This window comes from Notolepis coatsorum, assembly GCF_963971535.1.
Source record: "Notolepis coatsorum genome assembly, chromosome: 2".
Classification (NCBI taxonomy): Eukaryota; Metazoa; Chordata; class Actinopteri; order Aulopiformes; family Paralepididae; genus Notolepis; species Notolepis coatsorum.
Genome location: NC_140166.1, coordinates 24497856 through 24569944, shown reverse-complemented (window position 1 = coordinate 24569944; position 72089 = coordinate 24497856). Strand labels below are relative to the sequence as shown.

The 72089-nt window shown below is 44.6% G+C and overlaps 1 protein-coding gene across 1 annotated transcript in view; it reads right to left on the bottom strand.

The window, feature by feature from the left end:
* Window positions 1-71364: 71364 nt before the first annotated feature.
* The window catches only part of pdzd2 (PDZ domain containing 2), a 183704-nt gene continuing 182979 nt past the window's right edge, over window positions 71365-72089 (bottom strand). Inside the window, exon 20 of the mRNA XM_084308088.1 lies at window positions 71365-72089. This exon is cut by the window's right edge and continues 2054 nt beyond it. The gene's annotated coding sequence lies outside the window, so the exon portion shown is untranslated.

Genomic DNA, 72089 nt, shown 5'->3' with positions numbered 1-72089 from the left:
GTGGCGAATATCCAAGTTATACGCCTGGAGGAACAAACTCCATCGCATCAAACGATGGTTCGAGTTCACCATGCTGCGAAGAAAAACCAAAGGGTTATGGTCTGTATACACAACAAGGGGTAAACTGGAGGATCCAACGTAAACATCAAAATGGTTCAAGGCAAGAACCGGGTCGGCCCCTGTCGAACACGACCACCGATACCGATCTGTCAAAATTATACTGCAAACCAAAATCAACCTGAGAACTGCGCTTAACAGAACAGAACACAGCACAACAAAACCATAGATCACTGATACCACCACCGCACCCATATCCATCCCACCTGGCACTGGCGGTTCAGGATACTGCACACCGTGAACATCCAGAGTAGGCTGTACCGCCTCAGGTACAGCCCCAATGTACCGGGAACATGGCAGTACGACAGTCACAATAACGTCTGGAGCACCATCTAAAATGGCGTCACCCAAAATAACTTTGTCCTGATCAAAATCAAAATGGCTGCCACTCAACAGACCAGGTCGCGAAGGCGGCTCCTGCTCCACAGGACACAGGTAACTAGGTTGACCATCACACCTAGTGCATGGCAGAGAATCAGTGTGGACATGTGGATCAATGTCAGAATCATCAACTGACATACTGGGACCATCCCTGCCCACAAGTGAAACATTAGGGACAATAGAGCTATTGTGGGAAGGCTGGCAGCCTAAGTCAAGCTTAGTAGCCTCCCCAACTAGAACGGTGTCACATGAAACAACAGCACCTCTCATAGCATCCTTCCCACACTCCTCCTCCAATTCGTTCGTGGCCTCAGCCACCGTACAGGCTGGGAAGACCTTGAGACACTGCGCTGCCATATCATCTCCTGTCACATGCTTCTCCGGCACGCATGTCAACTCTGGTTTCACCACCGGGCCTAACACAAAACCACAATCAAGAGAATCATTATGCAGAGGTACATCCACAGTGTGCTTTCCAAAATTCTCAACAGGTACACATTTTAATTCAACAAAGAATGTGTCACTAAGTGTAATGTCCCAAGTCGAAGTATCAACAACATCACTTTTGTCCTTTGACATTTCTCGTGCCACAGCACACACAGGAAACACTCCTGGATGTTTCTGTGCCAGCTCATTAGAGACCTCAGAAACCACAGGAATGGGAGTTACAACCGGAGTAGCCAACACTTTGTCACCAGCCAAATCATTCCCTAGAATGAAGGACACCCCCTTAATGGGAATGTGAGAACATACCCCCACAACAACATTGCCTGATACTAAGGGAGAATTGAGCGTGACCTCATGCAAAGGTGCATCCACAAATCCACCTCCAAAGCCCCGAACAACGACACCGGAATGCAAAGAAGAGTTTTCTGAAAACGGCAAAACCCCCTCCAGAATGAGGGACTGAAAAGCACCGGTATCTCTCCAAATTGTTATAGCCTGTTTGGACTCTAGTGCATTAGTCAGGGAAACAAATCCATTCATCATAAACCTTGAGGAACCCTCGAGCTCTTTGTCCACACGTTTGATACTTTCCCCATCTAACGTTGGCATAGGCGTCCTGCATATGGTTTCTACCAGAGCCACGGTTCTGACATTTTTCTGCTCAAGCACCGGGCATCCAGCAACGATATGACCAGGTTCTTTACAGTAAAAACAGATAATCCCTTCTGGGAATGCACCAGCCAAACCACCCCGCCTAGGAGGTGAAGTTAACTGACCAGCAGACACAGGTTTTGGGAAACGGCCCCCCTGAACAGGACGCCTATCCCCGGACTCAACACGGTAGTCCTCCAAAAACACGGACTTGTGTGTCAACACAAACTCATCGGCGAAGACAGCGGCGTCGCCTACCTTCGATACCCCACGCTCATTTAGATGTGTGGAAACGGTATCAGGAACACATCTTTTAAATTCCTCTAGGAGAATCAACTGCCTAAGCTGCTCTCTTGACTCTGCCTTCTGAGAAGTGCACCACCTGTCAAACAGGTTCTCCTTCTCCCTACCAAACTCAACATAAGACTGCCCCTCCTGCCTGCGATAACCTCTAAAACGCTGACGATAGGCCTCGGGGACCAACTCATAAGCCCTCAATATGGAAGCTTTAACCAGCTCATAATCAGCGCTTTGTTCAAGGGACAGAGCAGTGTAGGCTTCTTGTGCCCTACCAACCAAAACACATTGCAGCAGCAGTGTCCAGGCGGTATCAGGCCACTTCAATGTGGTTGCCACTCGTTCAAAAAGGGGAAAATATCTTTCCACGTCTTTCTCAAAAAATGGTGGCACCATCCTAATATTCCTGCCTACATCAAACCCGGAACGTGACTCTGGATGCAGAGCACCCGCCTGTAAGGCAGCATGCTTATACTCAAGCTCCTTCTGCGCACGCTCGTGCTCCAGCAACATTTGTCTCTCCTTAAACTCATGCTCCTTAAGCTCACGCTCATGCTCACGCTCCTCTCTCCTCTCTCTCCCCTTAAGCTCACTCTCCTTAAGCTCACGCTCCTCTCTCCTCTCCTCACGCTCTTGGTGTAGCTGCCTCTCCTTAAACTCCAACTCTCTAACCCTCCATTCACCCTCTGCACCACGTAATAGCGGAGACGCGTCAGACGAAGGAGGCTGCTCCACCCTCTCCTCAAGCACCTGCCCTCTAATGAGCAACACCCTTAAAGCACTCAAGGCAGTTGGCTTCAACCGTTTCTCACTGGGAGAAAGCTCCACCTTGTAGTGTACAGCAAGCTCCAGAAGCTGTTCTTTGGAAAACCTCTCCAACATGTCATGCGAAGGGAGATCAACAAAATCCCTAACGGAAGCCATCTTTCCTGCACCAGCGCCACAACCCGTTCACTAGAGTCACCAAAAAGCTGCCAAAAGCACCCTAGCACACACACAATCCACCTAACGAGCCACCAAAGAAACACTAAAGAACCACTGAAGAACGACTAAAGAACCACGACGAACCACTGAAGAACCATACAGAATGCCAAAGCCACTAATATTAATCATAAAGGGACGCGGTGGCAATGTGTGCTACGGAGCGCACATTTCAAGGACGCAAAAAAAAAACATAAAAAAAAACCACACCCACCCCAAATAGACGTGTCATACACTCAGGGTGTTGGGTGCTACCAGGTATGCTCACCAAACACTCAAACAAACAAAATAAATCCAACAAAATATTCCAAACAGGTGCGCCTTCTAACCTGATGTGACTACATAGGCTTCTACGTCTAAACTGCAGAAAAAACCGGCCTACCACATGTCTACCCTAAGAAACACTAAATCAAGCCCTACCACACTACCCGTGTTTCCTGGCCGCCCTAATCTACCTACCCTTAAACTAAATGCCCTGTAGACCTAACTTTCTTCAACCACACCTGCTACCAGTCAAAGATCATATACCAATCATTTCATTGACCGCCCCAGGAGTACGTGGTGCACCGGACGCTAACCAACAACCAGAAAAATATGTCCCTATCTACATGTGGTGCCTACTAAACTATATATTTTAACAGCATAAGTAGTCACATCAAATTACAAACAAATACGGCATACTCACCTGTTTGATGAAATGGCTCAGCCCCCACGTTACACCATATGTAACGAACACCACCCAAACCATAATACGATGACACCCCGTGCAACACAAAAAAAAAACACCAAACAAAGTTCTAGGGGTAAAAGATCCCGGACGAGCGCCCAACTGTTACGACCCTGGCTCATGGGTACGCAACCTATGTGTAACCAACACCAAAACCCTGTGCTCTAACTCAAAACTGCTACTAAACCAAGGAACTATTAATGTAAATGTAAACTAAAGTGTTAAGGTAAACCAACGGACAAGGACTGAAGAACCTAATAGCTCTTTCTCTAAGCACCGACTCTGCATGTGTGTTCCTAGGTCTGTCTTTACAGCTCCCAGCAGGTAACCAATCAGCACTAATAGGCTAATTGGCAGCCCTCACCTGCATGCCCTGGTGACACAGGAGTGACCAGGCCTCTAGTACATAACACAGGGACACGTACCCAAAGACTTCAAAATTGCGAGAGTAAACCCCCCTGCACAAAAAGTTTCTGTTCTATTCTTACCTCCATCTCGAAAGTCATGGGGAAAATAGTATACGAACAGGTCGAAAAGGACCTCGCGGAAAAAAATCTATCTTCGAATTCCAATCTGGCTTCAGAACATCCCACTCCACTGAGTAACTCATGCCTTCTCTATTTGAACGACCACATCAAACAAGAGGTGGACGCGGGCAAATACTGCGGCATGGTCATGCTGGACCTACAAAAGGCCTTTGACACTGTCAATCACTCCATTCTGATTGACAAGCTAAAAGCAATTGGTTTTGATAGTCTATCAGTGAGCTGGATGCAATCCTACCTGGAAGGGAGAGAACAGATGGTGGAGGTAAACGGTACCCTATCCCCCCCTCCCAGTGAGCTGTGGTGTTCCACAAGGAAGCATACTAGGACCGCTACTGTTCCTAATTTATGCAAATGACTAGGGCTGGGCGATATGGCCTCTAAATGATATCACGATATTTTTTGGCTATGTCACGATACACGATGTACATCACGATATTTTGACATTTCCTCTAAAGCACTTAAAAATGCTTGATTTAACCCTTTGAAGCATAGTCATGCCAACATGACGATTAAAATAGTCCCTGCAACATATGTCTGCATTAAACCATGAAGATGCTTTCAAAAATAATTTAATTAAACATTTCTAAAAATCTAAAAGAGTAGTCTACTGACACACTAATACAGAAAAGATTTATTAAAATGGATGATGATGATTACCTCACGTTGTGTCTATTCTACTAGCATTAACGTTACTAGTACAAACAATCAATAGCGAGTTATATTGATCACGCTATGTACGCTAGCCACAAATGCTAACTCTTATAATGGTAAAACGCAATCACATTAGCACGTAAGCTAAGAACAAGCTTAACAAATCAGCTATCTTTTTGTGAGACTAAACTCTCCGCTCTTGGTGGTCAATTGTGTTGATGTTGGTTTTTGTTTAATCAATAAATGAGGCAGAATACACAGTGAATGTATAATTTTTTGTTTATTGCACTTGTTCCTGCTGCAAACAAATAATGAAATCCTACGCAAGGCTAAATAAAGATGGTTGTGTTTTGTGCAGGACGCTCCAACTTGTGACTCTGCTCTCTTCTGACCAGTGGTCTGCAGTGTTTCACGTCACACTCTGTGTGTGTGTGTGTGCGTGCGTGTGTGCGTGTACGTGACTTAAGTTGGGGTGAGTGTGTGTGCATTTTTTTTCTTTGAGAGGGAGAGACGAGAGAGTAGAGCACTGCGCCAAAGTAAGTCTCATCTCAACTGCGGCGGCTTATAAACTGATGTGAGGGATTGTGAGAAACATCACGATGTCCACGATACGTTTAAAAAGTGTATAGTTTATGAACTGTACCCGATATTTATTTAATATCGTCATATCGCCCACCCCTACAAATGACATGTCGTCAGCTTGTGACTGCAACTTGTTCCTGTTCGCGGACGACTCACTCAGCCCTGCTGGTCTCTGACAAGAACAAGTTACAGGTTGAGAAAACCCTCAGCTCGGAACTAGGCAAAATCTGCACCTGGCTCGCTGACAACAAACTATCATTACACCTGGGTAAAACAGAGTCCATTCTCTTCGGTTCAAATAACAAACTCAGCAAGGCCGACGGCTTCTCAGTTACAGTGGGTGACAACAATATTGTCACAAGGAAAGATGAAATTACATACCTGGGTTCTATCCTAGAGGCAAATCTTTCCAGTGACGAAATGGCATCAAATATAATAAAAAAAAGTCAACCAACAAACTAGATTCTTGTACCGGATCTCCTCTCTGGTAAACAAGAATACCCTGAAGACTCTGGCAGGAGCACTCATTCAAGGGCACTACGACTATGCTTGCACCTCATGGTACCAAAGCACCTCAAAGGCGCTAAAAACTAAATTACAAACATCACAAAACAAACTGGTCAGACTACTGCTTGACCTTACCCCTAGAACCCACCTCACCCCTGCCCACTTAATAATAATATAATAATAATTTAGGACCTGCTCCGAGGTCACCATTTGGCACACATGCGAACCATGCATACAATGCGTATCTGCGATTAACCCATCCCGTCGTCCTTCCCCCCCAAGGGCAGCCGGGAGCAGACAGGCGCCACGTGAGCCGCGCCAGGGGACCAATCCAAGTGCTCCTGTCCGTCTTCGTCAAGGACGCCACAGCGTTAGCGATCTTGTTGTTGTGCATGTTTTTCCATTGGGTTTATCTTATCGGGGGGGGAAACCCTTGCGAGCACGGGGAGAACATGCAAACTCCACACAGAAAGGCCTGGGAGATACCCCACCTGGGTAACTGGCATCATGGAAACCTGGTCCCCAAGCGGGATTCGAACCCTGGACCTTCTTGCTGTGAGGCGACAGTGTTAACCACTACACCACCGTGCCACTTTGACAACCTAGGATGGCTTAGAGTAGACGAGAGTACAGCAACTTGCAATGGGCCTGGTCTACAAGATGCATTACACGACTAAGGTATCCATGTACATGTCAAAATACTTCCCAAAGGTCAGTGAATACCACGACCACAACACCAGAGGGAGCTCCACAAATCATGTTAAACCCAGATTCGGCTCAAACAAGGGACTAAACACGTTTCGCAATTATGCCACATCAATGTGGAATGCCCTACCCACAGCTGTAAAGGAATGTGAATCACTACCCACTTTTAAAACCACTCAAGGAGCACCTACGGGAGACGGCAATTCGAAACTGGCCCCTGTAAATGTCCTAACCAAACCCCCTCCAATGTACAGTAAATGTCCTAACCCAGTAATTCACAAGACTCTCTTCTTGGACCAAGTAAGGTTTCGTTGATAATCCAATGTACAGTTACCCCCACCGCCTACCCACCCACCCCAACCCACCCATCCACCTCCAATGTACAGTTCCCCCCCACCCCACCTACCCAACCCCACCTCCTCCAATGTACAGTTTCTTTTGTCGAATGTATATACTCTCTTTTTTTGTTTTTTTTTTACTTTTTTTGGTATCACAAACAGTACTGTATTTGTAAATCTGGTATGTCATAAATGTATAGATGTAGCAGTACTGTCTATCTGTATGTCATATATGTTATGATGAATTGAAAATGGGGGACCCTGATGTAAACGAGACTAAAGTCTTTCTCTGGTCTGCATCCCCTTAACAATTGTGTGTATTGAGCTGTACTGTATTGTACCCATTCTGCAATCTGTATACAATTTTCAATCAATAAAAGCGTCAACTAAATGTAAATATACTCACGGTTTAGAACGCTCTCGATCAATCACAATGAGTGGTCGGACCTACCTGTTGTATAAGGATTATTAACCTACACAATACAGTATGGCTGTAAAACGTAGATAACGTAGATAGTTTTGATCTTCAATGGGTGGTTACAATGGGGGGAAATCACAGGTGGAACCTCAGTCCCCAGGTCTATGAATCTATCCTGACTAAAATCACGTCTGAGTGAGTTGCATTTTTCTGGCCGCTCAAGGTCACCCATAAGGCAACCACAGTCAGAAAATATCAGATGAAATAGGCCATTTTACTTTGAAATACTCTTAACCCTTTCACTGCCACACGACAGAAGGTTAACCCTTTACTATCACACAACCGCGGAGCTAATGATGCTAATGATGGAGCATCGCCGTCGGTGTGATAGTAAAGGGCTAACCTTCTGTATTGTCACAGTGAAAGGGTTAACCGGCTGTCATGTGGCAGTGAAAGGGTTAAGAAGATATTTAGTGTCTCTGGTCACCTTCCTCGTGCACGGTCGCCCCATGTTGCATTGAATTGCAGCAGCTGACTGGAGCTCCCAGAAAAACACAACTCGCTCAATTTGTTCCAGTTTTTAGTTGGCACTAATCACCATCATGCCAGCTGATAGAAAAATGGGGTATATGGTGAAAATAAGCAGAATATTTCTGTCTACCGTCACAGGGATGAAGAACAGACCACTAGCCTGTTGAGAGACCTGGAGGAAAAGCTGCGACAGGAAATGGATCACCGAGAGCAGAGGATTCAGGAGGTGAGATCTTTTAACCTCTTATCCATCAGGCAAGCATCAGGCTAGTTTTGCATAAAACGCCTTTCGATTGCATACCCAAAGTAATTAGTGATTTATTCTTGAACCACATGCATGGGTCTGGTCTCTTTTGAAAGGAAACATTCTGAATTTTCTTCCACAACAGGAAGAATCACTCTGAGTGCTAATGTAATAGTTACAGAGGTTTGAACACACTGGAAAAAAAAGTTATTTACTTACTTCTGAATTGGTTTGCAAACAGATGCCTGCAAAAGACTTCCAGCTGAGAGGTATGAGCTGGAAAACACAATGGGTCCATAGCCTGAATTCCTATCTAGTACAGGTCCAAAGCTGATAACAATCCCATGGAAAATGTGTTTTACACATGTTTTTCTCATGTTTGCATCTATAATAATTCTGTATGCTTATTCAAAATGTCCGTCGGGTCCAATACATTCTCACTTCGTGAGAGCGAGTAATTCTCCTTATTCTCTCCTTTTATCGTAGTAATCATCCCTCATGTAAGATACCGTTAGCTCCAGAATTTCATTGCCTACAATCAATCATTTTCACCGTCAGAAGTGACTGGTCTGTTCAGGGTCAGGCAAAACCAGATGTGGTCACTTGTCCGAAACTGACGCTCGTTGGTTGTTTGGTCTTGTAACCTGAGATTGGAAGCGCGTAATAGGTCAGGTAGGGTGTCATCAAATGGCTGCCATTTTAGCTTTTATATAAACTCAAAGGTAACTGAGGTTTGCCTCATTTAGTCGAGTGTACATACAGAAATAAGCAAAAAGAAAGTTGACAAAGGTTGGAGATCAATGTTTTAAACTCTGCAACATAGGGGGAAATCGCAAGCTTTAAGGACAGTTGGAGTTCATTCAATGAGCTAGGGAAATCATAGCAAAATGCAGATTTACCCTGTTCCGAGCAAACTCTGGGGACCTCGGGACAGCATGCCTATACATTACATCACCATAGTCCAAGGCTGATAAGAAAACTGCTTTGACAACTCTCTTCCTACTAATCAAAGGAAAGCTTGTTCTGTTTCTTAACAGGAAGCCAACTTTCTATCACAACTTGAAGACTAGGTTGTCCACATGGAATTTAAATGTAAATTTCTCATCGAGCCAAGATATTTATAATCAGTGACTCTCAATGCTAGAACCACTTACGGTAGATATGTGTACATGTACACCATCATATTAAATATTTCTGGCTCTAGAAAATGGCATACATTTAGTTTTAGTAGCATTAAGAACCAATTTAAGTTTAATAGAAGCTTCCTGTAGGCGGCTGAGTGGCGCAGTGGGCAATGCGCTCGCGACTAACGCAGGAGATGCTGGTATCGAGCCCAGCTCTCGGCGTTGCTACCGGCTTGGCCAGTCGTCATACTAACACAATTGGCAGTGTTAGAGGGTGGGAAAGCCGGTGGGTGGGGATTGGACAGTGTGGACAGCGACTCCTACAGGTCGGTTGGTGCGCCTGTACAGCAGAATCGGGAAGTATCGGGTGCAGCGTGAGCCTCCCACACGTTACTTCTCGCCACAGAGATCGCGCTGTTCAGGTGAAAAGATGCGACAGCTGCCTCCTCGTGTACCGGAGGGGACACGTGATGCAAGGCTTGGTCCTCACTGCAGCCGACCAGTGGGAGGCATAGTCTAGCAACGTTCGAGGCTGGGAGGGGAGAATTGAAGGGAGAATTGGCGAGACGAAAATTGGGATGGGAGAAAAATAGAAAATGAGGAGAAAAAGTGTATTTAAAAAAAAAAAGCTTCCTGTAGGGTAATAAAAGGAAGTTGGGCTTGACAACCTTTCAGCGAAGACACACTATCATTAATATATATTTAGTGAAGAGGACAGGACCTAGAATTGAACCCTGTGGCACACCTTTTTTACTTACTTAGGCCTTTTATTCCTTTCGGAACATAGGCCATTGATGAAACGTTTCCACCCCAGTCTGTCTTGAGCCATCCTCTCCAGCTGTTTCCACGTCAGTCCCCTCGTCTTGAGCCCCTGCTCAGTGTCTCTTCTCCAGGTTCCAGGTTAATGCCTGTTTAGTTATTGCTGTTTTGTGTCTTCCAAGTGTGTGCCCAATCCATCTACATTTTCTCCTGGTCAGCTGGACCTCCACTGATTCTTGCTTGGTGCATTCCCACAGCTTGATGTTGGTGATTGTGTTTGGCCAGAAGATCCTGAGGATACGTCTCAGACAATGGTTGATGAACGTCTGCAGTTTATTAATTATGTTAGTGGTGGTTTTCCAGGTTTCAGAGCCATATAGCAGTACAGATTTGACGTTGGAGTTGAAGATTTTGAGCTTGGTGTTGAGTTTGATGTTTCAGGTTTTCCAGATCTTGTTTAACATGTTGAATGTTGCTCTTGCTTTTCCAAATTTGTATCAGTAACTAAAGGTGTGCCACTCGAGCAAGAGTGGTACACCTTTAGTTACTGATAAAAATTTTGTTTGGGCATAACCGGACTATACACACTGACTTCTCCCTGATCTAATATTGGAACCAATCGCATGCATTGCTATCCAAACCAATAGTAGCTAATCTTTTTAAGAGTAAATGGTCATCGACTGTCGAGTTTTTGACGGATCAATAAAGAGGGCAGCACACAGTGTTTCATGTGCTTCTTTTGTTGCCCGTCCCCTTTTATGTCAGATAGTGCAAAGTTTAGTTTTATGTCATCTTGACTATTGCTCTGCGATGTGGTCATCTGCTGCCAGTGGTGACCTCAGGAAGCTCCAGGTGGTCCAGAACAGGGCAGCACGGTTGGTACTGGGCTGCTCACTAAGGTCTAATGTGAGCCGTATGCATGCCCGCCTCTCTTGGCTTAACGTTGAAAATAGATTGTCTTTTAATATACTTGTGCTGTTCAAGTTGGTCATGAGCAGTAAGACTCCTGTTTTTATACATAATCAGATTGTTTTTAGTAATACTGTGCACGAGCATTACACTAGAGGTTCCAGTAGTGGGCAGCTTGAATTGCCAGGTCCTAGAACCAGCGCTCTGGGGAGATCTTTTATTTTTAGAGCATTAACTCTGTGGAATGGCCTGCCTCGGAACCTCTGCTGCATTTACAGTAGATTCACTTTTAAAAAGAATCTTAAATTGTTTTTAAATTGTTTTTAAATAGTTTTTAACACTGTAAAGTGGTTTTTTGTTTTTGTTTTACACTAATGTAATTTTAGCTATATTAATTGTTACGGTAGGTTCATTATGCATTGTGTGTACTGACTTTTAATAATTTTGTTTTTTTGCAATGGTGATTGTTTGTGTTTTTTTGTGTGTGGACCCCAGGAAGACTAGCTGGTTGCTATCGCACCAGCTAATGGGGATCCCTAATAAAATCTAAATCTAAATCTAAAGCCGATATTATGTCATTAGTAACTAAAGAGATGGCTGATGATGTGCTATGGTTGGCTCTGAATCCAGATTGATGTGGGCTTATTCCAAAGTGATTTGAGAGAAAGGATTAAAGTTGATTATTCACTAAAGACTCCAAGATCTTCCCTAAGCAGGGTACGTTTTAGGAAAAGAAATCGGCACAAGGGAAAGTTACTTCAGATACTTTGTATTGGTAACTGACCATCCACAAAGCAAACGCCACATTGACTGATAACCAGCAGGATTAACTAGAGCCATATGAAATCCACGATCACGGAATCGCGGACGGAATCGCGGAATTGAGCAATAAAAATGGAATCAACTGTAAATAATAAAAAAAAAAAATTATATATATATTTTTTTTTTTATGTCGTGGGACTTGTACAGCACTTTGTCAGTGCTGTAAAGTTTAAACCTTTTTAAATCTTAGACAAACAAAACACTTTGCTTTCATGAAATATTGTAAGCCGTCATTTGAGGCTTTATAAAAGCAGCACAATGAACACAAATCTGTCAGTGCCGAGTCCGACCTCATCTTAAATAACAAACAGCATTGCTTGTTGTAATTAACAAAGAGAGGCAGAGTTGATTTTGCAAAAAAATATATATATATCATTTATATTTTTATATTTTTTAATAATCAAATTTTATTTTCATATTCGAATCCCATGCCCATCGAACGAAGCTTCGAAGTATTTAAGACAGCCCTATTAAATGGACTGTTATATCTTATTAAATTGTGGACATTTATTCATTCCCACTTATTAGACACTATTTCTGATGGTAAAATGAGCGTACAAAGCAAAATACAGAATTCTGAAATATTAAAACGGAAAAAACAGAATTTGGAAAAAAATAAAATGGAATTTGGAAAAAAATAAAACGGATTTCATATGGCTCTAGATTAACCCACAGCGCCGAAATTAATATTTCGTCATAAATGGCTCAATACAGTCCGTATTAATTAATGTTGCATTTCTTTTTCAAATGTAGCCAAAAGTAAAGACCCTAACCCTATCAAAACAGCAGTCAAAGTGTATATTTTCAGCACTATAAAATAATGCGTCATGAAACCGTTGTAGTCCTAAGAGAGAAGAGACCCAGGGCTTTTGATGGACATAGAAATTTCATAAACCTACACTACCCAGCTCACACCAGCCTCTGTCAAAGCTGTTGAAAATATTCGTTGTGAAAAATTTTGATGTTATTTTTGTGATTATATCTCATGGGTCGAACAAACCTGAACGTTATTGCCATCAAATAGAACATAGTTTGTTTATTTAACTTTCTGTGAACGTCTAGGAAAAAAACATGTCTCAATCTGATGAAAAATGGCAGACATTACAAAAGTAACTGTACTTACAGTAGATTTAATTCAGTATTTGCTGCCCTGTCGGGGGCGCCTGGTGGTACTAAATCCAGATTGAACTCTGCCATTGGAAAAGGGAGATTTGGCCCGACCCATAGATGTATGACTTGGCCATATTAATAAGGTAATTTATAGGCCTGATATTCTATATAGGCAAATCTGCCTTTTTTTATTTGATTAGATCTTTTGTACACATGATCTCAAGAATGAGCTCAGTGACACTTTCACATCTGGTCAATGTTAGCATGGTTTTATTCACCAACTAATAAATTATATTCTCCTTTGGTTCATTACAATTTACTCAAGCATAGTAACAGACACAATATTTCAGACACTGGGAATTCATAGATTCATCTAGTCCCTAGATACCAATAACATGCAAATGGACCTTGTAGAAGTGGAGCAATCTTTAATTTACTTGGGTAAGTACATTTAGGCAAATTTTCTGAAATTATGGCTAGGGCTTAAGAGGTTAAGTATGAATGTCTCCTATTTGGGAACCCATAGGAACAGCAACAACTGAAAGGAGTAGTTGCTTCAATGCGAAGGAACCATGACTGTGAGACGAAAGTGCTCCAGGATGTGGTGGAAAGGCTCATGGAGGTACAGTATACATTTTCATCTAAAATCTATTGCTTCAACTTTATACATGTGTATTGGGTTGTTGGGTATTGTTTTTTTTAAAAGAGATGGCTCTGATCTTTTGAAAAACCTATACTATTTCTTACTTCTCAATGATGATATTGATTGGTAAAGGGTCCTCTCTCAGCACGATCTATGCAGTTCTTCATACTGGAGCCACAGCTCCGGCTACTTGGCTGCCTGCAAAGTTGATGTCTGTACAAGGTCTGAAATAATCACTGAAACCAACTTTGAGTGCTCTGTGGAGTAGGTTTCAGTGTTTATTTCAGGGTTTGTACAGTAGTTTTGCAGCTAACAGCCAGAGATGCAGGTATCCAATCTGAACTTTACTTCACAGTGCACACAAAGTAGATTTCAGTGAGCTTGTACAGACAGGAGCCCGACCCCATTTACTTTGTGAGTATGAGGAACGGCATGGATTGTTTGTGGCCAGCTATCCGGAGCTAGTAGGGGTGGGGTTAAAAATCGATACGTAGTAGTATTGCGATACTTTGCGTCGCGATACTGTATCGATACAGGGGTGCCAAGTATCTATTTATTTTTTTTTGTATAAGGAAGTTGCATTGTTCATTTCAATACCTGTAATAGTACAGTAGTCCACACACATGTGCATTCAGTTAAGTTGGAATATGACTGTAATACAAACAGTTCAGTTTGTCAGGTACATGCAACACAGATTACGGTGTTTACATCTGTCTGCTTGAGAAAATACCATGTTCTGCAATAAAAATGATTGAAGTGAGATGAACAGACTGAACTTTATTTTATTAGATAAAACATGTTGACAAAGTTTTACTTTGCAGTTGAAAAAAGGTAATGAATCGCAATATATCGCAATATTAACACTTTCAGTGCCGGCCATTAACATGGTAAAGCATGGGGGCGGCTACGTGGTGTAGTGGGCAAGGCACTCGCCACGAAATGCTGGAGACGCTGGGCTCGTCAGTTCGAGCACAGCGCTCCACATTTGCTTTCAGTTTAGCTGGTCGTCCGTACTAATACACATTGGCTGTATTAGGGGGTGGGAAACTGATGGGTGGGGATCGTGGACAGCGACTCCTACAGGTCGGTTGGTTCGCCTGCGCAGTAGAATCAGGAAGTGTCGGGGCAGCGTGAGCCTCCCACGCGTTACTCCTCGCCACTGAGAGATCGAGCTGCGCAGGTGAAAAGATGCAACTGCCGTTACCTCAAGTACCGGAGGGGACTTGTGCTATGTATGACTTAGTCCACATTGCAGCCGGCTTGTGGGAGGCAAGAAACGGCGTTCGTGACAGGGGAGGGTTGAATTGGATGATACGAAATTGGGATGGGAGAAAATATAGAAAAAATGGGAGAAAAAGTGGATAAAAAAAAAAAACATGGTAAAGCATGGTTAAATGCCACCACCCACTTCAATGATAGCGTTGTGAATGCATAATCTCTGTCTTAAATTATGGCTATGTGTCTAATCTGCCCGTCGTTTATCAATGACTTGTTTGCAGTCAACATTGTCGAAACTGATTGTTTTTTAATCGCTTCATTTCCGTTTTATAGCATTTTGAAAAGCCCTCGTTTTCAAGGAAAATATAAAGATTCCGTGATAAAAGGCATTTACTGGAATATTCTGGCATACACAAACACATAATTTTTCTGCCTATTTATGAATCGTTTTCAAATAAACGCTAGATTATCGATAGTATTATGTGTACTTATGCACGCTATAGAGGCAATCTGAAATCGATTCTCTCATTTCCTCATCAGCGATCACAGCCACACACACACACACACACGCATAGGGCAAACACTGATATATAGGTGAAAATAGCTCTGATTATCCTAAGACTGGTCAAATAAATTCCTTACCTCAGATCAGATGTTATCCAAAAAGATTATTCCAATTCCTGATCGCCATTCCAAATAACGATCACGCTTATTGATTAGTGTTGGGTACTATAAATACATAATCCACACGTTTTCCGGGCCGGTGATCACAATGGATTCTTCAGTTGGCCTTGACGGAAAAGTAAAATGAGTAAACTGGCCCCCCCCCCCCCTTCGTCAGTCTAAAGTAATGGGGTGCAGTTACACAGGGAGAGACGATAGGGGGCGGTATCTTCCCAATTGAGCTCAGAGAGAGTCTGCAACACTAACCTGAGGCTCAATTGATGAAATATGAATTCAAATCGCCAATAATAAAAGAATACGACAAACAAACACTATATAGCGTTGGCGGGCACTCAAAGGTCGGCATGAACTAACGACAACTCGTCGCTGGCATCCAAAGTGTTAATATCGCAATACTCAGCATATCGCAATATATTTAGTATCGCAATACTATCGTATCGTGACTCAAGTATCGTGATAGTATCGTATCGTGAGGCCTCTGGTGATTCCCACCCCTAGCAGCTAGTATGAGGAAAATCATGGATCGTTTGTGGCTAACCTTCTGGAGCTAGGATGAGGAACATCATGGATTGTTTGTGGCTAACCTTCCAGAGCTAGTATGAGGAACGGCATGGATTGTTTGTGGCTAACCTTCTGCAGCTAGTATGAGGAACAGCATGGGATTGTTTGTGGCTTGTTTGTGGCTAACTACTATCCGGAGCTAGTATGAGGTGTGGTATCCTGGAATAATGGTTTCACCCATATGTTGGTTTAGCCCAGACTCATGTTAATGACGTCAGATACGGTGCCCGCAGTTTTATGTATGCAACCCAAAGTGTGGAAGTAAACAAGAGAACCTTCAGCTATATTGTCATCGTGTGGACATTACATTTTTTCTGCTAGACACTAAGATTGACAGCCAGAACAGAAACATTACATGGTGTCAGAAGTGGGAACAGGGACGTGGAAACCTGCCACAGTCGTCGGATCAGCAGGGACCCAGCGATCCTACAACATCATCACGGATGAGGGCCACACGCTCCGGCGCAAACGGCGGCATCTCCTACGGACCACAGAGGGAGATGCAGGTCACGGAGTTGCAACGGATGGTCAACAGGTTGAGCCTCAGGCCACTGAGACTTTACAGCAGACTGTTGCAAATTCCCCAACTGTGCCACCACAATGCATTACTACCAGGTCAGGCCGCTTAGTTAAGCCGAGAGCCATTCTAGACATGTGACTGATGTTGTTAAAAAAAATGGAAAATAAAAAAAAGGAGGAAAAGAAGATGTGATTTGCACTGATATTGAGTGACATATTTTCCATTGAGTTTGATTGATGTATGGTGTTATAATTGAATGCACTTATTTTGTTGCCTAAACAATTCGTTCTTCCCCAGTGAGTACACGAGACGAGACTGTGTGAAAAGTTGATACGTTTTTGTGCTTTGATTTTCAGCTATGTGTCATGCATCTCCTTTAAAATAAGGGGGATGTGGTATCCTGGAACAATGGTTTCACCCATATTTTGGTTTAGCCAAGACTCATGTTAATGACGTCAGATACGGTGCCCGCCAGTTTTATGTATGCAACCCAAAGTGTGGAAGTAAACGAGAACCTTCAGCTATATTGTCATCGTGTGGACATACAATTTTTTCTGCTAGACACTAAGAGTGACAGCCAGAACAGAAACATTACATGAGGAACAGCATGGACTGTTTGTGGCTAACCTTCCGGAGCTAGTATGAGGAACAGCATGGGATTGTTTATGGCTAACCTTCCGGAGCTAGTATGAGGAACAGCATGGGATTGTTTGTGGCTAACCTTCCGGAGCTAGTATGAGGAACAGCATGGATTTTTTGTGGCTAACCTTCCGCAGCTAGTATGAGGAACAGCATGGGATTGTTTGTGGCTTGTTTGTGGCTAACTACTATCCGGAGCTAGTATGAGGAATAGCATGGATTGTGCTCTTACTGACTCTTACAGATGCATAATCACTGGAAAGTAAGAAACAAGGCTGACATGGTTCCAGATCAGAACTATGCCTCTAAGATGAACAAAGGCTTTACTTTTCAATACAAGCTATGATGCATTTTATATTTGTTCTTCAGGAAAATGCTCAGCTGAAGAACTCCCTAAACAAAGTGAACATCTCCAGAGGTCGAAGAAATCTTAATGAATGCAGCAGTGACGGCTCAGACAGCAGGTGAGTTTATGAGGACTTGGTTACTCCGTACATGTATTTCAATTGTTATAACAATTAAAAGACATGGGTTTTAGTTTTAGCACACCACAGGAGTTATTGGACATTTTCTATCATGACATGCTGCTGTACTAGCCAGATCTGGTACCCCTAAAAAATAAACTGCAGGAGGAGAACCTGTGATGCAGTATTTTCACCTTATCACCCGTCATTGTGTGGTATGATGGAGGCCTACTTCAGTTAGATGAAATTTGGTACACATTTGGTTAAAGGCACAACTAGAAGGACCTTTGACGAATATATAATTGTAAATGCAATGTCCATACTTTGACAGGATTACTGCAGAAACATGTTGAGACCGATGAGAATGAAAGACTATTGACGAGACCAAGACGAGTCCATCAATATCCTCTGTTTGGTATTGATGTTGTGTGCAACCTGGTCGCATTCACACAGGAGCTCTGCTGAAGGCATTACAGCGCAAAGAAAGCCTTCCCAAACAAGTCTGGCCTTATCTACATAATATAACTTCATGGTTTACAAGGCTGTTCGCCCTCTCACCATCAAACCAATCCCATGCTGGGGGGGCAGGAACACATGACAAAACAGGAAGCAGTGAGGTTTATGGGATATGTGGTGTTATGAGAATTAGGCTACCTATTGTTTCAGCAATTGTCTCATTTGTTTGGGGGTGGGGGGCTGCATTAGGGGTGTAACGGTTCACCCTTCGGTTCAGTACGCGCTCTGTAGCCTACCAAACTAATGCAACGTTACTTTAACCACTAACTGAACGCTTAATTCAAAACTCCAAGCCCCCCCCCCCCCCCCCTCTTCCCAAAATATAATTTGCGCAAAGGGCTGGATGTTGTTCGTTCAGCCCACGCACACCACTGAGAGAGTATCTGTAATTTAGCATAGCCTTATAATATGGCGAACGCAAACCACAAGCCAGAGCTAGAAGACCTTCCCTATGAAATGGGAAATAGCCATCAAAGGTAGGCCAGCTGTAGTTTACATACACACAAATGTATCTAATGCTTAATGCACAAGTGGCACACATTGGGCTAATGCTTGGTAGAATTCAGTATTTAGCTAGCATTAGCTTTAACATCAGTGTTTTTTTTTTAGCTGGGGGACTAATGCCAAAAGCGGATGTTCTGTCTGTTTCCACTGTTGGGTGGTCAAGTTGGATCAGGAGCAGGGCTGCTGTTTCATCCATCAGTTGAGCTGAACTAATCATTAAAGGCAAATTGTAGGCCTATGGCAGGTGTCTGAGTAAAAAAGGAGAGGGGGAGTACTAAAATAATGACTGAACTAAAATGAAGTAATAATGGAGAACTTCAGTATGTCGGCAAAGATGAAGATGCGTCACTCAGCCCCCACCTCTTACAAAAGTTTTGAGAAAACTAAGCTTGCATGAAAGACTAGACTATTGGATACATTTAGATGCCAACACCTTCAGTCAACCTCTTATGACTGCCTGTAGCTTTCAGCTAGGAGAAAACGTCATCTGGTGGCGTCCAACGTGCCTTGGAAGTTTCAACCCTGAACCACAACGTCCTCCACTTGGCGGTTCGGCAGTGATGGCCAGTCGCTGACCATCTTCTCCTGGATTCCAGCTCAACTCCTCCCGCCTATTCCAGAGCCAACAAGACGCTCTCTGCTGCCTCCCGCAACCTCCAAGCAGCTGTATTCCTCTCTCTTCCTGTTATTCCCACAGCTGTGAACATCTTCCACACAGACTGTGCTGGGAAACCCCTGCAGCTGACCTCAACTGGGAATAGCCAGGCCTGCCACCCTTTATCCCTGCATTATTGGACCAGATCCTGGTACTTGGTGGGTTTCCTCTCCGAGGCCTCTTCGTATCCGTCTTCCCATGGGACAGTCGGTTCTATCAGGATGATCTTAGTCTCTTGAGACCATATGACCATATCGGGCCTCAGGGATGTTTGGATGACCTGAGGAAAGTGTATTTCTCTTCCCAGGTCAACCCTCATCTCCCATGATGGTGCTGCCTGCAGCTTCTTGGAGGAGTGTGGCTTCTCCCCCTCCCTAATGAACTAGTTGGATTCCGATTCACCTGTGAAGGTGTTTGTACCCTCGTCTCTCGACTCCTTTCACTAATATCATCGACACTTCATAGATCGTCAGTAGCCACATTAGTCTTGGTAGCAGAACATGCTGGAGGAGCCAGGCCTTGAACTTTTCTGATGAGCCTGATCCCTTTTGTCTTTCTCAGTCATTCATCTCCCTATTTATCTGGCGTAGATATTTGAATTTGAAATGCAACAGAACTAAGCTGGTTAGAATAACAACATGCAACTTGACATTTCTTATTGTCATTTATTGTTGAGCCCCCATGTCAGAAAAATACAAACTGTAAAAAATAATAACTATACTTAAATAAAATAATGTATTTGAGATTCTCTTTTTTTTTTTATCCACTTTTTCTCCCATTTTCTATATTTTCCTCCCATCCCAATTTTCGTATCATCCAATTCAACCCTCCCCTGTCACGAACGCCGTTTCTTGCCTCCCACAAGCCGGCTGCAATGTGGACTAAGTCATACATAGCACAAGTCCCCTCCGGTACTTGAGGTAACAGCAGTCGCATCTTTTCACCTGCGCAGCTCGATCTCTCAGTGGCGAGGAGTAACGCGTGGGAGGCTCACACTGCCCCCGACACTTCCTGATTCTACTGCGCAGGCACACCAACCGACCTGTAGGAGTCGCTGTCCACAACGCCCGATCCCCACCCATCAGTTTCCCACCCCCTAATACGGCCAATGTGTAATTAGTATGAACGACCAGCTAAACTGAAAGCAATGTGGAGCGCTGGGCTCGAACAGGCAAGCCCAGCGTCTCTGTCATTCATGGCGAGCGCCTTGCCCACTACGCCACGTAGCCGCCCCCGTGTATTTGAGATTCTCTTAAACTAATTTATTTATTTTTTGAATTTTTTTTTATTCTTAAACTAATTCAATACGACCTGTTGAATGCAACTACAGTTCGATATCTTAAACTAAATTAATCTATTGAACTTGTTAGATTCTGATCAATCAGCCAGTATCACGTCTTCGTCTATTTGGCTTGTGTTATCATCTCTCCATCCACTGACCCTGCGTTGTGTTTATTCCTTTGACGTCTTCACATACTGGCTGTACAATCCTTATCATTCCCTGTTAATGCAATCCGCAAGCATAAGAATTTGACCACCTCCATAAGAATTTGACCATTGACAGCGTAATACCTTTCTTGAAAGAGCGTTGTTTATTACATAAACAGAAGCCTCAGCTCAGATGTTATCAGATTGTATTGTCCTTGCTATCGTCTCTTCTGCTGTTCAGTCCAATAGTGGCTCAGGCCTTGTCGTTAGCCAGAACCCTTCTCCCGTTAGCCGAAGCTAATGATGATGTGGCATTCCCCCCCCCCCCCCCCCACCGGCGAGGGTGAGAGGGATGAGAGTCTCTGATGGTATTTTCGCCATAGCAACGACAGACCCGCCCCTCTTCTGGTTACTATGTGCCGCTGCCATGACTACTGCTCTAACCTTTAAACACACATTTTAAACGTCTGTTTCATTGATGTCAAATTCTCTCCCTCGCTCCTGTGCCTGCTGCTGTTCTTATCAGTTGTTGATGTTCTGATGGAATGCAAACATTCTGCTCGCTGCTAACACTGTCTGCCTCTAGACCGCTATTCTAACCGTCACCATGACCAGCTGCCTCTCTGACCTGGCACCTGTAAGATTCTGATCAAACTGGCCAGTATCACGTCTTCGTCTGTTTGGCCCTCCATCCAATTCCTCTGCGTTGTGTCATTTTAATGGTCCTGACGTCTCCGATACTGGCAGATAAGATCCTTATCTCCCCCGTTAGTGCAATCCATAAACCATAATAATTCTCCACTTCCGTAAGAATTCGACACTCCGACACCGTGAGATACCTTATGAGGAAAAGCGTTGTTTTATTGCTATAAACAGAACCTCATCAGATGTTGTCAGATGTTATCAAATTGTATCGTCCTTGAAGAGTCTATTCTAATGATCTTTCGGTGTGTTCGTCTATCGTCCTTTTGTTATTCAGTCCAATAGTGGTCAGGCCGGTTCGTTAGCCAAGACCATCCTCGTGGTAGCCGAAGCTACTGGTGATGTGGCATTCCCCCCCCCCCCCCCCCCCCCCCCCTCTCTCTCTATGAGAGGAGAGAGTGTCTGTGTGATCTCAGTCCTACTCGCTCTTGGTCAGATTCTCGTCTGAGTCAGATTCTAGTCTGCCTTACACCCGGAAACACCGTTCGACTCATAGATGTTCGTCGTCGCAACGACGGCCCCGCCTTCTGGTTGTCATGCGACGTGTTGTCATGACAACTGCATAACCTTTAACACTAATAAACTCACGTTTCATTAAGATGAACCTCTCTCCCTCCTGCCCTGGGAGACCGTACACTCTAATCTCAGATGTTCTTCCAAGGAATTCATAACAAAACCCTCGCTGACGCGGCCTGTGCCTGTGAAACCACTGGTTCCACCACCGTCAATATCACCGTCTTCCATGCACATTTCAATCACCGTTTTAGCTGTGGTCACTCCCCCCAATCTATACATCACATACATTGAAAAAGCACCCCAAATCTCTCACACCGCTAGATGCTGTCATCTCCCCCCAATCTATACATTGCACAGATTTCTCAAACTGTAGTTGCATTGAACGGGTCATAATTCCTGTCTCCTCTGTCATCTGTTCTTTCTGAAGACCAGCGCACACACACACACACACACAGACGGCTCCCTCCCCGGAGTCCCCGCTCGCCTCCACCCTACCTGAGCCCAGTCAGCTGTTATCTCTCTCTGTTGCGTGATTGGTGTGTCTGCATCAGCTTGGTTAGCTAGCGTTAGCTCCGCGGCTAATCTTAGGTTACCCTGAATTAAATCAATGACTAGGTTCTAAAACATTGGAGTAGTTTTCACTGCACATAGAAGCAGCCAAACAGCGGGAGCATTTCGGGAGCATATGACCAAAACCCAGGCAATTTCGAGCCCTTAAGGAATCAAATAGTCTGCTCTATGGCTGCATGCTAACGCTAACGTTATGCGCAACTGTAGGCAAAACCTGGCGGCGATAAGAGGAATCGATAGTCACGGAGGCATGCGATTCCAGGAATCGGACAATTAGGAACCGGATCCCAACGGGAACCGGTTTTCGATTCCCATCCCTAACTACGGGTATTGCACTACCACCCCTGCAGGACTTATATAACAGGAGGTGCAAATCCAGAGAATTATGCAGAATTATGAAAGACTCCCACCACCCCAACAACAGCCTGTTCAAGCTGCTGCGGTCAGGCAAGCGCCTACGGTCACACGCTGCAAGAACGGAGAGACTCCGGCTCAGCTTCTTCCCCCAGGCCATCTGAACACTGAACACTGAACTCTCCACTCACAAGTACACATGAGCACACGCACACACAAACACACACAACACTCATCTGGCAACCTCTAAAACAATCACTTTAAACAAAATGTCACTTTAAAAAAATAGAAAGTCACTTTAAAGGAAGGAGGTACTGTATAGTATAGTTTAGATACATTAAGAGTTAATAATTGTAAATTGTATATTGTATAGTAGTGTATATTGTATAGTAGTGTATATAGGAACCAGTTTCTCAGGAACTTAGCATGTCTTTTTTTACCATGCATATGTAACGGTTGTGACAACGTCACCTCAAACTTCGATGCCCCGAGTGGGAGTCGAACCCCGGTCTCCCACACCGCAGGCAGCAACACAGACCGCTATACCAAGAGGTGAATCCACTACTTTGCAACGTGTCTATCTGTCTTTGAGGATGTGAGAGTGAGTTTAACCCATAGCACCGCTACTCACCCCAGCCCTTCTTGACTGCGCTTCACGATACCATCCGTTACACTCACCCTCTCAAACTCACTCCACTCCACCCAAGGCACTTCGATGCCTCGAGTGGGAGTCAAACCCCGGTCTCCCACGCCGCAGGCAACAACACAGACCACTATACCAAGAGGTGAACTCACTACTTTGCAACGTGTCTATCTGTCTTTGAGGATGTGAGAGTGAGTTTAACCCATAGCACCACTACTCACCCCAGCCCTTCTTGACTGCGCTTCACGATACCATCCGTTACACATATCTTGTCTTACCTATTTCATTTTTTCTATGCCTATTTTTATTATTGTATTTTGCACAATCAATGCGGGCATGACCACCCGCATTTCACTATTCCCTGGTATGTATGTGACAAATAAACCTTGATTCTTGATTGAGCTAACTTACTGCAGGCCTGCTGATGAGGACTTAACTCATGTGGAGACCTCGTACAGCGAGAGCAACAGTGATGGCAGTGAAGACTTCGTGGAGGCCATCAGTGACCTCTACAGACCCCCTGAGGTGCATGATGGCAGTGAAGACTTTGTGGAGGCTATTGGTGACCTCCACAGACCCCCTGAGGTACGTGATGGCAGTGAAGACTTTGTGGAGGCTATTGGTGACCTCCACAGACCCCCTGAGGTACGTGATGGCAGTGAAGACTTTGTGGAGGCTATTGGTGACCTCCACAGACCCCCTGAGGTACGTGATGGCAGTGAAGACTTTGTGGAGGCTATTGGTGACCTCCACAGACCCCCTGAGGTACGTGATGGCAGTGAAGACTTTGTGGAGGCTATTGGTGACCTCCACAGACCCCCTGAGGTACGTGATGGCAGTGAAGACTACTGTATGTGGAGGCTATTGGTGACCTCCACAGACCCCCTGAGGTACTTGCGTGGACATAATGTGAAATAGTTTCAAGTTTCTTTATTAGTTGTCAAATACAGAATACTTTTATATGAAATTCTTCTTTCTGTTTTGCCCCTGAGAGAGTGCTAGATAAAAATAGATAAGTATAAAATGGAAAGTCAAAAGTACGTAAACAAGTGTTCAATATACAGTGCATCCGGAAAGTATTCATACCCCTTCACCTTTTCCACATTTTGTTATGTTACAGCCTTATTCCAAAATATATTAAATAAATGTTTTCCCTCAAACTTCTACACACAATACCCCATAATGACTAAATGAAAAAAATTTAAAGATTTAATATCGCATGTACATAAGTATTCACACCCTTTGCTATGACACTACAAATGTTGCTCAGGTCCATCCTGTTTCCTCTGATCATCCTTGAGATGTTTCTACAATGTGATTGGAGTCCACCTGTGGTAAATTCAATTGATTGGGCATGATTTGTAAAGGCACACAACCAGTCTATACAAGGTTCCACAGTTGATGGTGCATGTCAGAGCACAAACCAAGCCATGAAGTCCAAGGAATGGTCTGTAGACCTCCGAGACAGGATTGTATCGCGGCATATATCTGGGGAAGGGTACAAAAATTATTCTGCAGCATTGAAAGTGCCAACGAGCAGTCGTCTCCATCATTCGCAAATGGAGGAAGTTTGGAACCACCAGGACTCTTCCTAGAGCTGGCCGCTCGGCCAAACTGAGCCAGCGGGGGAGAAGGGCCTTGGTCAGGGAGGTGACCAAGGACCTGATGGTCACTCTGACAGAGCTCCAGTGTTCCTCTGTGGAGATGGGAGAACCTTCCAGAAGGACAACCATCTCTGCAGCACTCCACCAATCAGGCTTTTATGGTAGAGTGGCCAGACGGAAGCCACTCCTCAGTAAAAGGAACATGACAGCCTGCATGGAGTTTGCCAAAAGGCACCTAAAGGACTCTCAGACCATGAGAAACAATATTGTCTGGTCTGATGAAACCAAGATTTAACTCTTTGGCCCGAATGCCAAGCGCCATGTTTGGAGGAAATCAGGCACCGCTTATCACCTGGTCAATACCATCCCTACAGTGAAGCATGGTGGTGGCAGCATCATGCTGTGGGGATGTTTTTCAGCGGCAGGGACTGGGAGACTAGTCAGGATCAAGGGAAAGATGAATGCAGCAATGTAGAGAGAGAGATCCTTGATGATAACCTGCTCCAGAGCGCTCTGCACCTCAGACTGGGGTGAAGGTTCACCTTCCAACAGGACAACGACCCTAAGCACACAGCCAGGATAACAAAGGAGTGGCTTCAGGACACGTCTGTGAATGTCCTTGTGTCCCAGCCAGAGGCCAGACTTGAACCTGATTGAACATCTCTGGAAAGATCTGAAAATGGCTGTACACCGATGCTCCCATCCAACCTGATGGAGCTTGAGCCAATCTGCAAAGAAGAATGGGAAAAACTGCCCAAAAATAGGTGTGCCAAGCTTGTAGCATCATACTCAAGAAGACTTGAGGCTGTAATTGATGCCAAAGGTACTTCAACAAAGTATTGAGTAAAGGGTGTGAATACTTATGTACTTATCCGTTTATTCTTTAAAATGTTTTATAAATTAGCAAACAATTTAAAACCTTTTTCACTTTGTCATTATTGGGTATTGTGTGTAGAATTTGAGGGGAAAACATTTTTTAATCCATTTTGGAATACGGCTGTAACAAAACAAAATGTGGAAAAAGTGAAGGGGTATGAATACTTCCCGGATGCACTGTACATATATACAATGCAGAGTAGAGAAAGTAACTGAGTTACAATATACAGTACAATGCAGAAATTGGATGACGTACAACTTAGGGTAAGGTGCAATGAGGTATGAGTTGTAGTGCAAATCTTTTTACCAATACATATAAAGTGTCTAAAGTGGGTGCTACAGTGAGTTGTTTATTTAAAGTGAGTGTGTATGTGTGTGTTGAGTGTATTTGATGGTTTGTTACATAGTGTTATTGTGCGTTCGGCTGAACGGGCCACTCTCTGTAGTCTGCTACGCTCTTGTGCGGTTCTATTCCCAAACCAGGAGGTGATATTGCCAGTCGGGATGCTCTCTATTGTGCATGAGTAGAAGTTCTTAAGGATCTTCTGATTCACTTTGAACTTCCTTAGACGCCTAAGGAAGTAGAGGCATTGCCGTGCCTTCTTGACTACACTGTCAATGTGTGTGGTCCATGTCAAGTCCTCGGATATGTGGACTCCGAGGTACTTAGAACTGTTCACTCTCTCGACCGGTGCCCGTCAATGCTCAGGGGGCTGTAGTCCCTGACCCCCAACCTCCTAAAGTCCACAATCATCTCTTTTGTTTTGCTGACGTTCAGGGAGAGGCAGTTCTCCTGACACCACTGCGCCTCTACCTCTTCCACGTAGGCCCTCTCATCGTTTGCAGAGATCACTACTATGTCATCAGCAAATTTGATGATTGTGTTGTTGTTCCGCTGTGCCACACAGTCGTGTATGTACAGCGAGTAGAGGGGACTTGGAACACACCCCTGGGGGGCCCCTATGTTGAGGGTGATGGATGAGGAGGTGCAGTTGCCTGCTCTCACCACCTGGGGTCTACCCGTCAGGAAGCCCAAGAACCACTGGCAGAGGTCATAGTTCAAGCCCAGGTCCCTGAGCTTGGCTATGAGTTTGGAGGGCACTATGGTTTTGAATGCTGAGCTGTAGTCGATGAATAGCATTCTCACATAGTTCCCCTGCCTCTTGTCCAGGTGTGATGCTGCTGTGTGCAGCACATGGGCTATGGCGTCCTCCGTGGACCTGTTGGGACGATATGCAAATTGCAGGGGGTCCAGGTTGATGGGGAGGGAGGAACAGATGTAGCCCTTCACAAGCTTCTCAAAGCACTTCATGGCTATGGAGGTGAGAGCTACAGGGCGGTAGTCATTGTCAAGCGGGCGTGGATTTTTTGGGTACAGGGATAATGGTGGACTTCTTCAGACAGGTGGGGATGACGGCCTGTTCTCGGGCATTAAAGCGTTCCGTCTCCAGACGGATTTCCATCAATTTGATTGGGAGATCCGTCAATTTGATTCGCAGTCTTGACGGAATTGGCTACCTGGTATAATATGATTTGTAGATGCATACAGATTGAAACAAAATGTAGCCAATCGGACGCGCCAAATATCATGAAAAAGGGAATTCTTTTTTCCTACCGGGCCAAGCAGTCGTCACTCAGCAACTCGAGAGACAGGACGCTGCTCGCTCCGCGGTTGCAGCTGGAGACTATTGGGCGAGTGACATTTGAGAGGTCTGTCCGCCACATGGCAGGGTAACAAAATAGTCATGTAAAATAATTAAAAACGGCGGTGTGTTTTGGTTTTACGACAGTCGCATTTTTTGCAGCCTCGCGCGTCAACTCTGCTTGTTTACCGACGTCACAGCCACCACATGCTTAGTAGCTGCTTGCACTGTTAACGCTGCTATACCGATTATCTAACGTTAGCTTAATAGCGTCGGTTAAATGGAAGGAGTAAGCCGGCCACTAAAAAGAGAACCCACCGCGGTTTTCTCAGATGAAAAGGATGAGCGGCACCACCCAACAAAAGAGAGTTTCGAGAGGAATGGAAGTTTGAAGATAGCAGTGTTTCAAGAGACTGGCTAGGCTACTGGGGGCTGTAGTGGTGAGTTAACTTGTTCCGTGTTCCGCAACTATGTCAAAAAGAAAAACAAACAACACGTTTGTCATTGTCGTGTTACTTCACAGTACAATACGTGAGTCCCCTGCTGTGGTTGCGAGTATAAGTTTATTAGCTTAACTCCGTAGCAACATCACACAGGTGTATCTGTGTAGACCGTCTCCTCCCCACCGTATGTTCTCTCTCCACCGTATATTTTTTCTACCACCCCCCTCCTCCTAATGTACAGTCTCCTCCCCATCATATGTATAATCTGTCAGGATCTATGGGTAACATTACTGTATATTTGCATTAGGGCTGGGTGATATGACGATATTATATAAATATCGGGTACAGTTCATTAACAATACACTTTTTCAACGTATCGTGGATATCGTGATGTTTTGCCCAATAGGATTGTGTCGCGTCAATCTGGTCCACACGTTACTTGTTCATATCTCAGCCTGTGTTGAGATATGCCCATTCCGCGGTCTGTTAATAAAGTTTTCAATCAGACAGATGTATGGAAAGGCTTTTATTATAACATTCGTTGAGGTAAAATCATTATGGCTCATTTAGTCATCCTGTGGTGCACTGGTCTCCTACTAGTCGGTTGCGGGGAGCTAATGTAAGTAGCTTTGTTGATGTCAGCACACCGGACATTCAGGAAGTCAAAAACTAATGACGCTTGCCGATTGGTGCTAAGAACAGCAGGGCGGGTGCAAGCGGTGTGACGTAATTGGCAGACTCGACTGTCGATCAAAATTATTCTGTTGTCCGTCAGAATGAATGAATGAGAACTTTATTAACATATTGCAGAATGGGTACAATACAGTACAGGAGGATGAAGACCAGAAAAAGACTTTCGGCTTTTTTACATAAGGGTCCTCCATTTTCAATTCATCAAAACATTTAGAGACATACAAATATACAGTAGTTTCATTAAAATGCTATTGATTGATTGATTGATTGATTTAAAACTTTATTAACATATTGCAGAATGGGTACAGTACAGCTCAATACATACAATTGTTAAGGGGATGCAGACCAGAGAAAGACTTTTGTCTTGTTTACATCAGGGTCCCCCATTTTCAATTCATCATATTTCATATCTAAATCATATAATATCTCATTGCTAAATATATGCAATATATTATAATCTAATAATCCAATAATCTAAATCTAATATATAATATAAAAATGCTAAATGCATGGGTATTTTATTTTGTCTTTAATGTTAGCTTGCAAACTCAAATACTGTCTTGGTAAGCCTCATAATGAATCGTTTGGGGTAAAAAAGAAAAACATTGTGATGTGTATCGTGTATCGCCGAAAGGTCAGAAAATATCGTGATATCATATTTAGGCCATATCGCCCAGCCCTAATTTGCATATCGTATATGTCACAAATGTAACATTACTATATAGGCTACCTGTAGTATGTCCCTATGCCATAAATGTCATGTCAATGTCATGTATGTCATAAATGTCACTATGAATTGAAAATGGGGGACCCTGATGATGTAAACAAGACAAACGTCTTTCTCTGGTCTGCATCCCCTTAACAATTGTGTGTATTGAGCCATACTGTATTGTACCCATTCTGCAATCTGTTAAATATTGATTGATTGATAGAAAATTGTATTAACAGATTGCAGAATGGGTACAATACAGTACAGCTCAATACACACAATTGTTAAGGGGATGCAGACCAGAGACTTTCGTCTTGTTTACATCAGGGTCCCCCATTTTCAATTCATCATAACATACACGACATACAGATAGACAATACTGCTACATCTATACATTTATGACATACCAGATTTACAAATACAGTATTGTTTGTGATACAAAAATAGTCTAAAAAAGAGTATATACATTTGACAAAGAAACTGTACATTGGAGGAGGTTGGGTAGGTGGGGTGGGGGGACTGTACATTGGAGGTGGTTGGGTAGGCGGGGTGGGGGGGGGGGTAACTACATTGGATTATCGACGAAACCTTACTTGGTCCCAAGAAGAGGGTCTCGTGTATTAAATAAAGTTTTCATTCATTCACTCTGGATCTGGTAAATCCAGTAGCAATACACACAATTGTTAAGGGGATGCAGAGCAGAGAAAGATGTGTGTCTTGTTTACATCATCAGGGTCCCCCATTTTCAATTCAGTGACATTTATGACATACACAACATACATGACATCGGGACATACATGACTTACAGGTATATAGTACTGTTACATTTGTCACATATACGATATGCAAATATACAGTACTGTTACCCAGAGATCCTAACAGTAAATATATACATATGATGAGGAGGAGACTGTACATTAGGAGGGGGTGGGTGGGTGGTAAAAAATATATACAAACGGTGGGGAGGAGACTGTCCATTGTTGTTGTGGCATAATTGCGAAACGTGTTTAGTCCCTTGTTTGTATGATAACGAGCCGTTTAGTTCATGGTTCAAAGTAATGGAAAAAGGGTGCTAGCTCGCCATCAATCAGAAGCTAGCCACAAGACTTGCATTCACGCTCTCCAGCACACAGCCTCCCTGCCTGGCACAACAACCACAACAGTAGGGTCTATAGTCACAGTCAGGACAGTAGGCTCTACAAGTAGGCTCCCTTAAAACGCTAACTCTATTAAAAAAAGAAATACAGTGGAGGTTAAAATAAGAATATGACTTGGCCTGAAAACAAAGTCAGTCAGGAGAATTTTTTTGCTTTTAATCCCTGTGTTCTAAGGACAGGTTAAATATGTCAGTGAATACCGGGGCCAATTGGTCGGCACAGACTTTTAGGACGCGTCCGGATACCGTCCGGTCCTGCTGCCTTCCTGATATTCACTTTCTTAAAGGTCCTCCTCACCTCATGTTCTGTTATCCTGAAAACTGAGTCTCCATCGGCAGTGGCCCCCCCTCCATTGCAGTGGTTTGTAGGCTGGTGTTGTTATTCACAGCCTCAAACCTCGCATTGAGATAATTTGCCAAGGAGATGTCACTGTTCAGCTTGAGGGAGGTACCTTTGTAATCTGTCATCGTTCTGAGGCCCTCTTGTAAGGTCCAGCCCCCGTGCACTTACAAGACACCATACATAAAACAGCCGTGTTTGCGTACAACATAGTTGGAACATATCCATAAACAAACTCTACTATTGTAGACATTTGATGTTGATTGGTAGAGACCTTACTCCATACAAACCATGCTATTCCTCATTCTAGCTCCAGATAGTTAGCTACAAACCAGTACAAACTGCTCATTAGAGGGGAATGAATTTTAAAGAAGTCATTTTGACTTTGACTTGACGTTTGGTAACGTTATCCTCTGTTCTTGAAATGTATGATGGAAATTAGTTATTTTGTATTTCATGGTATTTAGGTGCACAGTCTTGTACCCACAACTGTTCATATGCAAATATAAATGTATTGTCCTCTGCTCCCATAAATCTTCACACCAATTGAATTAGTGAAACCGTACAAACCCAGCTACAGATGGAATACAGCTGGTGACAACGGCCTGATGTGCCGGCTGTTTGTTCATTCATTGGAGGAGCTCCGCGCTTGACTAAAGCTTGAGTTACATTCGCTCGATTACAGCTGGTGACTTCATTTATAGGACGCTACAACGTCCTATGTCTACAGACTATGAATTAATGTTGCTGAATTAAAGAATTAATAATTAAAACGTGTCAAATCACCAGTCGAAGTGTATTTTCAGCATTTTGAGAAAATCATGACGGTACAGAGCATAGGCAAAATTCTTCCGTAACCAGGTGGGTCTTAAAATGATCATGCGACTCCCCATCTCTATAATGGTATTATACCACACTTCCAATTGTGCACAGAGATGTTCTGAATATGTTTTGGATAACATATGGATCAGATGTATAGTCATTCTTAACAAGAAGGTATGTTTAAAAAAAATTATTAAAAGAATGTAAGTTCATTAATCCAAATGAGCATTTTATGGCTTTACAGAAAAATAGGGAAACAATGTCCAGGCACTCACTCCAGGTTTTTCCAAAATGTATTGGCAGCCTGAAATCATATCATGACGTTTCGGTGTGAACACACCTTCTTCAGAATGGCTTGCATGAAGGGTAAGTTTATACAAGACCAACAGGAAGTGACAACATAGGAAGTGACAACACATTCCAACAAGAGATCTGCAAAAAAGTACAAAATACCACTTACAAGCACAACCTTTTCAGAATTATGTAAATCAAAAAGAAGCGTGTAAATCAAAAAGAAACATGTAAATCACAAAGAGATATATCTATATATATTTTATACAGAGTAGGCCTACATCTTAAACTACTGAACTATAAACATAAACACTCATGACTCATATAAGCCATCTTTCAATTATAAATATAAAGAATGATAAATGAAAATAATTAATAAACAATCGAATGAAATGAAATAATCAAATGAAACGGGTCAAAACATTTTCCTCATTGAGGCCTCTAGGCTCTAAACAATCCAGAAAATGAATATAAAAGCTTTCCCTTTGTAGCAAGAGCCTGTCTCTGTCACCGCCTCTTGGTGGTCTCAAGACTTGCTCTATACCCATGTATTTTAAGCCAGAAATATCATGTCCTAACTTATTAAAGTGCCTTGCAACTGAAGACTTCTCGTAATTTCTTCTTATAGAACATTTGTGCTCAGAAATTCGATTTTTAAAACGTCTTCTTGTTTTTCCAACATAGTAAAGGTTGCAAGGACATTTAAGCAAGTAAACCACAAAATCAGAATTACAGGTGATCCGGCCTCTAACAGCGATACTCCTACCTGTAGGCTACTTGGTTGTAAATAAAATGTCTCTTTAATCATGCCATGACATTGGGTACAAGACAAACATGAAAAATTGCCATTTGGAATATTAGCTATAAAATGGGTACATTTTTTGGGAAAATCTGTTTTAACTAACTGGTCCCTTCTACAAACTGGTTGCCGTTTGTAGAAGTATTTGGGTGGTTCCTGGAACACACCTCCGATCTTAGGATCTGACTTTAAAATGTACCAGTATTTGTTCACAATATCACGCATATCTCTAGAGATAGGGCTGAAGGTGGACACCACTGCTACGGAGTTGCTTTTTACTTTGTCTTTATGTGTAAAAAGGGATTGTCTGTTTAGTTTTATTAAGAGAATTCTCAATAAGGGCCTCACTATATCCTCTAGATCAGTGGTCACCAACCCGTCGATCTTGATCGACTGGTCGATCTTTGAGACTGTCCCTGTAGATCTTTCCATGAAATAATAAAAAAAAAAAAAAAAAAAAAAATCTTACCCTGAGAGTCCACATTACAGTTCTACTTTTGTTTTGATGTGAAAAGTGATGCTGCACTTAGCACTGACTGAGAAAGTACACATACAGTTCTAGTTTGTTTTGATGTGAAAATGATGCTGCACTTAGCACTGACTGCACTTAGCACTGACTGCACTTAGCACTGACTGAGAAAGTAAACATTACAGTTCTACTTTTGTTTTGATGTGAAAAGTGATGCTGCACTTAGCACTGACTGAGAAAGTACACATTACAGTTCTACTTTATAAAATGCTAATTGTAAATATGTTTGTCAATGTTAATAATATGAGAGTCCACATTACAGTTCTACTTTTGTTCTGATGTGAAAACTGATGCTGCACTTAGCACTGACTGCACTTAGCACTGACTGAGAAAGTACACATTACAGTTCTACTTTATAAAATGCTAATTGTAAATATGTTTGTCAATGTTAATAATATGAGAGTCCACATTACAGTTCTACTTTTGTTTTGATGTGAAAAGTGATGCTGCATAAGATGACTGCACTCTTAGCACTGACTGAGAAAGTACATAATAGTTCTACTTTGACGTTTTAATGTTGGACCAAAGCATTGCATGTAATTAGAATACAGGCAAATAAAAGTAATTTAGTTTAAAGTACAATCTTGGCTGTCTTTTTCTCTCAACGCTTCAATAGGTAGATCTTGCCTTCACCAAAAAAAAAAGTGATCTTGGGCTTAAAAAGGTTGGTGACCACTGCTCTAGATCTAAAGTTCTGACAGAGCTCCTTGGCTTGTGTATAAAAAATGTCATCTGTATTACAGATGTGTTTATATCTCAATCTGACTAAATGGAAGGCTCCTCTTGAGCTCTGGTGGGTGATAACTGCTATAATGGAGAAACGAATTTCGATCAGTCTCTTTTTTGAAAACTTCGGTATGGACAATATTGTCTCTTTTTCACCAATACATCGAGGAATGCTATGGAATGTGAATCATAATTCATAGTAAACTTAATAGTCTCTCTCTGAGAGTTGAGAAACAAGTGGAACTCTTCCAGAGCCTCTTTAGTGCCTGACCATAAAAAAAAAAAATCATCAATATACCTCCAATAGGCTTTAATTATGGATTATTATTAAAAAATACATTCACTTAAACTTCGACATAAAACAGTTGGCCATATTAACCGCTACCGGGCTGCCCATAGCTAGGCCTCTTTTCTGTAAATAATATTGATCCTGAAAACGAAAATAATTCTCATTAAGGACTTCCTGAGTCAATGATATTAATGCCTCAGTAGAGGGATGTAGCTCTATTCTCTGATCCAAATAATATCTAGATGCACTTAACCCATCAATATGTGGGATGCTAGGATATAAACTAGAAACATCCATAGTACACAAAATATCAGTAGCTTCTATACTGCACTCATACAGTACAGCTTACTTAGAAAGTCAGTAGTGTCCTTTAAATAACCAGGTTGTGCTGCAGCCAGTTCTTTAAGGTGTGAGTCAACACATTTTGAGATGGGTTCTGTAAGTGACCCGATACCAGCCACAATAGGTCGACCTGGTGGGTTATGAAGATCCTTGTGAATTTTGGGCAAAGTGTAAATAATAGGTCTTACTGGGTTATCATTCACATATCATGGCTTTACAGAAAGAATGTGTCTTTACAGGCTGAAATGTGTTCCACTGAGTCGAGATATTCTATGTGCTTTTCAGGCCAAGCTGTCATCCAGTGTGAGACACAACTGTAAACGCCTTCTGTCCATTCCATCAAAGGTAAAGAACCACAAATACAAATGATCAGAGTAAATGGCAATGGCATGCCCCTTCACAATTAATTTTTAAAGAATACCATCAAACTACAATAAATTAGGAGCTTTTTTACTTTGAAATCTATTTCAGTTATTGTTTATTTTCAAACCAATATTATTCAGGTTTACAATGTCTTCAATTTCGGTAGTATGTTTGTGTGTTATCAGCTAGAGGATACGTCCTTCAGTGAGACTGACGATCCATTGGATCCAAACTATAAACTGATTTTGGCCGGAGATTCCGGGTCGGGAAAGACGAGCTTCCTGTTGCGTCTGAGCACACACATCTTCAAGAAGGATCCCAGGACCACTGTGGGTAAGGAATATTCAGACGCTGTTGACGGGAATTTAATATTGTATTTATTGTATCATTCCTTCGGAATCCGGATGAGACACTAAACTGAGTTTAGGTTCGATCGTTAAAGAACCCAGGATGCCTATCGCAAAGAGTAGGGGGTTCCCTGACATTCCTGGCCAAATTCCCAAGCAGGTCTCTGACATCAAGGCCACCTAATCATCCCTTCCCCTTAATATATATCAATCCCTGTCGCCTCTATGCCTTCTACAACGGCGCTCAGTTTCCGGGTTCCTCTGATTGGCCACTAAGCCCACGTGACCGCGTGCTAGCACGCCCCCCTTATCCCGCGCGCTAGCACACCCCCCTTATCGCCCACTCTCACGCTGTGAAGCGGAAACGCCCAGCGGGGCGAGGCGGTGGTTTCTCCCCGGCTCGGCGGTGGTTTCTCCCCGGCTCCGTGCGCCGCTGACTCGGTCCAGCTCCAGCGGCCGTCTTCCGCCTGCGATATCCTCTCTCCGAGGCGGCTCGTTCTTATTAATCCCCCATTGTTCAGGTCGACATGACACCCGTTGGAGGAGTAGTGGGGGAGAAATGAATGAATGAGAACTTTATTTAACAGATTGCAGAATGGTTAAATACAGTACGGCGCAATACACACAATTGTTAAGGGGATGCAGACCAGAGAAAAACGTTTGTCTTGTTTACATCAGGGTCCCCCATTTTCAATTCATATCGACATTTATGACATACACAACATAGGAGTAGTGGGGGAGAAGAAGAGGAATATTTTTAAACGGCAAGAATTATCGACTGGCAACTCTGTGCTCGTCAGACATGTTAATGTCATGTATGTTGTGTATGTCATAAATGTCTATGAATTGAAAATGGGGGACCCTGATGTAAACGAGACAAACGTCTTTCTCTGGTCTGCATCCCCTTAACAATTGTGTGTATTGCGCCGTACTGTATTGTACCCATTCTGCAATCTGTTAAATAAAGTTTTCATTCATTCATTTCTCCCCCACTACTCCTCCAACGGGTGTTTGTGCGACCATGTCGACCTGAACAATGGGGGATTAATAAGAACGAGCCACCTCGGAGAGAGGATATCGCAGGCGGAAGACGGCCGCTGGAGCTGGACCGAGTCAGCGGCGCGCCGAGCCGGGGAGAAACCACCGCCTCGCCCCGCTGGGCGTTTCCGCTTCACAGCGCGAGAGTGGGCGATAAGGGGGGCGTGCTAGTCAATCAGAGGAACCCGGAAACTGAGCGCCGTTGTAGAAGGCATAGAGGCATCCCTGTCTCCTGAGCCGTTCAGTCATTGTGATGTGTGCCGGGTGCCAGTGTATGTATGGAAGCCATTGAGCCCGCACTGCCCAAGGTTGGGTGCTACCAGTGGTGGTGAAGGAGGCAATTTCCACCCTACATTGTGGGGAGCGCCTTAACACTTTGTGCCGGCGACGTGTTATGTCATCTTTTCATGCCCCCCGTTGAGTGCCGACGACGCAAATTGTCGTTTGATTTTTTTATTAGCAGTCTCCCGTTGGTACAGCAGCCCCTCTAGGAGCTCCGATGGGAAAATACCGCCCCCTATCGTCTATCCCTGTGTAACTGCAGGCCATTCGATTATACTGGTGGATCTGTGGAGGGGGAGCCTCCTCGCTCCACTATGCTGGCGAGGGATCTGATGATGAGGGAAGTGATCGCGAGTTGGAAAAGCAGCCTGGAATATATATTTACAGCAGCCAATAATCGATCAATAAACGCGATCGATATTTGGAATGGCGATCAGGAATTGGAATAATCTTTTTGGAGAACATCATATCTAAGGTAAGGAGTCTATGTTACCAGTTTTAGGATAATCGGAGCTGTATTCACTGAGATAACAGCGTGTCCCATGTGTGTGTGTGTGATGTTGAGGAAATGAGGTAATCGATTTCTCAGCTCGCTTCTATAGCGTGCATAAGTACACATATACTATCGATAATCTAGCGTTTATTTGAAAACTATTCATAAATAGGCCGACAAATGACAACGTGTCTAGTGTATTCGAGAATATTCCAATAAATGCCGTTTGAGGGAATCTTTCTATTTTCCGGAAATTTTCGAGAAAACTATAGCTTTTCGAAATGCTATAAAAATTATATGAACCGATTTAAAAAAAAAAAAAAAAAAAAAAAAAAAAAAACGTTTCCACAATGTTGACTGCAAACAAGTCATTGATAAGCAACGGGCAGATTAGACACATAGCGATAATTAACATTGAAGTGGATGATGGCACTCAAGGACATTAATCAACGTTATGGCTGGCACTGAAAGTGTTAAGTGTCTAGAAAAGCGCTATATAAATGTAATTTATTATTATTATTGACATGGTATTCATTTATTTCAGTTACATTGTTTTCCTGCAAGGTTGCATTTGTATTTTTCCAAAACTCTCTATCACAGTGGTCGACTGCAAAGTCAAGAAAATGGTAGTTGATGGCAAGCCAACAACTCTGCATATCTGGGACACGGCCGGACAAGAGAGGTACGTGCCTGTTAATTGGTGCTCTTGAGTGATTTTAGTTTTTCTCAATTGTTTAAATGTGTTTCCTGAAACTAAAGCGCAGGCTTTCACAACTCAAAATTAGGGATGCTCGATATTGGCTTTTTTACCTATACCGATATTGTCCAACTCTTAATTTCCGATACCGATATCAACCGATACCGATATATGCAGGGTTTCCCCCCCCAAAAAACTGAATAATTTCAGGTAATTAACATTACATATCTCTTGTCGTGTAATTAACACAACATTATGCATACTTTGACAATAAATAAAATAATAATTAGTTCTTACTTGCTTGCCTGGGTAAATAAAGGTTAAATAAATGTAAAAAACCAATACCGATATTTTCCGATATCACATTTTTATGCCAATATCTGTAGGCCGATAATATCGGACATCCCTACTCTAAACACAAAACGCTAAAAATGGTCAAAACTCCACAAATCTCTTGCAAAATGAAACGCTGCACTTCATGAGGCAATGTTACATATTCAAATGTATACAATTGTGTATAAATTGTACTTTTACTGTAGAGTTTAGTTTTTTTTTTTTTTTTTTTTGGTTCGTCTATCCAATGAACTCCAGTTGGGCTAAACTTGCAACCCAGCTTCCCAGAGTCATACTGTTAAAACTGCAGCATTGTTACGAGTTCTGAGAATACACAAAGGTTACCTATTTTAGAAAACTTGCAGCACTGATAAATAAAAATATAAAACACTACAGTACTGTGAGAATGTTTAGACTTGCATCAGGGGATGTAATGATGAAATCGGTGCACAAATGCAAATTTGTTGTGTAATACAAAGGTTTTTCGTAGGCCCACAAAAATAACATAAAATGTGGTGAAACGGAACTACATACTGTACAGTCAAAAAAGAAAATCACCTGAGGCCTCATTTATGCTCCGACACATGATTGAAGTATTTTGCCAATCGTTTGAAGGCCAGTGTGAAGGTTCAGGTGAACATAGTGTGATGCTATTTGTCTTTTGAAAAATGTAGCTATAGTTTTAGGAAACGTGTTTAAACAACTGAGAAAAATCCGTTCTTAGTAGGGAAAGTGTGTCTTAGTTGTAGTTTGTCCAGATTGTAGTCATGCATGTATTCAGATTTTCCCAGCTGGTTGCAGGATTTCAACTGACTCTAATCTCTCTAACGAGTAGGCCCCCTTTCTTCCCACTTCCATCAATTCTTCATTGTAACTCACAAATTAATACTTGAGCATGATGCCCACTCCTTTTTTTACCTGAATCCCAACCTCCTGTTATGAGGACGACATGTGACATATAATGGACCTGTCTCAAACCCCGCCCTCTTTTCTTGATCCTCCAATCACAACTGTCGCTTACCTCGGACAAACTTGGTTTGTCCGAGGTAAGCGACAGTTGTGATTGGAGGATCAAGAAAAGAGGGCGGGGTTTGAGACAGGTCAATTGAGTTGGGCCTATTACAGTTGAAAATAGTGTTTTGACAATAGCGTTTCTATGTTTTATGTCAGATTATAACATGTCCTCTTCACAACAGAACAATCCCCTTTAACTCTTACTACTGTCCACATGTCCCTGTTGGCCAGCATTACACATGTGGGATATCATTAAAGCACTACACCGTTGACTCCTGACTATGCTGATCGTATTATGACTCCCAGAGGGCTCGGTCTCTGGCACACTACTGTTTTAAAGGGGAACATCACCCAAATTAAGAATTCCAATTATGTTATTTATATGGCCTAAGAAAATCCACTCAATATTTGTGAACATGAGCTACTCTCTCCCAAAGCCAGAAACCGGAGAAGTAAGAATCAAACTTGTGATGTCATAAAGTATCAAATCTGGAGCTGCTCCATAGACAATGAATGGGAGACGGATTTCGTGGACCCACAACATTTTTATACTCAAATGAGCTTTATCCCAGTAGTGCTGAAACAGAAAATGTTACCCATATAGTTGTTCATGTTCGCTGATATTCTTGGGACTGTCGTGCACCATAGGACCATGCATGAATTCTTAAATTAGAGTTCCCCAATAATGAATTGTTAAAATAATGTCAATAATGCCAGGTTTCGCAGCTTAACCCGCTCCTACTTCCATAACATCCATGGCATCTTCCTGTTTTATGACATCGCCTGCAAGAGCTCCTTCCTCAACATCGGACACTGGATGGACCAGATTAAGGTAGTGATTTTGCTACTCCCATCTTGTTGTCAATATGAGGTGCATAAAAAGGGTGGCCTCACAGATTGGTGTTATCACTCATTCAGTTTAACCAAAATGGGCCTCATTCAATTTTATTTGAGAAATCTTCTATTTTACAGTTCAAAATGAATGAGACAGTCAGATATCCAAGATCTGCATTAAAAGATCTTGGCCTCCATCTATATGCACTGTGTTGTGTTTAACCACCATCTATATGCACTGTGTTGTGTTTAATGTTTAACAAACCATCTATATGCACTGTGGTGTGTTTAGTGTTTAACCACCATCTATATGCACTGTGTTGTGTTTAATGTTTAACAAACCATCTATATGCACTGTGTTGTGTTTAATGTTTAACCACCATCTATATGCACTGTGGTGTGTTTAATGTTTAACCACCATCTATATGCACTGTGTTGCGTTTAATGTTTAACCACCATCTATATGCACTGTGTTGTGTTTAATGTTTAACAAACCATCTATATGCACTGTGGTGTGTTTAATGTTTAACCACCATCTATATGCACTGTGGTGTGTTTAATGTTTAACCACCATCTATATGCACTGTGTTGCGTTTAATGTTTAACCACCATCTATATGCACTGTGTTGTGTTTAATGTTTAACCACCATCTATATGCACTGTGTTGCGTTGCGTTTAATGTTTAACCACCATCTATATGCACTGTGGTGTGTTTAACCACCATCTATATGCACTGTGTTGTGTTTAATGTTTAACCACCATCTATATGCACTGTGTTGTGTTTAATGTTTAACCACCATCTATATGCACTGTGTTGTGTTTAACCACCATCTATATGCAACACCTCTACCACCTGAGACAGTTAAGGAAGTTCAGAGTATCTGGGAAGATACTCCAGTCCTTCTACTACGGGGCTGTAGAGAGCATCTTGACTGAAAACATCACTGCTTGGTATGGAAACAGCACGGCACAGGACAAGAAGGCCCTACAGAGAGTGGTGCGCTCAGCCGAGCGTACCACGGGTATTGCACTACCACCCCTGCAGGTTCTATACAACAAGAGGTGCAAATCCAGAGCCTGCAGAATAATGAAAGACCCACACCACCCCAACAACAGCCTGTTCATGCTGCTCAGGTCAGGCAGACGCCTGCGAACACCAGCTGCTAGGACAGAGAGACTTCGGCTCAGCTTCTTCCCCCAGGCCATCGGAGCCCTGAAAACTGAACTCTCCACACACGAGCACACATACAACACACACACTGTACACGCTCACACACTAGCAGCCACTTTAACATGAGCAGCCAAGCACACACTCATGCTGCACACGCCCACACTTATGGCCACTAAGGAAAGGTCACTTTAAAAATAGTATAGTATAACCGGAGATTGTATAAATTAGCATGTACAGGAAGACACTACCAAAGGACCTAGTATGTCCTCCATGCTCTGTAAATAACCTATGTACATATACCGATATGCCCTAACATGCTACTTGTTTATTGCACAATGTTGATTCTATTATATGTTATTTGCACATCGTTGCGGGCAAGACCACCCGCATTTCATTGTATACTTGTATACCGTGACAAATAAATCTCTTGACTTGACTTGTTGTGTTTAATGTTTAACCACCATCTATATGCACTGTGTTGTGTTTAATGTTTAACCACCATCTATATGCACTGTGTTGTGTTTAATGTTTAACCACCTATATGCACTGTGTTGTGTTTAATGTTTAACCACCATCCATATGCACTGTGTTGTGTTTAACCACCATCTATATGCACTGTGTTGTGTTTAACCACCATCTATATGCAACGCCTCTACCACCTGAGACAGTTAAGGAAGTTCAGAGTATAACTGTTGTGTTTAACCACTATCTATATGCACTGTGTTGTGTTTAATGTTTAACCACCTATATGCACTGTGTTTTGTTTAATGTTTAACCACCATCCATATGCACTGTGGTGTGTTTAATGTTTAACCACCATCTATATGCACTGTGTTGCGTTTAATGTTTAACCACCATCTATATGCACTGTGTTGTGTTTAATGTTTAACAAACCATCTATATGCACTGTGTTGTGTTTAATGTTTAACCACCATCTATATGCACTGTGGTGTGTTTAATGTTTAACCACCATCTATATGCACTGTGTTGCGTTTAATGTTTAACCACCATCTATATGCACTGTGTTGTGTTTAATGTTTAACAAACCATCTATATGCACTGTGGTGTGTTTAATGTTTAACCACCATCTATATGCACTGTGGTGTGTTTAATGTTTAACCACCATCTATATGCACTGTGTTGCGTTTAATGTTTAACCACCATCTATATGCACTGTGTTGTGTTTAATGTTTAACCACCATCTATATGCACTGTGTTGCGTTGCGTTTAATGTTTAACCACCATCTATATGCACTGTGGTGTGTTTAACCACCATCTATATGCACTGTGTTGTGTTTAATGTTTAACCACCATCTATATGCACTGTGTTGTGTTTAATGTTTAACCACCATCTATATGCACTGTGTTGTGTTTAACCACCATCTATATGCAACACCTCTACCACCTGAGACAGTTAAGGAAGTTCAGAGTATCTGGGAAGATACTCCAGTCCTTCTACTACGGGGCTGTAGAGAGCATCTTGACTGAAAACATCACTGCTTGGTATGGAAACAGCACGGCACAGGACAAGAAGGCCCTACAGAGAGTGGTGCGCTCAGCCGAGCGTACCACGGGTATTGCACTACCACCCCTGCAGGTTCTATACAACAAGAGGTGCAAATCCAGAGCCTGCAGAATAATGAAAGACCCACACCACCCCAACAACAGCCTGTTCATGCTGCTCAGGTCAGGCAGACGCCTGCGAACACCAGCTGCTAGGACAGAGAGACTTCGGCTCAGCTTCTTCCCCCAGGCCATCGGAGCCCTGAAAACTGAACTCTCCACACACGAGCACACATACAACACACACACTGTACACGCTCACACACTAGCAGCCACTTTAACATGAGCAGCCAAGCACACACTCATGCTGCACACGCCCACACTTATGGCCACTAAGGAAAGGTCACTTTAAAAATAGTATAGTATAACCGGAGATTGTATAAATTAGCATGTACAGGAAGACACTACCAAAGGACCTAGTATGTCCTCCATGCTCTGTAAATAACCTATGTACATATACCGATATGCCCTAACATGCTACTTGTTTATTGCACAATGTTGATTCTATTATATGTTATTTGCACATCGTTGCGGGCAAGACCACCCGCATTTCATTGTATACTTGTATACCGTGACAAATAAATCTCTTGACTTGACTTGTTGTGTTTAATGTTTAACCACCATCTATATGCACTGTGTTGTGTTTAATGTTTAACCACCATCTATATGCACTGTGTTGTGTTTAATGTTTAACCACCTATATGCACTGTGTTGTGTTTAATGTTTAACCACCATCCATATGCACTGTGTTGTGTTTAACCACCATCTATATGCACTGTGTTGTGTTTAACCACCATCTATATGCAACGCCTCTACCACCTGAGACAGTTAAGGAAGTTCAGAGTATAACTGTTGTGTTTAACCACTATCTATATGCACTGTGTTGTGTTTAATGTTTAACCACCTATATGCACTGTGTTTTGTTTAATGTTTAACCACCATCCATATGCACTGTGTTGTGTTTAACCACCATCTATATACACTGTTGTGTTTAATGTTTAACCACCATCCATATGCACTGTTTAGTGTTTAACCACCATCTATATGCACTGTGTTGTGTTCAGTGATGCCAGTAACGCGTTACTAAGTAACGCGTTATTGTAATCTGATTACTTTCCCCCGAAAATAGTAATCTAACGCGTTAATCTTTAAAAGCCAGTAATCTGATTGCAGTTACTTGTCCAAGTGGCTGTGCATTACTATTTCGTTACTATCTCATCATAAATTCATAATGCAGGCGGAATGCAGTATTTTATTTAGTTTGACAGTCAAAAATACATTTTGAGCTGTTTTTCTTATTTGGGAGTGACGTGGTGTGGCAGTGAAAGGGTTAAATACAAGAATGTGTCCCGCGGCGTGACTGGTCCCTCTGTCTGTGAGTGACTCTGCTTTGGTCCAATCACATTCCCCATACACAGTCTGCGAATCAGAGGCAGAGTAGGGCGGGTCTTCACAGCACGTCATGTGACATATGCGCCAATCGTGTGACAGCAGGGCTCCGTCGTCGGAGAATTCCACCCCAAAACGCTTGGCAAAATTAAAAGTGAAACCGCAAGATGACTTTTGCGGTTTCTGTTCAGAATTCCACCCCAAAACGCTCGTCTAAACGTAGCCTCAGTCACTACTTCATGGCGGAGGAAACAAAATACTGTCTACCGCTAAAAACAGCACATCCAATTGCATTGAAAGCATCTGGAATCACAACACTAGCCGACGCTTCGACTAGGTACAGGAGGGTTGATGGTGGCAGAGCAAAAGCTCTTATTTGCCAGATTTACAGTTAATTTACATGTTAAAGAGAGACTGATTGTATGTTTATAGAGAGACATTTATAAAAACAATTTAATAGTTACAGTTGATATAATTGAATAGTTCAGCCTGCATTTGTTAGATGTGATACACTGGTTTTGTAAAACCACTGGCTGGCTGCTCTAATGCTGTGAGCATCATAGACTGTTGCTTTACCATACTTGATGGTACAGAAGCTGAAGCACTAGTTTAACAATTTACGTTATGTGCAGAGAAACAAGTTAAAAACAATTTATGCACTTTCAATAAAGCGTTTTAAAAAAAAAACTGTTGGCGGAACGACGACGACTTCGTAACCTAGTTACTTTCAAAGTAACTAAGTTACTCTGATAATCAAGTAATCAGTAAAGTAACTTAGATTACTTTTTAAAGGAGTAATCAGTAATCAGATTACTTTTACAAGTAATCTGTGGCATCACTGCTTGTGTTTAACCACCATCTATATGCACTGTGTTGTGTTTAACCACCATCTATATGCACTGTGTTGTGTTTAACCACCATCTATATGCACTGTGTTGTGTTTAACCACCATCTATATGCACTGTGTTGTGTTTAACCACCATCTATATGCACTGTGGTGTGTTTAACCACCATCTATATGCACTGTGGTGTGTTTAGTGTTTAACCACCATCTCACTGTCTTGTAGGAATCTGTGGATAGTCCAGTCCCCATGTGCATCATTGGTAACAAGACTGACCTGAGATCAGATCTGCCTGATGGAAGCTGTGTAAGCACTGCCGAAGGAGAGAAGCTGGCCATGGTACTATAACATGACTTCATGTTTTCCTCTAAAATCTCATACTGCTCTATTCAGCAGGTGTTTTAAGTTATACTAGCTTAGTAGACTACATTATTTTACAAAGTTGTACTGGGAAATGTTGGAAAAATACTCTCGGAACACACTAAACTCTGCTAAAGATGTTGCTGTTGGATTATGAACTGAGATCGTGTACATTTTAGTTTGTGTGTATTCTCACTGAATGCATTCTTGTATGGTATGTTAAACTACTTGGTAAGAGCTTTTAAAATTTATTTTATTTATATAACCCCATCAAACTTCTTTCGCTGCAGGTCTACAACACTTTATTCTGTGAAACCAGTGCCAAAGAAGGTACAAATGTGGTTGAAGCGGTTCTTCATTTGGCAAGGTACTGTATAGGCCTTAACTTCATAGTTATGTTAATACTTTGGGGTTTCAAATAGAATTGTATCTCTGTTCACAATAGGTCGTTGAACGTATGATTCCTCACTCTTACCACAAGCACTGCACTGTCTATCGTCATCAGCCCCGTCATCAGCCCCTATTCAAAATGTACTAGTTATCTTTATAGTGTCTCGCGTATCTCTCAACGTGCCGGCACTCCTACACTCAGACCCAAGTCTGCTAAGGCTCCCAAATCCTCCCATGGAAAACTATAGTTTAGTTTATCCGCTCCCTTTTGTTATAAAAGAGACCCCACCCAGCCCAGTTTTTTTTTTACCCGTATCTAGCACATTCAGCACTTGATCACCTGATCAAAAACCTGGGCTATGTGTGTGTCGTCTTTTACTTGCTCTCAAAATGCATTCTCTTTTTTGTTGGCGTATGAAAATATCAGGCCTGTGCGAACTTCAACTCACATTTTCCTCTCTCCGTCCATGGCTTGTGCTGGTCTCTTTGTTTACAGCACCGTCATCATCCGGCCTATTTCAATGAGCAAAATCCAGGTCACGGCACCAACTGTAAGATTACGGTGTTTCAGTGTTGTCTCTGACCTCTGCATTGTTCTTTGTTTCATTGAGCCAATTGTTCGTGGTGGAATTACATCCTCACGGCTTACTGGCTGAGACACCCCCATCTCCCTCCGGTGCATTTTCGAACAATCGTACACTGAGTCGGACTGCTTAAATAAAAAAAGGATGTTTATTTACAATAAAACGGAGGTCTAATACAGAATGAAATGAAGGAGGAAAAAAACAAAGTCTTTGAAGGTCTAAGAAAATATCAATTTGTCTCATTCTCTCGTCCTGCTCGCTCTCTCCTCTCTCCCAGCCCTCTTGTCAGGAGGGCCGCCTCTTTCTCTCTCTACGATGTTGCTCTGTCAGAACCCAACTGTGGTTTTGACCGAAAAGCCCAGAGCTTTCCTCTGTCTGTTCGTTATCTCAAACATTTTGCTCTCCCCCACCCTGAGACGCGGCCTTCTACCCGTCTCTCCGTCCAGCCTCGCCCCTCCCCTGCCCCTCTCTCTGTCTGAGACGTGCCTCGTGGTTATCTTTCCAGGAATACTATCCAACCTTGAGGCCATCGAACTCTGTCGGTCTCCCTCGGTCCTTGCCTGTGGCACTTTGCCCCAAATAAAAGCTTACGTTATCAAAAGTTGTGAGATGGTGACCCATCTCTGAGCGACCGACAGCCTTTCTCTGAGATGACAACCCTCCAACTTGTCTGACTACCAAGCACTGTCACCGGCAAGCTATAACCTTGTCGATTCATACGTCTTAGCCAGGCCAACAACAGATCCCAGCTAACTTTAAACTAAACACTTTAAATGCAAAAAGGTATTTTTAACATACATACTTATCCTGTTGTAATCATAACGAAAACCAGCCATATCTTTCAATGGTCAAAATGTACCCTTGAATAATTTAATACTATTTTATATTTTAATAATAATTTATACCCCTATTAATACTGCATGGATTTTGGTTTGTTGAATTGTCTCAAGCCATGGCCCTTTCTGTCTTCCCAGAGAGGTGAAAAAGAGGACTCGATTAGCACGGACAGTAGGCGAGGAGACGGGAACCCTCACCAGCTGCTGTTGGATGTAGCACTCGTCTCTACAATACACACATGTTGTATTCATCATAACATCTGAAAAGAAACCATAACATCTGAAAAGAATGATTGATTGATTGATTGAACATTTTATTAATGTCCGCCTTGTTTCGAACTGGTTATGCTTTGGCCCTCTTTCGAAGTCTGTTATGCTTAGAGTTTATCTTTAGAGCAGGGCAATAGACCACCAGCCCTGATTCCAAACTCTAAGCATAACAGACTTCGAAAGAGGGCCTAAGCATAACCAGTTCGAAACAAGGCGGACATTAATACAATTTTCAATCAATCATTCCAATAACACACTCACTTAAAACAGCGCACCTCCCAGCTGCTTCTATAGAAAGTAGGTACAAAAAATATATATTTGCCTCATATAGGGAGGCAACTTCTCTTTTTTTTTTCTTTTTTTGAACCTACTTTCTATAGAAGCATCTAAGAATGAAGTGAGCATGTGTTATTGGAATGATTGATTGATTGATTGAAATTTTTTGACACAGAGCAGTGTGTGTTACATGTCACAGAGCAGTGTGTTACATGTCACAGAGCAGTGTGTGTGTTGCATGTCACAGAGCAGTGTGTGTTACATGTCACAGAGCAGAGCAGTGTGTGTTACAGACTGACAGTCGGGCAGCATGTGGTAGTCTACACCCTCTCCAGACGGACAGTAGGGCAGCATGTGGTTGTCTACACCCTCCCCAGACTGACAGTAGGGCAGCATGTGGTAGTCTACACCCTCCCCAGACAGACAGTAGGGCAGCATGTGGTAGTCTACACCCTCCCCAGACAATACAGTAGGGCAGCATGTGGTTGTCTACACCCTCTCCAGACTGACAGTAGGGCAGCATGTGGTTGTCTACACCCTCCCCAGACTGTCAGTAGGGCAGCATGTGGTTGTCTACACCCTCCCCAGACCGACAGTAGGGCAGCATGTGGTAGTCTACACCCTCTCCAGACGGACAGTAGGGCAGCATGTGGTTGTCTACACCCTCCCCAGACTGACGGTAGGGCAGCATGTGGTAGTCTACACCCTCCCCAGACAGACAGTAGGGCAGCATGTGGTTGTCTACACCCTCTCCAGACTGACAGTAGGGCAGCATGTGGTTGTCTACACCCTCCCCAGACCATCAGTAGGGCAGCATGTGGTTGTCTACACCCTCCCCAGACCGACAGTAGGGCAGCATGTGGTTGTCTACACCCTCCCCAGACCGACAGTCTGGCAGCATGTGGTAGTCTACACCCTCCCCAGACTGACGGTAGGGCAGCATGTGGTTGTCTACACCCTCTCCAGACTGACTGTAGGGCAGCATGAGGTTGTCTACACCCTCCCCAGACAGTCAGTAGGGCAGCATGTGGTTGTTTACACCCTCCCCAGACCGACAGTAGGGCAGCATGTGGTAGTCTACACCCTCCCCAGACCGACAGTAGGGCAGCATGTGGTTGTCTACACCCTCCCCAGACCGACAGTCGGGCAGCATGTGGTAGTCTACACCCTCCCCAGACCGACAGTAGGGCAGCATGTGGTAGTCTACACCCTCTCCAGATGGACAGTAGGGCAGCATGTGGTTGTCTACACCCTCCCCAGACTGACAGTAGGGCAGCATGTGGTTGTCTACACCCTCTCCAGACTGACAGTAGGGCAGCATGTGGTTGTCTACACCCTCCCCAGACCGTCAGTAGGGCAGCATGTGGTAGTCTACACCCTCCCCAGACCGACCGTAGGGCAGCATGTGGTAGTCTACACCCTCTCCAGACGGACAGTAGGGCAGCATGTGGTTGTCTACACCCTCCCCAGACTGACAGTAGGGCAGCATGTGGTAGTCTACACCCTCCCCAGACAGACAGTAGGGCAGCATGTGGTAGTCTACACCCTCCCCAGACAGACAGTAGGGCAGCATGTGGTTGTCTACACCCTCTCCAGACTGACAGTAGGGCAGCATGTGGTTGTCTACACCCTCCCCAGACTGACTGTAGGGCAGCATGAGGTTGTCTACACCCTCCCCAGACAGTCAGTAGGGCAGCATGTGGTTGTTTACACCCTCCCCAGACCGACAGTAGGGCAGCATGTGGTAGTCTACACCCTCCCCAGACCAACAGTAGGGCAGCATGTGGTAGTCTACACCCTCCCCAGACCGACAGTCGGGCAGCATGTGGTAGTCTACACCCTCCCCAGACCGACAGTAGGGCAGCATGTGGTAGTCTACACCCTCTCCAGATGGACAGTAGGGCAGCATGTGGTTGTCTACACCCTCCCCAGACAAGACGGTAGGGCAGCATGTGGTTGTCTACACCCTCTCCAGACTGACAGTAGGGCAGCATGTGGTTGTCTACACCCTCCCCAGACCGTCAGTAGGGCAGCATGTGGTAGTCTACACCCTCCCCAGACCGACCGTAGGGCAGCATGTGGTAGTCTACACCCTCTCCAGACGGACAGTAAGGCAGCATGTGGTTGTCTACACCCTCCCCAGACTGACAGTAGGGCAGCATGTGGTAGTCTACACCCTCCCCAGACAGACAGTAGGGCAGCATGTGGTAGTCTACACCCTCCCCAGACAGACAGTAGGGCAGCATGTGGTAGTCTACACCCTCCCCAGACAGACAGTAGGGCAGCATGTGGTTGTCTACACCCTCTCCAGACTGACAGTAGGGCAGTATGTGGTTGTCTACACCCTCCCCAGACCATCAGTAGGGCAGCATGTGGTTGTCTACACCCTCCCCAGACCGACAGTAGGGCAGCATGTGGTTGTCTACACCCTCCCCAGACCGACAGTCTGGCAGCATGTGGTAGTCTACACCCTCCCCAGACCGACGGTAGGGCAGCATGTGGTTGTCTACACCCTCTCCAGACTGACTGTAGGGCAGCATGAGGTTGTCTACACCCTCCCCAGACAGTCAGTAGGGCAGCATGTGGTTGTTTACACCCTCCCCAGACCGACAGTAGGGCAGCATGTGGTAGTCTACACCCTCCCCAGACCAACAGTAGGGCAGCATGTGGTAGTCTACACCCTCCCCAGACCGACAGTAGGGCAGCATGTGGTTGTCTACACCCTCCCCAGACCGACAGTAGGGCAGCATGTGGTTGTCTACACCCTCCCCAGACCGACAGTAGGGCAGCATGTGGTAGTCTACACCCTCCCCAGACCGACAGTAGGGCAGCATGTGGTTGTCTACACCCTCTCCAGACCGACAGTAGGGCAGCATGTGGTTGTCTACACCCTCCCCAGACCGACAGTCGGGCAGCATGTGGTAGTCTACACCCTCCCCAGACCGACGGTAGGGCAGCATGTGGTTGTCTACACCCTCCCCAGACAGACAGTAGGACAGCATGTGGTAGTCTACACCCTCCCCAGACAGACAGTAGGGCAGCATGTGGTTGTCTACACCCTCTCCAGACTGACAGTAGGGCAGCATGTGGTTGTCTACACCCTCCCCAGACCGTCAGTAGGGCAGCATGTGGTTGTCTACACCCTCCCCAGACCGACAGTAGGGCATCATGTGGTTGTCTACACCCTCCCCAGACCAACAGTCGGGCAGCATGTGGTAGTCTACACCCTCCCCAGACCGACGGTAGGGCAGCATGTGTGTAACTGAGGGGTACAATTCCCTGACTGTATTGATAAGTATGGTATCATTAAACCACTACCGATTATGTACTTTAACTACTGGCCACACAGTACATGATATAGATATGATGAACACTTTCCCACCATGAAACGAAGTCCACACAAATGTATAAATCGAATATTTTATATAGCAAAGGGTATATACAACGTTCACTTAATGACATTTATGATTTGAATGCACTTGTAAGGCAAATGAGTAGTCGTAGGCAAATCAACATTGAATGTCCAATCTCTGGTTACGCAGGAAGCAAGTATACAACCTGGTTCTTTAGGGAACTATAGCGATGGTACTTAAATGATTATAGCTGGATATACTAAAAGGGGGTCCCGCTGGTTGTAAGTCAGTAGGGGGGGGGGTTAGGAGAGCCGCCGGCGATATCCCATCTGGCCAACGATTTCTTGGGAGAATTCAGAGTGCTGAACACGGTGCCCACAGAACCTCGGTCCACAGATGAATACAGCTGGGCCCTCTTGTAGACGGTAGCTGCCGGTCCACAACGAAGAGACGTGAGGCGACCTCACTCGGGGTAGAGCGCCGTCTCACCTGGACTCCTCTCGGGGGGTAGTTCCAACACTTACCAGTGTTGGCTGTTATCCATGGCATAATCAAAGCACCCAAAGCAAGTAGATAATCCAAGCCGTGTAGGGCTCGCCGTCGTCCGGGTAAAGTAATCCAATGTGCAGGTCCACTCGTCCTGGCCCAGAACTCCTCGGATGAAAGCACCACACGTGGTCTGCCCAGCCTGGTTAACACTCTAGATAACGCGAGGAACGATGGGGGTACTGCTCACTTTATAACTCTAACCGAACGATGCACCATACATAATAGACTATTATTAACTTAATAGAAATACGTCCCACTCGACGGTATAGTGCCAAACTATGACAATTCAACTATTAATCCACACGATGTCTCAATGCCATTCTGAGGCCAAGTTGACCATACTGCACCACATGTGTATCGTGGGTGAGGCTTAACGTCTTGCCACTAGGTTGGAGGGTAAAGAACTAAGGGCTAAGGGACTAAAAGAAGTTTCTACTTTACTTGCGCCATATATATATGCGCTGTGAACAAATAGTACCATTCGTATTTCGGCAGACGTATTCCTACGCGGAACCGGGGCTAGTAATGACATGTTCGTCGGCACGATTGAACTTGAACCAAGGGGCTTGGCTGCTGGCGCCAGGTTCTTGTCCAATGAGAGAATGAAACTATTATGGGCTGTTAGTAGACTAAAGGGATATTCAGTGTATATGTACAAGGAATATACAAGGGATCTCAAACGATATACAAATACTATTAAATATATATCCATAAATAAATATATATATTCGGTTTAATCTGATCCTTCACAACAATGTGGTTGTCTACACCCTCTCCAGACTGACTGTAGGGCAGCATGAGGTTGTCTACACCCTCCCCAGACCGTCAGTAGGGCAGTATGTGGTTGTTTACACCCTCCCCAGACAGACAGTAGGGCAGCATGTGGTTGTCTACACCTTCCCCAGACCGACAGTAGGGCAGCATGTGGTAGTCTACACCCTCCCCAGACCAACAGTAGGGCAGCATGTGGTAGTCTACACCCTCCCCAGACCAACAGTAGGGCAGCATGTGGTTGTCTACACCCTCCCCAGACCGACAGTAGGGCAGCATGTGGTAGTCTACACCCTCCCCAGACCGACAGTAGGGCAGCATGTGGTTGTCTACACCCTCTCCAGACCGACAGTAGGGCAGCATGTGGTTGTCTACACCCTCTCCAGACCGACAGTAGGGCAGCATGTGGTTGTCTACACCCTCTCCAGACCGACAGTAGGGCAGCATGTGGTTGTCTACACCCTCCCCAGACCAACAGTCGGGCAGCATGTGGTAGTCTACACCCTCCCCAGACCGACGGTAGGGCAGCATGTGGTTGTCTACACCTTCCCCAGACCGACAGTAGGGCAGCATGTGGTAGTCTACACCCTCCCCAGACCAACAGTAGGGCAGCATGTGGTAGTCTACACCCTCCCCAGACCGACAGTAGGGCAGCATGTGGTTGTCTACACCCTCCCCAGACCGACAGTAGGGCAGCATGTGGTAGTCTACACCCTCCCCAGACCGACAGTAGGGCAGCATGTGGTTGTTTACACCCTCTCCAGACCGACAGTAGGGCAGCATGTGGTTGTCTACACCCTCTCCAGACCGACAGTAGGGCAGCATGTGGTTGTCTACACCCTCCCCAGACCGACGGTGGGGCAGCATGTGGTTGTCTACACCCTCTCCAGACTGACGGTAGGGCAGCATGTGGTTGTCTACACCCTCCCCAGACCGTCAGTAGGGCAGCATGTGGTTGTTTACACCCTCCCCAGACAGTAGGGCAGCATGTGGTTGTCTACACCTTCCCCATACCGACAGTAGGGCAACATGTGGTAGTCTACACCCTCCCCAGACCAACAGTAGGGCAGCATGTGGTAGTCTACACCCTCCCCAGACCGACAGTAGGGCAGCATGTGGTTGTCTACACCTTCCCCAGACCGACAGTAGGGCAACATGTGGTAGTCTACACCCTCCCCAGACCGACAGTAGGGCAGCATGTGGTAGTCTACACCCTCCCCAGACCGACAGTAGGGCAGCATGTGGTTGTCTACACCCTCCCCAGACCGACAGTAGGGCAGCATGTGGTTGTCTACACCCTCCCCAGACCGACAGTAGGGCAGCATGTGGTAGTCTACACCCTCCCCAGACCGACAGTAGGGCAGCATGTGGTTGTCTACACCCTCCCCAGACTGACAGTAGGGCAGCATGTGGTACTCTACACCCTCCCCAGACCGACAGTAGGGCAGCATGTGGTTGTCTATACCCTCTCCAGACTGACAGTAGGGCAGCATGTGGTTGTCTACACCCTCCCCAGACCGACAGTAGGGCAGCATGTGGTAGTCTACACCCTCCCCAGACCGACAGTAGGGCAGCATGTGGTAGTCTACACCCTCCCCAGACCGACAATAGGGAAGCATGTGGTAGTCTACACCCTCCCCAGACCGACAGTAGGGCAGCATGTGGTAGTCTACACCCTCCCCAGACCGACAGTAGGGCAGCATGTGGTTGTCTACACCCTCTCCAGACAGACAGTAGGGCAGCATGTGGTTATCTACACCCTCCCCAGACCGACAGTAGGGCAGCATGTGATAGTCTACACCCTCCCCAGACCGACAGTAGGGCAGCATGTGGTAGTCTACACCCTCCCCAGACAGACAGTAGGGCAGCATGTGGTTGTCTACACCCTCTCCAGACTGACAGTAGGGCAGCATGTGGTTGTCTACACCCTCCCCAGACCGTCAGTAGGGCAGCATGTGGTTGTTTACACCCTCCCCAGACAGACAGTAGGGCAGCATGTGGTTGTCTACACCTTCCCCAGACCGACAGTAGGGCAACATGTGGTAGTCTACACCCTCCCCAGACCAACAGTAGGGCAGCATGTGGTAGTCTACACCCTCCCCAGACCGACAGTAGGGCAGCATGTGGTTGTCTACACCCTCCCCAGACCGACAGTAGGGCAGCATGTGGTTGTCTACACCCTCCCCAGACTGTCAGTAGGGCAGCATGTGGTTGTCTACACCCTCCCCAGACCGACAGTAGGGCAGCATGTGGTTATCTACACCCTCCCCAGACCGACAGTAGGGCAGCATGTGGTAGTCTACACCCTCCCCAGACCGACAGTAGGGCAGCATGTGGTTGTCTACACCCTCCCCAGACCGACAGTAGGGCAGCATGTGGTTGTCTACACCCTCCCCAGACCGACAGTCGGGCAAAATGTGGTAGTCTATACCCTCCCCAGACCGACGGTAGGGCAGCATGTGGTTGTCTACACCCTCTCCAGACTGACTGTAGGGCAGCATGTGGTTGTCTACACCCTCCCCAGACCGTCAGTAGGGCAGTATGTGGTTGTTTACACCCTCCCCAGACAGACAGTAGGGCAGCATGTGGTTGTCTACACCTTCCCCAGACCGACAGTAGGGCAACATGTGGTAGTCTACACCCTCCCCAGACCAACAGTAGGGCAGCATGTGGTAGTCTACACCCTCCCCAGACCGACAGTAGGGCAGCATGTGGTTGTCTACACCCTCCCCAGACCGACAGTAGGGCAGCATGTGGTTGTCTACACCCTCCCCAGACCGACAGTAGGGCAGCATGTGGTAGTCTACACCCTCCCCAGACTGACAGTAGGGCAGCATGTGGTTGTCTATACCCTCTCCAGACTGACAGTAGGGCAGCATGTGGTTGTCTACACCCTCCCCAGACCGACAGTAGGGCAGCATGTGGTAGTCTACACCCTCCCCAGACCGACAGTAGGGCAGCATGTGGTAGTCTACACCCTCCCCAGACCGACAATAGGGAAGCATGTGGTAGTCTACACCCTCCCCAGACCGACCGTAGGGCAGCATGTGGTAGTCTACACCCTCCCCAGACCGACAGTAGGGCAGCATGTGGTTGTCTACACCCTCTCCAGACAGACAGTAGGGCAGCATGTGGTTATCTACACCCTCCCCAGACCGACAGTAGGGCAGCATGTGATAGTCTACACCCTCCCCAGACCGACAGTAGGGCAGCATGTGGTAGTCTACACCCTCCCCAGACCGACGGTAGGGCAGCATGTGGTAGTCTACACCCTCATGAAGGTCAGTGGGGGCGACAGTGGCTCGGGAGGTAGAGCAGTCGTCCGGTAATCCGGAGGTTCTCAGTGCGATTCCCGCTCCTCCCTGGCAGCGTGTTGAAGTGTCCTTGAGCAAGACATTTAACCCCCAATTGCTCCCGATGAGCAGGTCGGCACCTTGCATGGTTGCCTCCACCGTCGGTGAGTGAATGGGTAAAAGTGTGAGGAACACATTGTAAAGCGCTTTGGATAAAAGCGCTATATAAATGCAGCCATTTACCATTTATGAAGACAAGTGTTCCTGGTGACTGACTCCAGCACTGGTGACATTACAAATGATTGGCTGCTTTCCCAAAACAAGTACATTTAATTACCTGTTCCATTGCTTGCCATTCCGACAGCTGCATTCCCTGTTGAGTGACTCAGAACAGGGTGTGACACGGGGTCCTACACAGTTCCTTTACTTAAGTAAAAGTAGAAATACTCAGATAAATGAGTACTCTGGTAAAAGTCCTCCATTCAAATTATACTTAAGTACATTCAATAGCAAATACTTCTCTGCTTTTACTTAAGTATCTAAAGTAAAATACAAGTACACATTCTACATGTCGTTTGTGTATCCATTGACCTCTATGGGTTGTGTGAAAGTGATACAGTATGTGGTCCAGTTATGCTGCTCTGATTATGTCCTCTTGAAGTCGACAGGCTTCAAATGTGAAAGAATAAAATCTTCATACATCTTTTATTTTGTATACATTGTGTTTTCTATCCAAAATCCTTTTTTTCAAAGTAACTGGTAACTGGTGGGTTCAGATAAATGTAGTGGAGTAAAAACTACAATATTCCCCTTGAAATGTATTGGAGTAAAAGTATAAAGTTCCCTAAAATGAAAATACTCACATAAAGTACAGTACAAGTAGCTCAAAATTGTACTTAAGTACAGTACTTGAGTAAAAGTCCTTAGTTACTTTCCACCACTGTTTGCATCAAAGGGCTTATGCTCTTCCTGTGTTGAGGGGACTCCCTCAAATTTGGCATCATGTATAATAAAGCATTACATCACGCGCAGGAGTGGGTTGTGAGAATTAGACCATGCCTAGGGGGGTCTCTCACAACCCACGACTGCACGTGGTGTAATGGCTTTTATACAACTGGCGCATTCATCCAACCTTATTGCTATACAATAAACACACATTAATTGAAGATTTATTGAGAACCATCCGCAGAAAAAGTAGTTCCCAAAAAAAAGAGAAGTTGCCTCCATGTGGAAGCAGCTCGGAAGTGCATCCAACTGTTCTCAGTAAGACATCCAACAAACTAAGACATCCAACTGTCTCAACTAAGACATCCAACAAACTAAGACATCCAACTGTCTTTCAACTAGACATCCAACAAACTAACACATCCAACTTTTCTTGTTTTGAACCTACTTTCTATAGAACTTCATTCTTAGATGCTTCTATAGAAAGTAGGTAAAACAAATTAAAAAAAAGTTTTCTTTGCCCTATAAGAGTTTTTTTAGTTTGTTTAACCTACTTTCTATAGAAGCAGCTGGGAGGTGCGCTGTTTTAAGTGAGCGTGGGTTATTGAATTGATTGATTGATAATTTTATTACTGTCCGCCTTGTTTCCAACTGGTTAAGTTTAGGCACTCTTTCGAAGTCGCTCTCTTTTGAAGTTGGTTAAGGTTAGAGTTTGGAATCGGCTGGTGGTCTATCGCCCTGCTCTAAAGAAAAACTCTAACCTTAACCAACTTCGAAAGAGAGCAACTTCAAAAGAGTGCCTAAACTTAACCAGTTGGAAACAAGGCGGACAGTAATAAAATTAGCGATTGATTGATTGATTGATTGCTAATTTTAACCTTGTTTCCAACTGGTTAAGTTTAGGCACTCTTTCGAAGTCGCTCTCTTTCGAAGTTGGTTAAGGTTAGAGTTTGGAATCAGGGCTGGTGGTCTATCGCCCTGCTCTAAAGACAAACTCTAACCTTAACCAACTTCGAAAGAGAGCGACTTCGAAAGAGTGCCTAAACTTAACCAGTTGTAAACAAGGCGGACAGTAATAAAATTTGCAATTAATCAATCAATTTGCGCTATTTTTATTTTGTTCCACAATGACTCATGACCCATCAATTACATCATCCAACATTGTTTAAGAACACATTCGCCGTGACAGAATCGTTTTTCATTTAGTCTTTATGACCCTATCACCATATCCTTTCGTAATGTTTACTGTCCGGCTTGTCCGCCATCTAGGGCTGTCCCCGACTAAGGATTTGGATGGTCGACTAGGATTGGCCAAAATGTGCCGTTAGTCGACTATTGGTTGACTAAAAAAAATATATATATAAGTATAATATTTAATTTTTAATTTTTTTTTATCAATCCATTTGGGCTGTGGGGGGTGCTTAATGTCTGAAGGAGTCGACTGAAGGCTTCTTGTCCTCTGCAAAAGCATGCAATTGGTCCACTGATGGATACATCTTGATATTTGTCTAGTCTAGTGTGTTCATTAGATGGGTGAAATCCTCTTTCTGTGCCTGTTTTCGTAGGCAGTTAGCCTCTGGTATGCGTTCCATTAGCGTTAGCCACGCTTCTAGGCCTCTTGTCTTTTGGAAAGAATGATAAAAAAATAATAAAATAAATTGTTTTATTTTTTTTATTATATTCGACTAAGAGGTTGGCCAGTCGACTACGGCTCCTTTCGACCGATTAGTCGACTAATCGACTGATAGGGGTCAGCCCTACCGCCATCTTGCTTTCACTTCTAAAAACTCGCATGGCGGAGTGATAGTAATGCGGTTGTGGGCGGGTCCTGGGACCAAGAGCGTGGGGTTATTACAATTCTACCATAACCTCACTGGACCTCTCGCCCCACCTTAACCACCCATATAATTCTGTATGATATATTTTACATTTACATTTAGTAATTTAGTTGACGCTTTTATCCAAAGCGACTTACAAGTTATGTACGACAAGTCATCAGGAAGGGCACTGTAGTATAATTTGGGTTAAATTATACTTGTTCTTAAATAATTAGGGTTAACTTCCATTTTGGAACTCAAGATAAGGTTTAAAGTAAATTCTCAGGTAGCGGAACTCACAGGAAGCACATGGTTCATTTGAATACAGTACTAAGTCACAGCTGAGATCGCCAGACAGAGGACAGGAGATGACATAGTCTTGTGACTATACTATAGCTACTATGTGCTTCAAAGGAACAATACACAAAGAAAATCATTGATCATGTCAAATGTGAAGTTTCCTATCAGGATGTGGAGTTAATGTATTCTGTGGCTCCTAGGCACAAATGGTATGGCTGTTTTGTGACATTCAAAAATAACTAGGGATGTCCGATATTGGCATTAAAATGTGATATCGGAAAATATCGGTATCGGTTTTCAAATGTTTTTATTTTTTATTACATTTCTATAACCTTTATTTACCCAGGCAAGCAAGTAAGAACAAATTGTGATTTTATTTATTGTCAAAAGTATGCATAATGTTGTTAATTCCACAACAAGAGATATGTAATGTTAATTACCTGAAATTATTCCATTTTGGGGGGGGGGGGGGGATATATATCGGTATCTGTTTATCGGTATCGGAAATTAAGAGTTGGTCAATATTCGTATCGGTAAAAAAGCTAATATCGAGCATCCCTAAAAAAATAGTTTGTTTGAGGCCCTGATTATAAAGTCTTTTTAAAGAAGAAACTTACAGCAGTAAATCTTCAAAATAGTAGGTGTTAAAAGTAAATCTGGGTTTAGAAAATGTTTATACAAAGGAAACCAAGTGTTATTACTAGAATGCATATTCTGTGATGGAAAGATGTTCTAAAAAGGTGTTATTACAGATATAAATTGAGTAGATAACTAGGAAACCATTGTTTGAAAGTAAATCTGTTTTTTTAAAGAACTAAAGTGAATTCACAAGCCAAAACAAAATACTTTAATAAAATGGGGTAATAATATGAGAAAAAGGTTTTAAATTATATGATGATGTTATGTAGAACTAGACCAAGAATAATATATCATGTGTAGTAAATGTAATAGTAACAATGATTTTAGCCTTAACACTTTGACTGCCCAAGGTTAATTCATTATTAGTCCCTTGAATGCCCAGGGCCACTTCAATGTTAACATTAATATTGCCTAATCTATGTTTTAAATTATGGCTGTGTCTAATCTGCCCGTCGCTTATCAAAGACTCGTTTTCCAGTCAACATTGTAAAGCAGATTGTTTTTTTATCGCTTCATTTCCGTGTTTTACCATTCTGAAAAGCACTCAGTTTCACTGAAAAAAGAAGAGATTCCCTGATAATCGCCTTTTCCTGGAATATTCTAGAACGTTGTCATTTGTCGGCCTATTTGAATCGTTTTCAAATAAACGCTAGATGATCGATAGTATGTGTATGCATGCACGCTCGTGCCGTGCGCTGATAATCGCTGCTGCTATTTCCTGAAGGCGCGCACAGTCTAACAGCGATATCACAAACGCTTATATATATCCGTGAAAACGGATCTGATTATCCTTAGACTGGTAACATAGATTCCTTACCTGAGATCAGATGGTATCCAAATGGTATTCCAATTCCTGATCGCCATTCGAAAAAATCGCTCTTTTTAGTGATCCACCGTGATACTGTATAACACATATTCCCCGCTGCTCCGAGAGTCCAGCATGAAGCTGGTAGACACCTGTTGCATGAGTGAGAAGTAAAATGTGGAGTGCGGGTTTCTTTTTCCCATTCATTTTCATTGAGTTCAATCCAAAAGGGTGAATTACCATCTGGGAGACGATAGGGGTCGCTTTTTTCACATCCGAGCGCCGGGGGTGCCTGGATCTCCAACGATAGACTCGCTTGATGCAATATGATTTCAGATCGCTAATAAAAAAAATAAAAGAATAAAACGAATATTCTCGTGAATGGGCATTCAACCCGCGGGGGGTAAACACGAGAGAACTCGTGGATGGCATTCAAAGTGTTAAAGTGAGTTGGAAAGAGTTTTCAGCCAAGCAGTTAGTGATAAGCCACGCCTACATTTTCAAACTCAAAAATAGCTGTTTGGGATTGGAGGAAAATCTGTTATGATGTCACTATCTGTGAGGTCACCACCTGGACCAAGGCCTGCTATAAATACAGGGCCACTAGACACTGGAGGAAGAGATCAGAGAGAAAGGCGAAAGAAGACAAGACTGGACACCTCGTCGATCAAGGACGAATCATATTCCCGCTGCCATAGAAGTGATCATGGGAGACTGTTGTTGATAAGATCAGCGGACATTTTTGTTAGACTAAGTTTGGATGCCGAGAAGAACTTGAACTGTTGTACAATATACATCAAGTGTTTTTGCGAAGCTACTATTGATTGCTTTTTTGTGGTCAATAAATCAAGAAGACGTTGAGCGAATGTGTGGACATCCATTCTTAACAAGAGTATTACTTCTGGTTTGACAACAACGAGAGTACATAGTATCAGAAGAAGATACGTTAGCACAACTACTGTATCAGCTGAGTAACAATGTTCATCAAAGTGTTGAGTGCTACAGTGTAGGTTAGTATATTAGGACAAGTGCATGACGGTAAGGTTAGATTTTTTTATTTCAGATAATGGTTGAAGTGCGTCTTTAGTCAACGGCGAAAGATTGGACGGGTTTCGGCTGTCCTAACTGGTGGGTAGTTCGTTCCACCATGTGGGGCAAGAACTGAGAAAAGGCGACTTCTCCTTGATGACCCTCCCGGAGCTTGGATAGGAGTGGGTCTGAGATGGCCGGAAGATGCAGAGCATAGGGGTCTTGAGGGTGTGTAGTTAGAGACCATTGATCGGAGGTAGGCGGGAGCGGTTCCCTTTGCCGCACAGTATGCCAGGTCGAGGGACTTGAAGCGAATTCGTGCGGTAATGGGGAGCCATAGCATGAAGAATAGTGCTGTATATATATATATATATCCATATGTCTGAATAATATAACTGCATATAATCCATTCTACTACCTATATATTTATCCACATCTGTCTGTATACCTGCATATAATCCTTTTTACATATCTGTAGATACTATATGTATATCACTTACCTACTCTTACTAGTTGTACCACTGGCCAGTATGACTTACAGTACTATAGTGTCTTTAAACCTGTATCACTGTACATAATAACACTACAACTCTGTACATATATCTGATTAGCACTATTACTCAGTAGTACTAATTTATATATTGTATACCCAGTTTAATCACATGTACATTATTGCACTTTACTGTTACATTTGCACTCTGCCAAACTTCTTTCGTTGTACTGTATGATGACAATACCTTTTTAATCTAATCTAATTATCCATCTATCGAATCTATTTTATTAAAGTAATACTTATGTGTCATCTCTATGTGCCCAGTAGCCCCAGAGACCATGCTAGCCTAGCTTACCACAAGAACTGGAAGCAGTGGGGAGCAATAGGGAGCAGCTAGCCTAGCTTAGCACAAGGACTGGAAGCAGTAGGGAGCAGCTAGTCTATCTTAGCACAAGGACTGGAAGCAGTAGGGAGCAGCTAGTCTAGCTTAGCACAAGGACTGGAAGCAGTAGGGAGCAGCTAGCCTACTGTAGCTTAGCACAAGGACTGGAAGCAGTAGGGAGCAGCTAGCCTACTGTAGCTTAGCACAATGACTGGAAGCAGTATAGGGAGCAGCTAGCCCACTGTAGCTTAGCACAAGGACTGGAAGCAGTAGGGAGTAGCCAGCCCACTGTAGCTTAGCACAAGGACTGGAAGCAGTAGTGAGCAGCTAGTGAAGAAATACAACTACTGTACCAACAGCTCCAAAGCTGACACAGAGATGAAATTGATATCAATCTTCTTGTCCGACTCTTGGAAGATGGCAAATACGTGTATTTCCCTAAATTGTGGAGTGTTCCTTTAAGGAGATAGACTTGGAGACTGGGATCCAGTATAAATTATGTTGCTGGTCCCAGACTGGGATCCAGTATAAATTATGTTGCTGGTCCCAGACTGGGATCCAGTATAAATGAGTGTTCCTTTAACAACCCTCTGAGGTCGCCAAACCCATAGGCGGGTTTACAATATCACAAAATAGCTGCGACCTCAGATTAAGGAGATAGACTTGCAGACTGGTATCCAGTATAAATGATGGTGTTCCTTTAAGGAGATAGACTTGCAGACTGGGATCCAGTATAAATGATGCTGTTGGTCCCAGTTCTGCAGGACCATTACTTCCTCCTAAATTGACAGGTTTTTAATGTTTCTATTTTGTATTAAATGTTTTATATACTTTCATCTACTGTACTGAAACTACAGTACTGGTGTAAACATACTTAGTTACTCACCTCCCCTGCAAACAATTATGATAAACTATTTACAATTATGATAAACTACAATGTGAGCGCGAACACTCTGCCATGGAACGAGAGCGCCTCCAGGCTAAAACAGATGAGCGAGCGCGAACAACGAGAGCGCCTCCAGGCGCAACAATTAAGCGAGCGCGAACACTCTGCAGCAGCCCGTGTAGTTTTTTAAATGTTGAAATGCATTTTAATTCAATGTCGCCATTCACAACTGTCAAAGTCACAGTACACGACTGTCAGTCACAGTACACAACTGCCAAAGTCACATTACACAACTGCCAAAGTCACATTACACAACTGTCAAAGTCATAGTACACAACTGCCAAAGTCACATTACACAACTGTCAAAGTCACAGTACACAACTGTCAGTCACAGTACACAACTGTCAAAGTCATAGTACAGTGGGGCGACAGTGGCTCGGGGGGTAGAGCAGTCGTCTGGCAATCCGGAGGTTCCCGGTTCGATTCCCGCTCCTCCCGAGCAGCGTGTCGATGTGTCCTTGAGCAAGACACTTAACCCCTAATTGCTCCCGATGAGCAGGTTGGCACCTTGCATGGTTGCCTCCGCCGTCGGTGTGTGAATGTGTGAGTGAATGGGTAAAAATGTGAGTAACAAATTGTAAAGCGCTTTGGATAAAAGCGCTATATAAAAAAGCAGCCATTTACCATTTACACAACTGTCAGTCACAGTACACAACTGCCAAAGTCACAATACACAACTGTCAAAGTCATAGTACACAACTTGTTGTGAAGGGCCAGATTAAACTGAATATATATATGTATCGTTTGATATACTTTGTATATTATTTATATATATACACGGAATATCCCTTTACCTGCGTTCAGACCAGAGTAATATTCGCTCTCCTATTGGACAGCGCCCCCAGGCGCCAACGCGCAAGCCCCCAACGGCAAGTTCAAAGACAACTGCAGGCATGTCAGAACATGCCCAGAGTCAGTGTAGTAATACGAGACAAGGACTGAGGTTGGGACTAGATATTCACTTAAGTATAAATACGGTGCAGGTGTAAACAGCAGCGCTTCGTTCATTCAGTTCATCTAAAGCAGCAGTGTGACAAGTTCGGTAACATTGAAGTGAGCAACCGTGCGTTTAGAACATGTGCGAATAAGGCGGTTAGGTGGTCGAGCGGAGATTGCGTTCGTCACCAGCCCCGGAGCTGTGAGCTTGGTTCGCCTGTTCGAATCCAGCTCACAGCTCCGGGGGTTGTCACCAGCTTGGCTGGCCGTCTGCACTGATACAATTGGCTGTATCAGAGGGTGGGAGAAGCTGGCGGGGTGGGTCCGGGTCGTTGTAAACAGCGACTCCTACAGTTCGGTCGGGGCGCCTGCTAAGCGCGGATTGGACGTGAGGGGGATAGTGTGGTCCTCCCACACGCTACAACCTCTCAATGAGAATCCGCGCTGCCAGGTGAAAAGAAGCGGTGATTGGCTGGACGTGTGTCGGAGGAAGCACGTGGTAGCCTCCACTCTCCCAAATGATCTGACTGTGGGGGGTAAAGCGCAGCGACCAGGAAGGGACTGGGAATTGGCATACGACTAACATTGGGATGGGAGAAAATCGGAGGAAAATGGAGGGGGAAAAAGACTAAAAAGAAAAAAAAAATAACATGTGCGAATAGAATAGTAAAAGTGTCAGAGTTTAGTGAAGTAACGTCAAGTTCGACCTAGTTTAATGTGAAGTATAGTGCACAGGAGAATCGGCGTCGGCGATTGCAGAACCATTCCTGGTTGGATTATATTGCTTTGGGACGTGACTACTGGAGAAGAGCACCGTTGATTTCCACTATCGTTTGGGATTTAACCTCGTGAGGATTACCACTCGGGCCTGCCTCGTGGACGGGGCTGGCTAGCTGTCGTCAATGCTGTCGAGCATCTTGGATTATAACTATTGCTTTTGTCTGCTGATCAAGGGAGTACAAGCACCGACTCCTGTACCTGGAGTCTCTTTATTCCCCGTTGACTCAGACGGAGTACCCGAACATTCCTCTACCCTCCAGGCCTTACACCCCGGAGGGAACCCATTGTCTCCAGTTGGTACCGGTGTTGCCCTATATAATTGCTACTATACAACAGGTGGCGTCAGCTTAGACCCATCATAGGATTCCTGCTATTCTTAGTGACTTATGCTCTTGACTGACTTTACGTATATTCTTCGCCATACAAGCGCGACCCTAATTCTCATTCTGTAACCTAACGTTGCCTAATAATAATAAATTACCCTCCAATAGTATTTCTGTGTCAATGCCGTGTTCTTGTGAGTGTTCACCATCTATATTTGATGTACTGTCTGGCCAGTAATTAAAGTACATAACTAGCAGTGGTTTAATCTATCACAATCTTTAATACAGTCAGGGTTTTGTAACCCCTCAGTTACAATTGGTCCTTCGAGCCGGAGGGTATCAGTGTAATATTTAATATAATATTAATATTAACCATGGCCAGCGGTGAACACTCCCCAAGCGGCTCTCCAAAGCTAGAACGCCCGCAGCGCAAACGTCAGCCACCTCCATATCTGGAGGAATTCGCTTTCGTTCTACCCCCTAGCTTATCTAAACAGACGTTAAATACGGATAAAGCGGATAGTCAAAGCATGTCCAATCCTATCGACTTGGCGACCCTGCCAGTAGAGACCCCAGTGGGTTCAAACGAAACTGACTCAGCTCACGGGGGGGACCAGGTGGGACATGACATGACTATACCTCCAGACAGCGTCACCGGGATAGACCCCGGAGCGCTCCAGGATAAAGAAAGCGCTCCAGGGATAGAACCCAACACACAACCAAGTGAAGAGAACCGCGCCCAGGAGATAGACCTCGGAGCGCGCCAGGAGAACAGATCTCCAACAAGCCCTGTCAGCACCCGATCACCTCCGCCAGTGTCATCCCCCAGCGAGGTGGACCAGAGACTGGCGCAAGCCTTGATCGCCACACTGACAGCCTCCACCGAAAGAGACCGACTTCAGGGTGAACGCGACCGGCTTCAAGCAAAAACGCTTAGTGAGCGCGAACACTCCGCCACGGAAAGAGAGCGCCTCCACGCGCAACTCCAAGCGCAAGCCCTTAGTGAGCGCGAACACTCTGCCATGGAACGAGAGCGCCTCCAGGCTAAAACAGATGAGCGAGCGCGAACAACGAGAGCGCCTCCAGGCGCAACAATTAAGCGAGCGCGAACACTCTGCAGCGGAACGAGAGCGCCTTCACGCGCAACTCCAAGCGCAAGCCCTTAGTGAGCGCGAACACTCTGCAACCGAACGAGAGCGCTTCCAGGCGCAACAAAGGAGTGAGGACGACCGCATAAGACTGGAGGAGAGGCGCCTTCAGACGGAAGAGAACATCGAACGAGACCGCGCCAATGCACAGCGCGACGCCGCCAATGCCCAGCGCGAAGCAGAGCGCGACCGGCTGCAGGCACAGATGATAGAACAATTGATTGCCAGGGCGACACCCCCTCTCTCCGCACGGAGCTCCCGGAGATCATCACGACAAGGGTCTAGGGCACCTTCCCCTACCTGACAAAGCGACCCGGGACCCGGCCAACAGGAGGAACCTGTCTACGTCTCCGACCCCCCTCCCCGACCGGTCCATACGAGACCCAGCCAACGGGAAGAACCGGCCTACGTCGCCGAGAGACTAGAAGACTCCAGGACCTAGAAGAGGAAGAGGAAGAGGAGGAATGTCAAGCCCACCAGCAGCAACGTACTCTGGACCAAGAGGCCCAGTACAGCCCCGACTTCAGCCCCGAGTCACTGCACTACAAACCCCCGACCCAACTCACGGGTGAGTTTGACGTACAGTCAGCACCGAGGGACAGCACCTGGGGACCCGGCCTCTGGTACCCACCAAGTACTAACCCACGACCACACGTACGGGGAGACTCGCCCAGGAGGCCTCTTCCCCTACGCTCACCAATGTGCCAGCCATCCATGGCATCGTACCTTGGCACACCGACGTTCCCCGACTTTACGCGCGAGGACAGAGCACAGTACACGGAATTACGCATGTGTTTGGAGACTATGATGTCCGACGTCCCCGACGAGTCGTACAAATATGCCATCCTCCTCAAGCATCTCAAGGTGCCCAGAGCGCATAACATAGCGCTGGCATATTCCAACTCAAGCACCCCATACTCCGCGGCTCTAGTGGCCCTCGACCAGCGTTATGGACGCATATGGGATTAGGTGATCCAAGAAATACCGGATATCGACCGCCTCCCCCCAGCCAAAGACAATAGAGCACTGGATGACCTCTCTATCAAGGTACAATCCCTCGTGGGGATGCTGGGGTCCCAAAAGGAGAAGGGGAGACATGAACTGTATGCAAATTCTAACGTGGAGCGGATAATGGAGAAGCTCCCTCCAGCCCGTCAAGAGCGTTTTCGGCGGCAGAGAGACCACCGCGACCCCAACGGCCCAGAAGCATCCCTCCTAGACCTAGCTGATTTCCTCGCCAGGGAGGTCAGCAGTCTACGACTGGACACATTCGTGTGGAGTGACTCTAGCCCTAGAGATGGACCGCGGAGGTTCAATGACAACCGCCGGTCCGTGACAGTTATGCACCAAGCCGAGGTTGAGCCACGGCAGACGAGCCACAACACCCACGTCAAGGAGAAGCGGAAGGCTGTCTGTCAGTACTGTGAAAAGGAACATTGGCTGTCTCAATGTGACACTTTCAAGGAGCTGACCGCTGACGAGGTGAGTCAGTGGATCAAAGCCAACCGCCGCTGCTTCCGCTGCGCGCGCAGCCATATGGCAGCTGAGTGCCGTTTAAAAAAGAAATGCAGCAAGTGCGACAGCGCCCACTTGGAGGTCCTGCACGACAGCAACAAGCGTCCGCCAGGAAACCAAAGTGGGCCCGTCACGGTGATGTATCAGGCCGAGGCGGTGTCACCACAAACCAGTCCTGGACCCCCCCCCCTGGTGTCCTGACTGCTACAGCAGACACTGGGAGTCACGGTGCTACTCGGACTACCGCGAGTCGGCACGACCACAGAAGATCCATAGGCCCCCCCCCCTGGTGTACTTACTGCCGCAGCGGACACTCCATGTCACGGTGTGAAGCCTACCAGAAACTGACCCCCGCCGAAATGGATCAGTGGAGTAGGACGAACACACAGGACCACGCTCGCTGCGATACACTGCGCGAGGTCCACAAGAAAGGACTAGCCCGACAAGGCAACCCACCAACAGGAGTGCTCAACATAGACCAGCATAGCGGGACCCCCCGAGTGCTCATCAAAGTGGTCAGAGTGCTCCTGAGTTACGAGGACAAGGTCCTGGACACTTACGCCGTCCTAGACGATGGGTCAGAAAAGACTCTCCTCCTCGCATCCGCCGCAGCCCGGCTGGGTCTGCGGGGGAGCGAAGAAACAATGACAATCCGTACCATTAGAAGAGACCGGAAGATCATAAAGGGTGAAAATGTCTCCTTCACGATAGCAGCGGTCGAGCAGCCCGAGAAGCAGTATAGCATCACTAACGCCTTCACCAGCCACGACATAGGCCTGTCAAGCTACAACTACCCCATCCCACAGCTGATGGCGAAGTATGTGCACCTACGTCAACTACCTATACCGCTCATCGACGGCGCCACACCGACCCTGCTCATAGGCTCCGACCACGCGGACCTCATTCTCCCAATTGAGGCGGCCCACATCGGACCCAAAGGATGCCCAGTCGCGGTTCAGACCCGACTGGGGTGGACGCTCCAGGGCCCCCTCTACGGACTTGACAGTCAACCCACGTCTACACGCTGCCTGCACACAAAGGTGAGCGACACCGGCCACTCTCTCGTACAGCCCGTTGAGAGGCTATTGACATTAGACGAGAGGCCTGTGAGAGAACCGTGGGCCCAAGAAGAGGGAGTTCCGAACTCCACCCCCCTCAGCTGCGCTCCAAGCGACGTAGCTGACCTCGAACCCAGCACCCCAAACGACTTCTTGATGGGGCGGCCGGAACCGGCCCCTCCTCAGACGGGGTACAGACCGAACAAGAGGAACAGACGGAGGATGTGGAGACACAGCCAAGCACAGATCAACCAGTCTCAGGCCCGCTTCCTCCTAAGCTCCCTACCATCCCTTCCAGCCCGTCAGAAGCGGGTCAAGGACAGGGACAACTTAAAAGTGGACACAGTCATGATCATAGACCAGTCACTACCCCGAGCTGCGTGGCCGGCCGGCCGCGTAAGCAAAGTGATCACTGGTGCCGATGGAAAGGTCAGAGCGGCAGAAGTTATTGTCCAGGGGCGGACCTACACCTGACCCGTGGCGAGGCTGATAGAGTTGCCGAGGCTCCCTGACTCCCCTGATGACGACCATGACCCACTGACTTTGTAGATTGACCTACTCCTCACAACAGACATTGAGCAGTTGACTAGACTATTAATCTGTCTCCCTTAACTAATTAGGTGCGGACTAATTAGGAGGCGGCTGTTGTGAAGGGCCAGATTAAACTGAATATATATATGTATCGTTTGATATACTTTGTATATTATTTATATATATACACACGGAATATCCCTTTACCTGCGTTCAGACCAGAGTAATATTCGCTCTCCTATTGGACAGCGCCCCCAGGCGCCAACGCGCAAGCCCCCAACGGCAAGTTCAAAGACAACTGCAGGCATGTCAGAACATGCCCAGAGTCAGCGTAGTAATACGAGACAAGGACTGAGGTTGGGACTAGATATTCACTTAATTATAAATACGGTGCAGGTGTAAACAGCAGCGCTTCGTTCATTCAGTTCATCTAAAGCAGCAGTGTGACAAGTTCGGTAACATTGAAGTGAGCAACCGTGCGTTTAGAACATGTGCGAATAGAATAGTAAAAGTGTCAGAGTTTAGTGAAGTAACGTCAAGTTCGACCTAGTTTAATGTGAAGTATAGTGCACAGGAGAATCGGCGTCGGCGATTGCAGAACCATTCCTGGTTGGATTATATTGCTTTGGGACGTGACTACCAGAGAAGAGCACTGTTGATTTCCACTATCGTTTGGGATTTAACCTCGTGAGGATTACCACTCGGGCCTGCCTCGTGGACGGGCTGGCTAGCTGTCGTCAATGCTGTCGAGCATCTTGGATTACAACTATTGCTTTTGTCTGCTGATCAAGGGAGTACAAGCACCGACTCCTGTACCTGGAGTCTCTTTATTCCCCGTTGACTCAGACGGAGTACCGAACATTCCTCTACCCTCCAGGCCTTACACCCCGGAGGGAACCCATTGTCTCCAGTTGGTACCGGTGTTGCCCTATATAATTGCTACTATACAACAGGTGGCGTCAGCTTAGACCCATCATAGGATTCCTGCTATTCTTAGTGACTTATGCTCTTGACTGACTTTACGTATATTCTTCGCCATACAAGCGCGACCCTAATTCTCATTCTGTAACCTAACGTTGTCTAATAATAATAAATTACCCTCCAATAGTATTTCTGTGTCAATGCCGTGTTCTTGTGAGTGTTCACCATCTATATTTGATGTACTGTCTGGCCAGTAATTAAAGTACATAACTAGCAGTGGTTTAATCTATCACAATCTTTAATACAGTCAGGGTTTTGTAACCCCTCAGTTACACAACTGTCAGTCACAGTACACAACTGCCAAAGTCACAGTACACAACTGTCAGTCACAGTACACAACTGCCAAAGTCACAGTTCACAACTGCCAAAGTCACAGTTCACAACTGTCAGTCACAGTACACAACTGTCAAAGTCACAGTACACAACTGTCAGTCACAGTACACAACTGCCAAAGTCACAGTTCACAACTGTCAGTCACAGTACACAACTGTCAATGTCACAGTACACAATTGCCAAAGTCACAGTACACAACTGTCAAAGTCACAGTTCACAACTGTCAAAGTCACAGTACACAACTGTCAAAGTCACAGTACACAACTGTCAAAGTCACAGTACACAACTGTCAAAGTCACAGTTCACAACTGTCAAAGTCACAGTTCACAACTGTCAAATTCACAGTACACAACTGTCAAAGTCACAGTACACAACTGTCAAAGTCACAGTTGAGTACACAACTGTCAAAGTCACAGTTCACACCTGTCAAAGTCACAGTACACAACTGTCAGTCACAGTACACAACTGTCAGTCACAATACACAACTGCCAAAGTCACAATACACAACTGCCAAAGTCACAATACACAACTGCCAAAGTCACAATACACAACTGTCAAAGTCATAGTACACAACTGTCTGTCACACATACACAACTGCCAAAGTCACAATACACAACTGTCAAAGTCACAGTACACAACTGTCAGAACAAATAATTTTCATACAGACTCAATTAATGGTTTTGAATCCCGGTTAGACATGCCGTCAGTGCACCACTGGATTACAAGGAATTATTACATGCTTTAATGATAGACAGTGTACATTATTGATTAAAATTTGTAGAAAAAAAATATTTTCTTTTACAGAAATAATGACCCTGTTAGGTCAGGCCTACCTCTGTGTGAGCATCCAGGGTCTGTCACTCACTAGTGATATAGGAAGGAACCGAGTGTACATGTACTATACATGTATTATACACTGTATTGTTCCAACACAAGTACTATACCTGTATTATAAAATGTATACATGTGCTGTATGGAGCTCCCATGATCTGAAATGAACTTATAGATCTGAAATCAACTTATAGATTTGAAACTAACTTACATAAGGGGAAAGGAGAAACAGATTTGTTGAGCGATAAAACAAAAAATGGATAAATATACCTCTGGGAAATTAAAAGTACACAAAAACACCTGAATAATAGTTCATTAGCTTTTCCATCATACAAGGACATCAACCCAACAGCATTTGCGATTCTTTTTTTCTTTTTTTTTCTCTCAAGCTTAAATAAAAATCATAGATATGTATTTGATTCATCCCGCCATGCACAAAACCTCATAGTTTTTCCATCACAGCTAGAATATTCTATACAATGTACAACGTCTCCAATGGCGCAATATTGTGCTTAGTACGA